This window comes from Lygodium microphyllum, chromosome 26 (genome assembly GCF_053477565.2).
Source record: "Lygodium microphyllum isolate KBCC chromosome 26, Lygodium_microphyllum_v1.1.10, whole genome shotgun sequence".
NCBI classification, from domain to species: Eukaryota; Viridiplantae; Streptophyta; class Polypodiopsida; order Schizaeales; family Lygodiaceae; genus Lygodium; species Lygodium microphyllum.
In genome coordinates, this window is record NC_141160.1 from 35,363,300 (window position 1) to 35,435,388 (window position 72,089).

At 43.3% G+C, this 72,089-nt stretch overlaps 1 protein-coding gene across 2 annotated transcripts; it reads right to left on the reverse strand.

Moving 5' to 3' along the window:
• Window positions 1-615: 615 nt before the first annotated feature.
• Window positions 616-58,533, reverse strand: LOC148013138 (uncharacterized). Of its 2 annotated transcripts, none has more exons than XM_087668081.1 (9): window positions 58,019-58,533; window positions 6,940-7,024; window positions 6,644-6,760; window positions 6,360-6,424; window positions 2,337-2,413; window positions 2,126-2,205; window positions 1,936-2,047; window positions 1,736-1,855; window positions 616-1,524 (listed from the first exon to the last, which is right to left on the reverse strand). In XM_087668081.1, the coding sequence occupies exons 1-9, from the start codon at window positions 58,368-58,370 to the stop codon at window positions 1,339-1,341; spliced, it is 1,194 nt and encodes a 397-aa protein (XP_087524207.1). In that variant the 5' UTR covers window positions 58,371-58,533; the 3' UTR covers window positions 616-1,338. The 2 variants fall into 2 exon arrangements, with proteins under 2 accessions (XP_087524207.1, XP_087524205.1); XM_087668079.1 differs by having other exon boundaries at window positions 625-1,524; window positions 2,325-2,413; window positions 58,019-58,530.
• Between the last annotated feature and the right edge of the window lie 13,556 nt (window positions 58,534-72,089).

Consider the following 72,089-nt stretch of genomic DNA (forward strand, 5'->3'; position numbering starts at 1 on the left):
ACACACATGCACATAGACTTTATGTCTACATTTAGGCATGAAAAAAGGAAGTAGGGCATGCAATAATTAAGTAGCATCAAACCGAAGGGACTTTGATTCAAAGAAAACCCTTAGTGAAACTATTGGATATCCTAATTCACAAAACATTAAGGTCAATCACTAAGGTCATCATGTGAGTAGCCAATCATAAAGGTAAACTCGAGACATATAATAGATTCATGTACAAACCTTATACAATGCAAGTAACCTTTGTAAAAGATCGATATATAACCAACCTCAATAAATGGATATACAATAGACCTCAAAAAGAGATGAAGTGTTTGTAAGTACGTATACATGTAATGTGGTTCATTAAAAAGGTTGAGACTAAAAGGAAGGGGAGCCTTACTAATATAAGTAATATCATATTAATAAAAGAGAGCAAGTTTCCATTATTCCTCCAATATGCACCAACATAAGGGTGGTTGGGTTGCAAACATGCTTAATTATAAGTCGCCTGATAAACATCAAATTGTTGCTGGTGTGTCAACGGGAACCAAGAGAACCATGAATGCAAATGTAGATGTTGGTATAAATGTGGGTGTGGTGCATCATGGTAATCTACAAATACAAAGTACTCCCCTAATATGAAGTGCAGAATATTGCCTTTCACCATCCAATTGCAACTACATTGATTCAGACACAAAATACATCAATATAGATTAGGTTCGATTTCATTGTTCATTGGTGACGGAATAGAAAAGTTGTACATGAATCTTTCCACCATGCTACAAGATCATAGGTTCCTAGAACCCTGATTAAAACAGGATAATGGCTTCTCATAATCATTTTGTGTTCTTGGAGTGTCTTGAGACTTGGGTTCAACTTCACAATATCTTGGAAACAGAAAGTTAATACATAAAGCATTACTTAACTACTCAGTGAACAAATTATTAAATGGACCCCAGATTTGATCGTTCAATCTGGGATTTTACATTGCCCGAATAGTCCTTCGAAAGACACTATTTAATAATAAGGCCCATGACACTATACTCTTGCTCCTTGTGATCTCTACAAAGGGAATCTCTCTCTTATTGTAAGCATGTAGTGGTGTGCCAATCTTCTAGATCAAGCACTTCAGAAATGAGTACACGTACCTAAATCGACACGTGGATATATATGCATGTGGAGCCTAGCATGCTATGAATGCGATCAAGCAACACGTTTCTGAAACGCTACATTCCACTCCAAGGAGGTTCCTTACACGATCCTTTGCACAACCCTTAAAAGACTTCTGTGATTTGCTCCCCAGAAGTCCTCCAACGTAAGTCCGTCTATGCTCACCGTGCTTCCATTTGATCACGCCCTTCGGTATTCATCTCCACAATCCCCAATCACATTCAGTAAGTCCCTGCCCTTTTTGTAGACACCTTCTATATCTCTACGATCCTTGTCATCAAGGTGAAGGTTGAAGATTGCTTTTGTGTCTTCAATATGCTCCGATAAGCCAAGTCGAACTCCAATCATTGACCCAGCTACCCCAGGCTGCCCAAACCATGGAAAAACTCTCTCTCCCTCTCTCTCTCTCTCTCTCTCTTTCTCTCTCTCAGACTCACCCATAAGACAGCTCATATGTATGAACATATCAATCTTTGTCAATCATACACGATAATCTATCAGACTTTATATCTATCCGTCCATAAACCCTTACATGAGCCACCCAACTGAAAACAGAACAGACATTTTGAAGTCTTACCTTATCAAGCACGTATCTTACTGCCACAGCAGGAATTGACACACCGTGCTTCAAAGAAATAGATCTCAATGTTCTTAGGAGCTCTTGAAAAAGATTCCATCCTCCCCATGCATCAACCATCTGATAAAATGGGCAGCCAATCAGCATATATTACTGTTTGGACAAAAGACAAACAGTTGATGCCAGAAGGTGTCACAAACCTGTTTATACTTGTTAAGAGATGGAGTATTAATAGCTGGCCCAACGAATGGAATGGAAATATTTGCATCCAGAAACTTCTCAGAGAGCAAACCACCCATAACAGTTCCGTACCTGCATCCATGTACACAATCAAATAGAGGGGGTACTATCATAAAGCATGCATGATCTCAACCCAGACCTACAACATACGTTAGAAGTTTTACACCAGTCACACTGCAAAGTTCTGACATCCTGCGCAGTGGTCGGGTGTCTATGACCGAAAACTGTACCTGGATCAAAGAAAAAGATATAGAAGTCCAATCAAGTAGATTCGGTTAGCATCAAGCCCACAATGTCCCATTAAGCCTAGATATGGAAATTGACAAGACAGGCTCAGCACTAATCCTGCCTGATTGCTCACAATAGGTATCTCATGTTCAAGTATGGTCTCCAAATGTTTGGTATCAAAATTTGTCAAGGCCAAGGTTTTGATTTTTCCTGTCAAAACAATATAATTTTTAAACAACCTTTTCAACCATCTGAAACAAACCAGAGTTGGAACTAGTGTTAAGATTCGGATACACTACTACTTTGCCATAGTAAAGTCGGGACAAAAATCACTTTTTAGCATCATCATCATCATCATCAGGGACAAAATCACTTTTTAGCATCATCATCATCATCATCATCAAGGATCATACAATTTCATATGGCTTTCAGGGATGCTCAAGTCCAAAACCCTGGCTAACTCTGTTTTTGCAAAAACTCTATTTGTAAGTGTAAAAGCTGCAGCTGCATTTTCAGACAGCTTCAGCAACCCTACCCTAGGATCAAAACATCTGCCCAAGCATGCATCCCTGACAAACATAATAGAAACGCGATCTTTTTGTTTCTGAGAAAAGAAAATTCTATTAACGACACCTCGAGAACATTCCTGAGGTAAAGCATGAAGTACAAAGAAGGCCCAATAAAGAGCAACTGAATGCATCATAAATACAATGCTTGTACAAAACGCAAAAACATATGTAAACAGAGAAGAAAGATAACTCTTAAGTGAGTGAATGAATGCTGTAAATGAAGGAAAGAGTGTACAACATGCTCAAGGAGAGAGCTGCCCAACAGCCAATGGCTCTCATGGGAGTGGGCTGACCGAGGTGTCGATAAGTGACATCCACCGGAGACGATCCGGAGTGCTGTAACCACCGGTCGGAGCTCAAATGAGGCTGAAACTGGAAGGGTAGCAGGCTAGAAACCAAAACGCAGCTGTCCCTGGGGCTGAACTGGTAAACGCAGAAATGTAACTGCCTCCTACCATGGTTGCTTTATGGTGGGATGCACCAGGCTGATTATGGGCTAGAGTTACACTTGCAGACCCTTTCTGGTTTCAGTTTTGGGCCTAAGAGGGGCCGTTGAGCTAAAAGTGCATTATCTAATTAGCTCTTTAAAACAGCCCAAAACATGTAAATTACCCAAAGTTTCATTAAATGGTGCACAGTCGTAGAGAGTGTGTCCCATAAGCCAAACCCTAATTTGGGAGGATCCAATACATAGGTTGTCCACCACTCAACCTCATCCTTTGTCTTGCATGTTTCAATTATCAACTCTCCCTCCACTCATTTTCCAACCCATAGCAACTGCTACCACATCATCACCATCCCTTAGCACCTTGTCCACTGTGGCCACCCTACTATCCAACCACTTCAAGTGCATGCTATAGCTTGTGTTTATTGTGGTGCAGGCCAAGTACATCGACTGCCCAATGGCCTACCAAGATCACAAAGGTGATGGTTATCTTACATCAAGAGCCCGAAGGCTCACCCCAAAGAGGTAAAGGCATCAAAAAAAGGGTGCTCATCAGCTACCCAATGGCCTACCACAACTTACAAAGGTAAATGGAACAACTTGGAACCTTTCTTTTATTTGAGATATAATTTGCAGCCTATCAAGTATTGTATCCGAGGGGGAGAATGAAGAAGGATGGTCATATCCAATCACATCAAAAACAAACAAGCTATCCCAACCACTCATGAGTGTCAATGACTAAGAAAAAGGATGAAGAAGTATGGAGATGTGGTAGTAAGGTGGTAAAAGAATTGCCGGTGGAAACTCGAGATCTATTAAGGGGTGCTCTACACAATGAGATGCATAGATGAATGCTACATGATGGGAATATGCAAGTAGCAAATGCATGTTGGACAATGCCATTTTACAAAGATGAGTATAATCATGGAATGCGAAGGAAAGGTACAATGGGGAAGGGAGATCAATATCAAAAAATGTAGAATGATGTCAGTATTATACATGCTCCCGTGTCTAAACACATCTTAGGTGTGAAAGGGTGTGTGTCAAAGATGTGAACACCTTTTACACCTTCCAACATTTAATAAAGGTCAAAGATTTGGGAAAAACGCTGCATCTATATAAATAAGGCCCTAACTTTTGTACTTTCATCAACATCTATCACACCAATCTATTCAACTTGTTATGTATTTGCAAGAGAGCTCTCTCTCTCTCTCTCTCTCTCTCTCTCTCTCTCTCTCTCTCTCTCATCATGGAGCTCATAGTTGTCAAATACGAAAGGTATGATACGGTACAGTACGATAAAATACGGTACTAAATGGTATCTTATGATTTTATAAGGTGCGGTACGATATTAGTGCAAAAAAAAAATTAACATGATTTTTTTAAAAACCATAAATCATTAAATGATAGAATACATGTTTAAAGTGGAAATAGCCATTTCATTACAAAATAAGATGAATACATGAGGGTGACCATCACGGTTGCATGGGCTGCACAAAACATGTGATACAACTACAGTCTAGTGTATCATAGTGACATCATGCATGTGGATACAATGATAGTAGATACAAAAAAGAGAGAGACCTATGAATCTATGATGAGGCATCACTATCATCATCATCATCATTAGAACGATCTAAGTGCTCATCAAGAGAGTCTAAAGATGACACCTCGATATTGGATGATGAGACACACTCATATTCATCCTCACTAATGAGGAGGTAGACAAGCAGTTGGAGTGACCCGGCACGCACGCAACACCTGGAACAGATAAACACAGGCTGTGGAAGATGATGCGCAGCTCCAAAAAGTGCCCAAACAGGCAGGCAACATCGGCAAACAGATCGCCCAGCAGTAGGAAGTGTGGAATCAGCAGGGGTAGCACTCCAGGAGTCTCTGCGGATTGAGATATCCACTGGAATGGGTGTAGACAGCAGTAAGAATGAGGGCAGGTGGGCACCAAGTGATGAATGACTGAGGGATGAGAGGATGCACTCACTAGGGTCCTATTTATAGAGGATTGGGGATGCATCTGACCTACTGCCAGAAATAAGGCATTTAATTTAATTATTCAGCATTTTTGTGCTTTTGGGGCTGGTTTAAAGAGAATTAATTAATTATGGGTTAAATGAAAACCTAATTTTAGTGGCTCATCATTGCCATATTGGCTAATACTTGGCTAGGAAGCACCCTCCTTGTGGCCATTTGCATGTCTCTCTTATCTCAAGACTTCTTTTTAGATGCCTGGTAAGTGTTTTGCCTTCTAGCATTCTTCTTGTGAAGAGGGGCATTACTACTTCAGATTGTCAAAGATATATTTCACCTTTGGAAACAGTCCCTCACATTCTATGGTTCTACCCTTCAACTGACAGTTTTCAGGAAAAGTTGCCTGCATATTTAAGAGCAAGATTCACTCCTACATCTTGTAAACCCTTTTGGTTGTTTGGGGTACACCTAGAGCTCTTAGAGACTTCTCTCACATCTTGCAAACCCTTTTGGTTGTTTGGGGTACACCTAGAGCTCTTAGATACTTCTCTCACATTTTGGCTTGGGTGAGATTTTGGGCACTTTTAGACCAACTAGAAGACTCAAAATCATACAGTTTTTGCTGACTTTGGTTGATCCATTTAATTTTCCAGAGGATCTCTTCAGCAGTCATTGTATGATTGCTTCAGGGTTCATGATAACAATCCCGAACAGTACTATCTTTTGCAGTGTTTTTTCTGAGGTCTATGTTATTCTAGACATATTTCCTTTATACATTGGGTTTAATACTTTTGGTACTTTCTTTTTCTGGTGCTCACCTTCTGGGTAGCATCACAGCTGTAAGTTAACTTGATCAGACAATTGGTTTCACAAGAAACATAAGTGTACATCTTGTCTCAGAAAAAAAAAATGAAAAATATTAAGTAACTATTGAGCTACCACAACCATGTGTGTTTACGACTGTATTCAGAAGAGATACACCATAAAACTGCTGCCAAGTTCCGGAAATTGAATTCACCCAGAAATGCATGTCTCAAGTACAGTTCATTCCCATGAATGGGGGGGGGGCGCAAAAAGGCTCACATAAGATCTTGGTACACCTGACCTGTCTAGTCTTAATTTTTTAACACAGATAAATTATCAAGAGACTGCTTGCCTTCCTCTTTAAGATCCGTTAAATGTTTCAGGGCATCTAAGTATCCAATGTTTGAATATTCCCACCTGTTTCAAAGAAATCCAGAATGAAGGTTTTCAATAAATGGCCACCACCAGAATATCACAGCTTAATATATCTTTTGCATCAATATAGGCCTTCAAGCAATAAATGCACAAACATCCTATGACATTGATGCTATATTAACATCCCATGATAATGTTGTGATCAACTTAATTTTGCTAGAAGTAACGTCAAAGAAAGTCTTGTTCAAATTGCTAACACACCAGTGAAATTGAAGCATATCCAATGCTTTCACATCCATCCTCTTTCGAGATCGATCAATATTCGCTTCAACGTATGCTCGCGTCATCTTCACAGGTGGCGGTACCCATTTTGTAAGCCTATTTCATGAGACCTCAGAACATCGCCAAGTTTACTCATGCAAAATATATTTCTGTAAGATAGCATCTGTTAATTAAACTTTTGACATAATACTACTAGCCTTGTCACAAGTTTACCTCAAGCTTATACTTGAAAATGAGAACACATAAGCATATATGATATCATAGTGTTTACTCACCCTTTTACATTTTGTGCAAGCTCTTCTCCACGTTCTCTACGAATTCTATTGATAAATATTCCAAAAAGATCCTCTGCAGGCCCATCTACATAGAGGCATGAGCACACGATGGCATATTTAGGCAAAGAAAATTACCATAATCTAAACGGTGCACATTAGAACCTAATTTCTTTTCTTTTGTTTTAGATTTAGCCTAGTTGGTGAAAGAGGGGCATCATGGATGGATTCAATGTCCCTCGAATGTAAGAGTCTTCATTCTATCCACAAAGCCACCAAGATGGGAAACCACATGATGTTAAACAAAAACTGTTTAAAATCATCGATGCAAAGTGAGCTGCTGATAGCTAATAACGAAGTTGACACTTACCGGCAGTAATCACTACTTGCAAGAAGGTTCAGAGATCAGGTAGTAGTTATTGACAAGTTTTTGAACATTTTTCTCTAGACTAGACATTTGCCCAATATTCCTCTTTTGGTTGAGCCATGTCAGGCTTGCTTAGGAGTCAACAATGGGCACAACTGTTTTTAAAGGGTTCATTCATTTTGAGTTGGCACATGATTGTGTGTAGCCAATATCATGTTGGTGCATCAATGTGTGAGAGTATACTACTTGTAGAGGATTGTTACTCGATAAGGCATAGGTATTTACACAATTCAAAGGGTGCTTACACACAGAAAAGTCCGAAGTTTTGTGAAGTCTGAGAGACAAATTAATGCATGACAATTGATCCATATCGCAGAGGAAAAAATGCTTACAATATTACCAAGCTATCTTTAAAAATATGAACTCTTTCCTTCAGCCCTTGCACCTCATCCCACCCACTCCACTATTGTTAGGAGGCAGAAAAATGCAGCCACCTCCTACATTGCACCCTGTCTCTTCAGCTTGCTACAATTCCTTGTCTTGACATTTGTGGAAAATTGTGATGAAGAAGCTGCGCACAAACCACATCCCACATCCCTCCCACCACTCACAATAAAGAACTGGAACGTGTCAATCCTTCAACTTGAGCTTATTTCTAGACCTTATGTTTCACCGGAATAAAACAGCCCTAGTCAGTCACTCCCAAAAATGGAAGAAAAATAGACAATGAACAGGCAAAGACAATCATGAGACTATGAACCCCAATACTAAGAGTTATCAATGGATGGACAAAGGAAAGCTACAGGGCTGTAGTACAATGAGGAAACCTGACAGTTGTGTGAATGGAGAAAGAAGATATAGAGCTATAATACAATGAGGACACCTGACAGTTATCTCAATGGAGAAAGGGTAGGCTATGTGGCAGTAATACATGAGGGAACCGGATGATACAAGTCCCATGAAGGGAGGCTAATAGATTAGGCTGAAATCTAATGAAAATAATGCCAGTAGTTTGGAATTACCAGACCAAAATTGGTCTAGCCTGAATCTGTTTTAATCTTCCTTAGTCCAACCTACACCTAATTTGGAGGTGCTATGTGTTAGTCCCACTCAGCAGTTGTCGCCAATTTGTACTTGCAAATGTCTACTTCTGGAGCTCTTTCCTGGACCTCCAATAGCCTGCTGATCCTGCATCCTTTTTTTTCAATAAATTTCCTGTCTCTGTCTGGTGTAGACGAACCGTCCAGGCTCATCTGAGAGGAGGATCGCAATCACACCCCTCCCCTCCCCCAACAAAAAAAAAACTAAACCTAGGGCTGCCCTCAAACTCATAGCCTCCTAGTAATCCCAAAATGCCCTTCACAATGGAAGAGGGATGGAGCATGGTCTCGTTCCAACCTATCTCGCGAATAGCTCCTACAGAAGAATCCTCAACAAAGACGGCTTGCTTAGTGAAGACAACCAAGATATGGAGTCTAGTAAGGCCATAAACTAGAGAAGATGGAAGTCCAAGTCCGGACATGGAGGCCACCAAAACGGAGCTCAATGGACGGTTAGGTAATAGAGATAAGATGCCAACACCACAAATAGGCACCGACAAAACGTCACCAACAGTGACTATAACCTCTAATTAATGGACATCCTAGAGCCAATCTCCTCAAGGCATCATATGAATCAATCCACCATTGTCAATAAGCCAAGGCCACTCTAAAGAAGAGATAGCCAAAGAAAAAGGCTTCTCCATCTCATGGATATGAAGGAAAATGGACTCATGTAACAACTCAGAAGAGATAGAGGAAGGCAGAGGGTCCAATGTATATCCACCCATTGCTCCCAAATGAAGGTGATGGTATTTCTTCCAACACTTCTCGTTGAGGTGCAAGAGCTTTCCACAACGAGGACGCTTGAAATATCCTCAATGCTTCCCCTCAATATCTATATCAAAGTCTAAAGATGACTCTAGCTTCTTTGCTTTTTTCTACTTGCCTTGTCTTGTACCTGTAGATGATGCTACAACAGCACGACTATGTGCACTAGCTCCACCAGAATCTCTGCCCCTATGACACACATCCTACTCAAGCACCAATGGAACAAGCTCCTCCCAAAGAAGGTTGTCTTTGTACTAGTACAAACTGATTCATACGGTACAATCCGTACGGTACTGTACCATATTCGTACGATTTAGTACAAAAAAACTGGCACTTTTTGGCCACTCTTCCCTAAGGCTATAACTTTCTTCCTTTCTTTCTTTTTCTTCTTTCTTCTCTCTCTTCCCCAAGCCTTCCTCAAGCATCTCACACCCTCTTTTTCTCTCAAGCCTCTCTCTCTCTCTCTCTCTCTCTCTCTCTCTCTCTCTCTCTCTCTCAACCTTTTGTCTCTCAAGCCTACTCTTATTTGTATGATCCTTCATGTATGATATATCCACTCCCATCCATGTACTATACTCTATGTATTCGTATGATTTAGTATGAAAGAATTGGCCCTTTTGGCCACTCTCCCCCCAAGCCTCCATCTCTCTCTCTCTCTCTCTCTCTCTCTCTCTCTCTCTCTCTTCCCTCAAGCCTACTCCTATTTGTAAAATCCATCGAGTATGATGTATGCACTCTCTCATCTATGTACTTGTAACTTGTAGGTAACAGTAGTGCATGTTGAGCATGCGGCATGAGGTTTTGGGATGTTACCCTTAAATATTCATCTTATATACTCTCATAGCATTGCTATTTAGGGTTTAAACATCTATTCTATTATCTTTCGTCCAAAATAATCTATTCTATTTAGAGTTAAAAAAAAAATTGTACCAATATCGTACCGTACTTTATAACTCCCAAGTAAGTGATAGTGTCCCGTATACAAGAGATGAGAAGACTAGTGTAGAACACATAATACATCGATGACAAAAGATATGACAAAAGTATCACAGCAAGGTACTCTGAAGGAATGTCCTTACCAAGGGATATAATGTCATCCCAAATCTCCTCGATCTTGTTGATATAATCCCTTGTCATAGGAGAATCTACCAAAGAGCTATCATAGTTTCAACTAGAGAGATAGGCAATACCCAAATGTCTAGATCTGGTAGAACCTTTCTGGCAATCCAGATGCGTCTTGCATCCACAAGCACAAAATCTGCACAACTCAACAAGAGAAAAGAGCAAGCTCTAGCATTCAACCAATCCTATAAAGCTGTCGAGACCAAGGTCATTCCAACATGGGATCCATGGTAGATAGGAATATAGGAATTGTGACAAAATCCCAAAGGTCATAATTGTGGAGGGTGCACTCAACTTTGCATGACCATGGAGGCTAGCTCGTCCCATCCAACTTCTCGGATGTGAGTAGAGAGGGTGGGATAGGCACCTAAATAAGGGGTGTCAAACTTGCCAATCAAGGATTAGTAGCCCCAAAAGAATGTCAAGAGTGAGAATGATAGGATGGTGATTGGTCTTCACGGTCTAATCCACACAACTGCCCCAATCATACACATCACTCGTAGATGTCCTTCAAGGATACCTACAAGAAAACACAAGAAAAGAGATGCTGCTCTAGGTGTTCTTTGCCTATTTGGGATCCAGTAGTCGGTTGTACAGCAAAGAAGATGATGTCAAGGAGGTAGATAAGGATTATCCCAAGTGAAAGAAGTACTTGATGCCAAGCAAGAGGGGTAGATCTACAAAATGCAGCATGCAAGGCTTTGTTGCCACAAATGCAGCCTGTCAAATCAGCAAAAACTTCTCGCCCAGCTAACCAATGGGTTGCCCAACTTATAGAGATGATTTGCTTAATAAATGTAGCAAGATAGGAAGTCCATCCACTTGAAAACAAGCCACCCAACTAAGATTGAGGTCTGCTTGGCTACTATAGCAGGTGCAACCACTAACCCCAATGGCTTAAAAATACAAGGCTGCAACCATTAGCCCCAACAAGCAGCACTCATCGTCAATGTGGGCACCAAATAGTAGCAGGGGGATGAGAGAGAATAGGGAGGGCTAGCTGATCACAAAGAATAACATAAATGAATGAGAGGTCTGGCCACCTATAAATACGCAAACTTAGGCCACAACCAATAATCAAGTGACCAGGCCCATAATGTGGGCACCCATGACAGCCTACAGTGCTCAAAAAGAAATGCACAATGTATCCTCCATCTAAAGTGGCTAAACCACATAAAATGACAGACAAAGACAATGTCAAAGCCCCTAATGCCCTCATTATCGGAGCATGTAGGGTTGAAGGTCTACCGCAGGGGTAAGTGTTACATTTATGGTGTAATACTTTGGGAAACAAGTGCGAGAGAAGACCGTCCGGGGGCCTTGGGCACCCGAATGGGGTCAAGGGGAGCCTAGGATGTGAGTGAGTGCAAAAATAGTATAACTCACTTTAAGGAGACGGCTGGCGAGAGAGACACGAGGAGTGAGAAGTCTAGCCAGCACTTCCTAGACGTGGCTGGGAGGAGAAACAGAGAACAGTCTCTCATGCTTTATGACAGAACTCGCGCGCGGGCACTTATGATAAGTCTCCCACATCTATTACGGACTGGCATAAACAATAACTGCACTTAATACTGGTATCAGAGCGGGTCACGTCAGTCGTCGTCTTTTCGAAAAGAGCCATCGGGCTACGTCTTCTCGGAAAGAGCTGTCGGGCTATGTCCTGTCGAAAGGATTTTCGTCCTCATCTTCAGCCGAAGCGTGAACGAGTCCCGTCTTAAACGTTTCTATGTTGGCGTGTGGAAGCGTTTGACGCTTCTGTGTTGGCAATAGCTGCAGGATTCGAGCCTGCGCGAGCGTCGCCTGAGAGATTACTTCAGTGTTGGCATTGCGGGCAAAGCCCATGTACTTGGCATGGACGGCAGGATGGTACAAGTCGGGCGAATTCCCGTTTTAAGTCACAATTGTGATCATAGCTTGTTCACACGTGACCTAGCAGAGGGGTGTTTAATCCCCTCCTTATCCTGTGTTCCTGCCGACAGGCCTTATTCCCACGCGACTTGCACAAATTGGAGGAAAGTCACACTATTCATCACGTCTTTTACTATCACTAAGTTGTAAAGGCCATCGACATCTGCCCTATTACTATAATCAGGGAAGTACCTCATCTTGTACGCAAATTTCTTATATTTGTTTTCTAATTCTAGTGTATTAATGGAGGGGAAAGAGAAAGAAGGGGTAACCAAAGGCTCTAGTTCCCAGGACCATCCTACGGTGGATCCCCATGAAACGGAAATTCAAGAAGAAGAATGGAAAGAATTTTTTGCTACACGAGAACAATTTGATGATCTAACTGCTCATGTGCAAGCACAAGGGGTTCAAATGGAGTTGCTAACTCAAGCACTCACAGAAATAAAATCTCAATTAGCCTTATTACTAGAAAGGGATAAAGGTAAGGTACAGACCTCAGATATTCCATCTTCATCGAAAGAACTTGATGTGACTATACGAGAGCCTAGGAAACCCCACCAAAAGCTGAGGGATAACCCAGTGTTAAAAGATATGAAACCTCCTCAGTTTCATGGGTAGGAAAAGGATAGAAATAAAGATATTATCTTTAACTTCCTCCAAAAATGGGAAGATTTGCATAAATTATCCACCACATCTTCACGTGCTGGAGGCTAGTTTAACCTTGGGACCAAAGGCATATAAATGGTGGAGAACTTTAAAGGAGGCAAATAAAATACCTGAAACTTGGGCTCAATTTGAATCGATCTTTTTGAAAGAATTCCTTCCTGAAAATGAAATGGAAAGAAATTGGGAAGATTGGGATTTTTTCAAACAAAAGGGAAGACCTTTGCTAACATATCTCGAGGAGTATCGTGAGATAATCCTAAAATTGGAGGGAAGAGATGAATTTCAAAAGACAAGAGGATTCATAAGGGGACTAGATAAGGCCTGTAAAAAGAAAGTGAAAAGGAGTTCACCTAAAACGCTTGAAGAGGCAATTAAATTTGCATTAATCAATGAAGATAATACACGTCCAGGTGCACTCACTAGTCTCATTGATACGGAGCCCAAGGCTAAGGAATTTGAAGCCTTAAAATTTGTAGGCAAATTTAAAAGGAAAATGTCATTCCTTAAGGGTAAGAAACAACCCTTTGAAAAGAAACAATATATAAGACCGAAGTTAAGTTAAGATGACTTTGATAAGGCTAAAAAAGAAAGGCTGTGTTTCAATTGCCTATCCCCTAACCATGCTGCCTAGAATTGCCCTCAAAGGAAAAAGAGGGAAGATAAAGGAAAGGATAAGGACAAGGGCAAGGGAAAAGACAAACAAATCCATGTAGTGCAGACCCTGGAATTAGTGCATGGATTGATAGCTGGAAAGAGGGTTAGAGTCATAACTGCCACCCACAACTTCATAAATTATGCACTTGTCAAAAAATTGAAACTTCCCCAACAAAAGAGTGGACATCAATATGTTATTCATATGATACAAGGTCAAGATAATAAAATATGGGATACAATGGTATCCAATTTGGAAATTGAGTTCCAAGGATATAAAAATAAACTTAATTTCCAAATTATGAATATGGAAAGAGCTGATATTGCTTTAGGGAGGGAGTGGCTATAGGGATTGGAACCATCCTTAAAGCGTAGTTATCATCATAATACACTGGAATTTGAAAGGGATGGTAAGACTTTTGTGATTCAAGGTGAACATGAAGTATCCGATAACCCTTTGATGTGTTCCATTGAAGTTCAAAAGCTGATAAAGAAGGAAGCTTGTGAGGTATATATGTTATGGTCCCTTCCTGTACAGGACACTTTTACTTTTTGTAATATAAAGCAACAACTTTCTTATGTTTGTGAGTTGAATGTAAGTAATGAATTAAGTGGTTTGTTAGATGAATTTAAAGATGTGTTTCCTTCTAATTTACCAAGTGGCCTTTCCACCAGATAGGGGTGATGTAAATCACCCAATTGACATAGATAGGGATACACACCCTATTTCTAAACCACCTTATAAGCTTAGTGAAACACAGCACCAAGAAGTCGAAAGGCAAATTAAGGATTACCTTGATAATACAACCCAGCAATTCACCTTGGGCTTCGCCAATTTTATTGGTAAAGAAAAAAGATGGTTCTATGCGACTTTGTGTTGATTATAGAGCACTTAATAAAATAATAGTGAAGAATAAATTTCCTATGCCCAGAATGAAAGATCTTTTTGATCAATTACAAGGGGCAAAATTCTTCACAAAGATTGACTTAAGATCAGGCTATCACCAAGTAAGAATTAAGCCACAGGATGTTCCTAAGACAGCATTTCGTACTAGATACGGGCATTATGATTTTTTGGTGATGCCTTTTGGCCTCACTAATGCACCAGCTACTTTTATGAAGCTGATGAATAGTGTATTACGGCCCTATCTAGGACACTTTGTAGTAGTCTTCTTGGATGATATCTTGATCTTTAGTAAATCAAGAGAAGAACATTTGGAACACTTGCGATTAGTATTCCAATTGTTAAGAACACATTCCCTTTATGTGAAGAAAACTAAATGTGAATTCTTCGCACAAGAGGTCAAATATTTGGGGCATATTATCTCGAAAGAGGAAATCAAGATGGATCCAGAAAAAGTAAGGGCAATTATTGAATGGTCATCTCCAAGGAACCTGGAAGAGCTGCAGATCTTCCTAGGTTTATCTAGATTTTATCGTAGATTCATTCAAGATTATGCCAAGATAGCTGTTTCAATGACGGGCCAACTTAAAGGGAAAGGGAAGAGCTTTAATTAGGGAACAGACCAAAATGAAAGTTTTCAAAAACTTAAGGTAGATATTGCTACAGCCCCAGTACTATTAATTGTGGATCCCAATAAACCATTCATGGCTGATGCCAGTGATAGGGCAGTAGGCACGGTCTTATTACAAGAAGGTCGACCAATTGCTTTTGAAAGCAAGAAATTAGACCGTGCAAAACGGAATTATTCTGTTTATGAGAGGGAGTTGTATGCAATAGTACATGCAATGAAGAAATGGAGGCACTATCTGTACGGCGCCAAACATTTGATCTTGTTGAATCATGAAAGCATTAAGTGGCTTAATGACCAACTGGATCTACAAGGGCGTAAAGCCAGATGAACCGAACTCCTCCAAGAGTTTGACTACGAAATAAGGTATAGAAAGGGAAAGTACAATATAGTGGCTGATGCACTCAGCAGAATGCCCATCATAAATGAATTGAGTTTTACTCAGTTCACTTCCGATTTACTTGAATCCTTAAAAGAAAAATGCCAGGTTGATCCAGCATATTCCAACATATGGGAAGCAATAGAAAATGGGGATCCAAATGGAAGAGCCTCCACTGAGGAAGGAATATCTGAGGATGTTCAACAAGAAAATGGAGCATCAGGGGTTGCTCAAATGGGATTCAAGTGGAAGAATTTGACCATTGATAATGGTTATTTGCTCTACAAGGGTAGGGTAAGTGTCCCGAAAGATAAAGAAATAAGGCGCCAGATACTCTTTGAGTGTCATGATACCCCTAGTGTGGGATATCCAAGAGTTAATAAGACTTATAGTCTTATTAAAAGGCAGTTCTATTGGCCTGGAATGAATAAGGACGTCCTTGACTATGTAGTCAAATGTAATAAATGCCAGGTTAATAAAGCTGAATGATTGAAAATGGGAGGACTTCTCCACCCATTAGAGATTCTTTCGGGAAAATGGGAGAGTATCTCCATGGACTTTATTGTCGCGTTACCCAGAACACGGAGGGAGCACGACTCTGTGTGGGTGATTATGGATAGGTTAACCAAAATGGCTAGGTTTATTCCAACTTCAACTGATGTTAAAACACCAGAATTGGCTAGATTGTTCATAGAGAACATATACCGATTGTATGGCCTTCCGGCAAATATAGTTTTTGGTCGAGATAGAAAATTTGATAGTCAATTTTGGCATGCTGTATTTAGGAAGTTGGATTCTAAACTTAGCATGAGCACGGCAGACCACCCGCAAACTAATGGGCGAACTGAAAGGGTTAACCAAATCCTTGAAGATATGCTCAGAGCATATGTAAGTAAAAGGCAAACTAATTGGAAAGAGTATCTATCGATAGCAGAGTTTGCATATAATAGTGCCAAGCACTCTTCCACTAGATATAGTCAATTTATGTTAATGTATGGGTTTCAGCCAAGAGCTCCTCATGCAATAGGACTGCATAAGAAAAAGGTTTAGGCAGCCAAGGACTTTTTGGAGGATATGAATAATATGTTAAAATTTGCTCAAGGAAATATTAAGAAAGCTCAAAATCGAGCAAGAGTTTATACAGATCCTCATCGAAGAGACGTCTCCTTTGAGAAAGGAGAATTGGTCTATCTTAAGGTGCCTGAACAAACTAAAACCATGAAAATGAGACGATGTCCAAAGCTTTCACCTAGGTATTGTGATCTTTTCACAATACTTAAGAGGGTGGGGGAAAAGGCTTACAAGCTCCAACTACCTGTTGGTAGTAAAACACATCCAGTTTTTCATGTAAGTAACCTAAGAAAGAAGCTGGGTAATATAGATAATCTAATCTTAAATTATAATATTGAGGAGCTATTAGATGACCAATCTAATCCACATGAACCAGAAAGAATTTTAAATGTTCGTAACAGATGAACAAGGAATACTATTTATCAAGAATATCTAGTCAAATGAAAAGATTGTTCGGAAGAAAGCTCAACAGGGAAGCGAGTAAGTACTTTAAGGAAAAGGTTTCCCAATTTACAGTTGGACCTTTCAAGTATCGTTTTCGAGGACGAAACCGATTCTTAAGGGGAAGGAAATGTTACATTTATAGTGTAATACTTTGAGGAACAAGTGCGAGAGAGGACCGTCCGGGGGCCTTGGGCACCCGAATGGGGTCAAGGGGAGTCTAGGATGTGAGTGAGTGCAAAAATAGTATAACTCACTTTAAGGAGACGGCTAGCGAGAGAGACACGAGGAGTGAGAAGTCTAGCCAGCACTTCCTAGATGTGGCTGGGAGAAGAACCAGAGAACAGTCTCGTGCTTTATGACAAAACTCAGGGGGGGCCACTTATGAGAAGTCTCCCACATCTACTACGGAACTAGTATCAAAAGTAACTGCACTTAATAGTAAGAGACAGAAGGGTGTTAGGAGATGGAGAGATGGAACTGTGAGAGAGAGAGACGAAGGACGGAGCGCGATGGCGGGGAGACAGACGGCGACCCTTCTGCTGCCGCGAACTGCCTCGCCGGTTGCTGCGTATTGACCTACTGGCCCGTCTCCGGTTCGGCCCGTCGCGGGACCTGCCGCCAGACCTGCACGTCGTCCTCGCCTGCTAGCCTGCGCGTTGACCTACTGGCCCGTTTGACCCGTTCGGCCAGTCGCGGGACCTGCCGCCAGACCTGCACATCGACCTCGCCTGCTCGCCCTGTCCGCCCTTGCCTGCTCACCCTGTCCACCATCGCCTTACCAGACCTCTTCGCCCTCGCCTGTCTGACGCAGCCCTCACTTGCAAGCCGCCGCCATCGCCTCTCAGACGCAGCCCACGCCTATCAGCCGCCGCGCTCGTCTGTCAGCCGCCGCCCTCGCCTGTCAGACGCCGCTCCCGCCAGTTAGTCGCCGTTGTGCTCGCCCTAGACCTGCGCACGGAGACAGAGCCGCCTTGCCTTTACACAGACACTGAGAGAGAGAGAGAGAGAGCGAGTGCCGACTGCCCGCATGCCTGAAGACCCACCCGCCTATATTTGTCCGTGGCCGCCTGCTCCGCCTGTGCCTGTCTGCTCGCCTGACACCTGCCGTCTGAAGCCTGTGGTCACAGAGCACAGGCTTAGCCGTAGCCTGCTCCTACTTGCTTCTTCACAAAGAAGACAGCAGTATGGCTGGCCTGGATATGGATTTTCTCGACCGGACAGTGGCAGCCCTTGGCCCTGATTCCGATGCAGAGGAGCCGGAGGATATGGTGCCATGCACGGAGGAGCTGCCTCCGGGTTCTGAACTGCCGCCTGCTGGCAAACGCTCCAAGCATACTTCTGATGAGCCAATGGGTCCTCAGGAACGTTCCTATGCGCAAGTTGCCTCTGATCCTGTGGATTCGCAGGAAATTGACTGGGAGCATTTGCTGGACTTTGCCAATACTCTGCTTGGCGATTATGTCCAGCATAATAATGAATCTTTTTCTGATGCGGGAACGGATGATGTGCTGGAAGCCACAGTGGACCCCAAATCAGTCTTGCGGTCCTTCTCGGTGTTTTATGACCGTGCAGTTATACTTTTCTTCACTGGCAGGATCCCAGTGCTTTCGCATATTCGCCAATGGATGCACCATTTATTGCAAGGGGAGTGTGTTGAGGAGATCTTCCTTGGACCTCGCGGCTTTTATGAGGTGCTGTTGAAATCGGAAACGCATCGATCTGAGCTCCTGTCCAAGTTGCCACTATTCTTTGATCGCCGCTTGGTCCATGTTGTACCATGGCGCCCCATGGCCGACTTCCAGCGTCTGCTTCAACGCGAATGCCCGGTGTGGGTGGAAGTGGAAAATTGTCCGGCGGTCTATTGGCCAATGTTGAAGGATGCGATGGCGGTTGTGGGAACAGTGCTGGTTCCCCCAAGCCTCAGGGCGATGAACCGAAACCGTTTATGCATGTTATGGGACACGGCCAGGAAAAGGCCCGCGTGGCTTCGCCTCAATTGTTCAGGCATGCATCCTTTGCATTTCGCCTGAAATGGGGCAACTTTGCGGGACACTGCTTTTCATGTGGTAAATTGGGGCATTTCATGGCCGAATGCCCTGACAGGCAACCGTCTTCGGAGGATGCGCAGGTTGTGCTGCCCAAGGATGACATGATGCTTGATGCCCCGCCCCAGGAGGCCCTTCAGTCACCTCATGTCATGGATAAAGGCAAACAACAGGTCCTGGGTTTGGATTCCCGTAGCACTGACTAGATTGAGGCACGTCACAAAAAAGGTAAAAAGTTGGATGCAGGCCTGGCGGCTCCTGGGCCTAATGCTTCCCAGGATTCCGTGCGCACGTATACGCGCAGGAAAGAAATGGTCACTTCACAGCAGGCTGCGCGTACTACGGCCCCGTCTGCCCCCCGTAATCAATCTCCAAGGAAAGTCTATACCGACGGCCCCAAAGGCCCACCTGCTAAGCTGGCGTTTGATACAAAAGGTAATGTGATCACACCCTGGGATCGGCGTTATCCCCGCCCCACTCCCAAGGCAGTGGATTTCCCTTCTACCTCTAAAGCAGGTCGCCAGAATTCGTTTGCAGTATTGGCTGATTTTCTGGACGAGGGTGTCCTGGATGCTCTCGCGGAAAGGGTGAAATCGAGGCAACAGGCGCCTCGTTCCTGACTTCCTTTTTTGAAGATATATGAAGATAGCCACGTGGAATGTGCGAGGCATTTGCTCTCGCCATAAGCAACATGCCATGTGGACTGTCTTGCATGAGAACCAGTGGGATGTATTGTGTGCAGTTGAGCACAAAAGTCATGGTGAAGCAGGAAAAGTTGTGGATTGTCATGGATTCCGTCTGTTTTATGCAGGGACCCATGCTACGCACTATTCGGGCGTGCTGATGATTGTCCATGAGAAATACCAGCATGTCCTTGTTAAAAATGATGTGCAGGGCCGCTTTCTGGTAATCGAAGTCCTATTTGAAGGAGAGATTTTATGGTTGTTGGGCCTCTATGCTCCGAATGATCCCGCATCCCGACGGGATCTTTGGTCCACTTTGCAGGGCTCCATGTCACTTGGCCGAAGGGGGTTTTTGATGGGAGATTTCAATATGTGTGTTGACTCTTCTCAATCCACTTCAGGGAATTCGGTAATGGATACGCCGGAAAGCCGGGTGTGGAATTCCTTTGCTTTGCACGTACTTAAGCAAGATCTTTGGTCGTGGCTTCACCCTTCTTTTTCAGGGTTCACTTTTCATTCCGCACAATATGCTACTACTTGGTCGCGGCTAGACAGAATGTATATCATGCAGGGGGATGATTTTCTTCCCGAGATGCTGGAAATGAAGGTCTTGCAGCAATATGCGTTGTCGGACCATTTCCCCCTCCAGCTTGAGATGCGGGCACAATCTATTACACCTTTTATGCAGTTGCTGGATAGGCTCCCTACGTTTCAACTCCTCTTATTTGAAGCATTCAATTTTTCAGGGCTATATGCAGCAATTGATTGAGAGGTTCTCATTGGACTTCGCCTCTGAGGGCTTGCCTTCATTTGCACGGTTGCTCTCTAATGTGCAGCGGGTTGCTCGGCAGTATGGGATCCATCATGCCTCGCTTTGTCGTCGACATCGACATGCAGCAGAGGACTTACTGGCTTTGGTCCGTTCCTTGCTCCTGGATTCCCCAGATGATGATTTTCTGCTGTCACTGGAGAGGCGTTTGGCCCATCTTATTCAAGTGTTTCAGTTGAAATCTTATCAGCAGGCCAAGCTGCATAACTTGACTGACACATTGCAAGATAGTGCCTGCCAGTCTCATAAGTTCTTTCGCGCCTTGCATGCGTCTCCGGCTCGCGAAAATATGACCAGACTCCAGGATTCGGAAGGTCGCATGGTCACTGATCCGCAGACCATTGTCAATATGTGCAGAAATTATTTTATGGAACTTCTTGGTTCTTCTCCCTCGCCTTCTAGCCAGGTTACGCATGCCCGCTCAGTCTTCTATCATCTGGTCAGCCAGCAGGTTCCATTTGATATGCAAGCCACTTTGGAGGCGGATATTTGCGAGGAGGAGGTTATGGATGTTTTGTTGCACCTGCCTAAGGATAAAAGTCCTGGCTGGGATGGTCTCACTAATGAATTCTTTCAGAACTCGGCCACGCAGTTGGTGAAGCCATTGGTGGTCATGTTTCAGCAGGTTTGGGAAACAGGGGTCATGCCCTCCTCGTGGAAAGAAGGCCTTATCAAACTGATTCCAAAGGTCCCTTCGCCGTCAAAGCTGCAACACTGGAGACCAATCTCTTTGATGGGCTCGATGTATAAAATCTACTCCAAAGTGCTGGCGAATCGGCTTCACAAGCACCTTCCAGCTATTGTGCATCCTCTCCAATATGGTTTCATTAAGGGCCGCAATATTCTGCATAATATCTTAAATGTGCAAATGGCTATTGACTATGCGCGGCACTCCGGTCAGGAAGTGGTATTGATTCAATTGGACTTGGAAAAGGCGTTTGATTATGTGGACTGGTCTTTCATTGCAAATCTCATGTCTGCTATGGGCTTTGGTACCCGGATGTCCCGATTGATCTACACCATTAGTGCTGCGGCTTCCTCCAGAGTTATGCTCAATGGTGGGGTTACAGAGCCATTTGTCCTTGCACGCTCGGTCAGACAGGGTTGTCCTTTGAGTCCTCTCTTCTTTGCCCTGGCGACTCACCCGGTCCTTTCAATGTTATCCTCCATGGCGGCTTCTGCTCAGCTGGCAGGGTTATCTCTTCCTTTGGGCCAGCACTTCATTAGCCAATCTTTGGCGGATGACACCTTTATGATTTTGCAGGCGGACAGGGACAACATTCGAAAGGCATTAGATGTTTGGACGCTCTTTGGTCAGGCCTCTGGTCTTCGCATCAATGACTTTAAGTCAGCCATTCTCAGTTGCACGGAGCCTGATTTACAGTCATTAGGCTGGCAAGGCCAGGTGATTTCCCGTGGCTCCATTGTCAGGCATCTTGGATACCCATTGGGGGTGGATGTACGGCCAAAGGACCTGCTGGAGTGGATTTCACAAAAACTGGCGGCGAAGTTTATGTATTGGAAGTCGCAAGCGTGGCCATTCCATGTCCGCCTCAAAGTGGCTCAGACAATTATGCTACCAATGCTAACGTATTTCCTGCCATTGTTGCCATGGACGCCTACTACTTTGAAGGCTCTCACTCATCCCATTCGTTTCATGCTATGGAAGAAGGATTCACTGCAGGCAGGCATTTCGTGGATTTCCTGGTCACATACATGTACCCCTAAGCGCATGGGTGGTGGAGCTATTTTGGATGCAGAAACTCATATGCTAGCTCTCCGTTGGTCCCTTTTTCGTGCCATGTGTGTGGATCATCACCCGTGGACCATCATAGCCCGTTATTTTCTTGAGGACAGCGGGCTCCGCCATGGTAACACACGGCTTCGGGCCTCCTGGTGGCATGTCCTTAATGCTGACTCTCGATTTTCCAGTCCCTCTTCCTCTTTCTTACTGCACTTGGTCGGCTCTTGGAAAGTGGTGCTCCAAAAGGCCCGTTGGCACCCAGTAGGGGACCGCTTGCAGACTAACTCCTTTCAGCTGGAATTGCTGGCAGTATCGAGATTGCTTTCATGGAAAGATAAACATCAGCTCCGACCGAGATTTAACCGCATGGCCCGTTTAGGTGTGACGTCGGTTGCGGATGCTACCCTTGCCACTCGCAATGTCCTCGTATCGTTTCGGACTGCTAGGAGACTTTTCAAGATCCCGCAAGGATACCGTGATTTATGGGGAAAGCTTTCGTCGGAGCTTCAGGGTAGGCAACCCTTTCCTGCCCTGGCTGTGGATCGCCCTTGGCAGGACTGGGACCTTGCAGGCCGGTTGAGTCTGGAAAAGGCCTCTACTAATCAGGTGTATCATCTTCTCATTCAAGATCACCAATGGCTGGCTGAGAAAGCTAATACTCTTTGGGGACTGCGGAAATCGCTGTCATGGTGGCAGACAACGCTGATGGAGGGCTGGCTGACTAAGGCACCTTTCAAATGCAAGGTCTTTCTTTGGCGGGTAATGATTGGTGGTCTTCCTCTTGCCTCGGCCCTTGCCAAGCGTCGAATCTCGCATGGCAATTGTTTCTTCTGTACCACTACGGTGGAATCGGCTCGACATCGTTTTCTTTCTTGCCCGCTGGCCAAGCATATCTGGTCACTCTTGTCGCAAATTTGGCGCGCTGTGGTGGGGTCCTCACTAACTCCTTTCGACTAGGTTTTTGTGCGCCCGAAGTATCCCACACCGCCACAATTGCATATGAAGATCTTATTTCACTTTTTCAAATACTGGGGATGCTGGCACATTTGGACCACGCGCAATGCTTTTCTCTTTGATTCGGCCTCTAATGTACCGAGACATATTGCCAGGCTTAAAGGGCTCTTGCATTGGCAGCTAGATCTCATCCGACACTCCGACTTGCTCCCTCGGGAGGATTTGCATCCTTGGCATATGGCAATTGCCTCTGGGTCGTTGCCATGATTGGTGTAACCTTTTTAGTGCATTACTACGGGGATTTCCCACACGTTGGCCTAGGGCCCTCGTGTCTCTTGTAATCAGAGAGAGAGAGAGAGAGAGACAGAGAGAACCTCTTCACATGATGGCTTAGTGTCATCGTGTATCTTGTAATCAAGTATTTTTTCGTAATTAATACAATTACCTTTTACGAAAAAAAAAAAGAGATGGAACTGTGAGAGTGCGCATCGAAAGAAGGAACTCGAACACAGAGGAAGAGAGAGAGAATCTACAAGAAAAGAAAAAAAGAAACCTGCACTGAACAAGGAACAAATGCTAAATATAGGAGGACTAATCAGTCCCTACACGCAGCCCATAGCGCCAATGAGGACACCAAATCAGGCTAATGATGACGACAGCACCAGAGACGACGGAAGATGACGGAGTTGAGTATGCACCTATCAAAGAGGAAAATGATGGAAATGATTATAAATAGCCAAATATCCCAAAAACTAGCCAACCTGAAATCTAGGGCCAAAATATGACCGACTAGCAATTAATGTTGGTAAAAATGCCAAAAATACTCATAAAAATCCCACAAAGGGTGGGCAATGTCCAACAAGTGAGATAAGCTGAAGAATGCAAAAACTACAAGAAAAGCTGAAGAGAGAGAGAATCTACAAGAAAAGAAAAAAAGAAACCTGCACTGAACAAGGAACAAATGCTGAATACAGGAGGACTGATCAGTCCCTACACGCAGCCCACAGCGTCAATGAGGACACCAAATCAGGCTGATGATGACGACGGAAGATGACGGAGTTGAGTATGCACCTATCAAAGAGGAAAATGATGGAAATGATTATAAATAGCCAAATATCCCAAAAACTAGCCAACCTGAAATCTAGGGCCAAAATATGACCGACTAGCAATTAATGTTGGTAAAAATGCCAAAAATACTCATAAAAATCCCACAAAGGGTGGGCAATGTCCAACAAGTGAGATAAGCTGAAGAATGCAAAAACTGACCGGAAAATGCACATAAAATCCCGACTAGAGGAGAAAATGCACTGGAATGCAATAAACTGAGTGTTCTAGAATGATCTACCTCCTCCATCAAAACAAGTGATAGATAGGTCAAAGCTCCTGAAGTCCTTGTCTAACTCAAACTAAGGCTCACAGGCAGGAGATGACAAGGCATGACAAACATGATTGCTAACACTCCCTCTAAGACCCTGAATGTGGCAAAAGGCCAAGAAAGAAAACGATCCTGGGGCAACAAGAGGAATGCCAATGTCGATGAAGTCCGTCGATGAAGATTGCTGATATAGAAGCTCCTCACGATCCTGGAAAAACCCCTCTAAAACGCTACCTGCCAGGGAATCCACAGCCACGTCACCGAGATCGCCCCCCTCTAAAAGGGATGGGGGGTACGAGCGAACTGCCGAAGGAGAGGGTGGGGGATGGAAAGAAACCTGTGGAAAAGATGTTGCACAAGCGGGAACGGGTGTAGCAATAGACAACTGCCTCGAAGAACCCTGCATAAGAGAAGGGCAATGGAGCTTGTAAAACCCGCTCTCCTTACAACCTAAGAGTGAAAGTACGATGTGATATTAGTGTACCAACAATGTGTTGGTACACCAAGAATAAAATGTATTTATACTTAGGGCACGTAAGGGTACATTTACATGTACAGCTAAATAATGTGCGTGTACTATACGCAAAGGTTAAACCAGGCCTTTATCCCAACAATCTCCCACTTAAAGGTCCGAAGTGAACCTCTAACCAACTCCCACTAGTTGGATGCAATGCTTATGCTGAGCTTTGATTAGACTTTTTGTGAGAACATCTGCAGGGTTGTCCTATGTTTTGATCTTGGTCAATGTGATTTGACCATCTTCTAGAATCTATCTAATGAAGTAATATCGCGCATCTATATGCTTTGTGCGTGAATGATACATGGCATTCTTAGCCAGATACACAACACTCTAGCTATCACATCCCAAAACTGCAGTACCCATAGACATGCCGAGATCCTCTGCAAGTCTGCTCAACCATATAGCTTCCTTAGAAGCTTCAGTAGAGCTGATATGTATTCAGCTTCAGTGGTACTCAGTGCAACGATGTTTTGCAACCTGGAACACCAAGAAATAGCCCCACCAGCAATTGTAAAGACATACCCGCTAGTGGACCTACATGTGTCCACACTTGATGTCTGCACCACAATAACCCTGCAAGCTAAGTGCACCCTGCCCATAGCAAATACACTTTCTTTGTATACCCTTGAGGTATCGAAGAATACACTTGACAGCCTCCCAATGTGTTTTGCCAGGATTTGGCATAAACTTGCTAACAACTCCCACTGCATGAGCAATGTCTGGACGAGTAGCAACCATAGCATACATAAGAGAGCCAAAAGTTGATGCATAATGGACTCCCTTCATAGCATTTGCTTCCACGTCATCTTTTGGGTTGTTGGCTTTACTAAGCTTAAGATAAGGAGGTAAGGGTACCCCAAAAGGCTTAGCTTCAGCCATGTTAAATCTGTCCAGTACCTTTTCAATGTACTTTTCTTGAGATAAAAACCTCCTATCCAAAATATGCTCTGCATTCCCCAAATCTTTCATGGAGAAGGCTGATTTCAGCTGATTTTTTAGAGCATCCAAGCTAGTCTTTCTTTTCCAGCTGAGCTCCAACAGCCCCCAAATCTTTCATGGAGAAGGCTGATTTTAGCTGATTTTTTAGACCATCCAAGCTAGTCTTTATTTTCCCAGCTAGCAACATATCATCCACATACAAAACAAGTATGATGGGGCTGCCATCTGTATCCTTTTTCATGTACAAGCAATGATCTACATGGCTGCGTGTAAACTCGTGAGATAGCATAAAAGTGTCAAACTTTTTGTACCACTGTTGTGGTGCTTGCTTCAGCCCATACAAGCTGCGTTTTAGTTTACACACCATCTGCTCATGTCCAAGAACTACAAAGCCATTGGGCTGTTTCATGTAGATTTCCTCATCGATGTCACCATGCAAGAAAGTTGTTTTTACATCCATTTGATACGGCTCTAAGTCCAATACAGTAGTGAGAGCAAAGAGCACACGTAGAGTAGTCATCTTCACGACAAGTGAGAAGACCTCTTGGAAGTCAATCCCTCCTTTGTGCATACCCTTTGACAACTAGTCTTGCCTTGTACTTGGGTTTCCCATCAACTGTCTTTACTTTGTACACCCATTTGTTTGGAAGTGGCTTCCTTCCCTTGGGCAATGACACAAGATCCCAAGTATCATTTGCATATAGAGATTTAATCTCTTCCTGCATAGCTAGCTCCCACTTACTACTGAATTCGCATGACTTAGCCTCTTTGTATATAAGAGGCTCACCCTCATCTGTAAGCATCACATAATCCAAGGGGGGGTCAAACCTATCTGGTTGCCTTCTTATGCATGTAGACCTGCGTATCCAATGATCAACATTTTCAGGAATTGGATCTACATCTACATGTATATTATTTTCAGCATTTATTGGCTGCTATAAGCCATTTTCAACATGTTGTTCATGCTGTACAGCACCTTCATTTTCATTTTCAGCACCTGCAATTTCATAATCGACAAGTCTATCTTGCTTTCCATGACCTCCTTTTGCTCCTATTTGCTGTCCGTCATCATCTGGCTCAAAAATAACCGGCTGATCATCGGTTTCAGCCTATGGTACAGCACCATGAGGCTCCTTTTCTGAAGTAATAGGGGGCTGCAAACTTTGAAATTTGACTTTTTTCATATCTTCATTAGAGGCTAAAGTACCTTTCAGCAATTTTGCCTCATTAAACACAACAATACGGCTACGAATAATTTTCTTGGACTGAGGTAACCACACTCTATAGCCAAATTCGCCCTCATCACCATAGCCCATGAAAATGCCTTTGGTGGATTTTGGGTCAAGTTTGTTCCTCAACTCATCTCTAACATGCACAAAAGCATCACAGCCAAATATGCGTAAATGGTCATATGAGGCCGATTTGCCAGACCAAACTCCTCAGGGATGCCATTATTTAAGGACCTGTTTGGAGAGCGAATGCAAATGTGAACCACGGTTTTGAGTGCCTCTCCCCAAAATTCATGAGGGAGATTAGCAGTGGACAGCATGCACCACGCTCTTTCACATAAAGTCCTATTATATCTTTCAGCCAGCCCATTTGAAGGAGGGCTGTAAGGAGTCGTAAGCTCCCTCTTAATTCCATGCAAGTCACAAAAGGACTTGAATTCAATTGATGTGAACTCCCCCCCATTATCAGTTCTCAAGCGTTTCAGCTTTCTACCTGTTTTAGTGGTCACAAATACATGAAAAGTTTTAAAAACAGCAAACACTTCACTTTTCTTTTTCAATAGGTATACCCAAATCTTTTTAGAACAATCATCTATAAAGGAGACAAAATATGCAGCACCACCCAACGATTTCACGGGCTTACTACATACATCAGAATGCACTAAGTCCAAGACATTGGACTTACAAGAGACACTAGAGTAAAAGGAATTTCTTATTTGCTTTTCAAACTGATACTCATTACAAAAGTCAAGTTTTAGAGCCTTTTCCATCAACCCTCTTCAGTGAGGTAAGGACATCAAGTCCTTTTTGGCTCATATGACCTATTCTCTTGTGCCATTATCCATAACTCCAAGTGGCTCTGCAAATTTCAGCAGCAGCTGCAAGAAACTTGCCATTCAAGGCTTAACAGTGCAAACAATACAAAGTGCCCTTCTTGGTTCCTTTTGCAATCAGCATGGAACCCTTTTTCACTTTCCACAAACCCCCACCAAACAGTGTAGTGTAACCATACAAGTCAAGCTGACCAACAGATAGCAAACTCTTTTTAATGCCAAGCACATATCTAACATCTTTCAACACAAGCTCTTGCCCATTGTCTAAAGACAAGTGTACAGTGCCAATCCCATCAATGCTGCAAGCATAGTTGTTTCCAAGATACACCTTTCCATAACTGCCTGCATTGAGCATAGCAAAACACTCCAAGCAAGGAGTTACATGAAAAGAGGCACTAGAGTCTACAATCCAAGTCTGAGTGACACCATCATCAATTGACAAAAGTGCATCAATCACATCAGCCTTGGTAATCTGCATATCCTGCATGTGACATACAAGGGCATCATAATCAACTGCACATAATACATCAGCCTCTATATCTGAAAGCTCCTCTATGACCATACTAGAGGCCACATTGGCCTTTTCTTTGCCTTTGGTTGCCTTAGATGCATCTGTCTTATCTTCCTTCTTTTTTTTATCTCCTGCATTCTTCTTTCTCTCTTGTTCCTTCTTGTAATACCTGCAATCAAGTTTCTTGTGGCCCTTCCAACCACAATGATAGCAAGTAATGTCACTCTTTTCCTTTCCTTTGCTCTTGCTCATGTTTCTCTGTCCTGCATTTGCATTTTTCTTTTCAACCCTACCTCTTACGTTATAAGCTGAGTTGCTGCCTTCTCCACTAGATATACGTCTAATTTCTTCATTCAAGATTGAACCCCTCACCCCATCATATGAGAGATTGGGGTTATTCCTGAGAGAAACCACCAAGGTCTCCCAAGAATCAAGTAGTGTCATGATCAGAAAGATCGCCCTCAACTTATTATCAAAGTCCAAATTTGCGTCTTTGAGCTAATTTAAAATCCTTGTAAATGCACTCAAGTGCTCAGCTACAGGCTTTGACTCATCCAATCGCATATTTTTACCAACTTGTGCATCAAATGCACCTGATTAATAGGTGTGGTGATCTCATAAGTAGTTTTCAGCTTCTTCCATATTGCATAACTTGTATCTAAACCCTTAATGTCTGTCAAGATGTCATCAGTGACACCCATCTTTATGTAAGCCATAGCCTTTTTATTTACTCTAGCCATGGTAATTGAAGAGATTAAAAGGAAAAAAAATTATTCCGTCATCGCGACTGACCGCCCCTGCCGCATGCGCCAGCACGCCTTGTCGACCGTCACGCCTTGCCCACTGGCGTTGCCTACTTCACGCCTGTTGTCCGCCGCTCGTTGCTTGCCCGTCGCCAGCCCGTACGCAGAACTTGCCAGGTTGCCTACACCTAGAAGTCGCATGTTCGGTCCCTATTGGTTGCGACCGCTGGACCTGCCGCAGCCCACGTGTGCAATGTTATCGCCTATTCTCCACGCTGGTGACCCCTGTCACCAACGCTCAGCGCTTCCTCATTGATCACTCGTTGGACCTGCCACAAGCTGCCTGCGTGTCGCCTGAGCTGAGAGCCCACGACTCTCTTCAGTACGACCTGTTCGCGAGCTACCTGCACTGTCAGCTGCCCTTGGTCTCAGGAAATGTGCAAAACCTTGAGCTCTGCTACCAGTTGTTGGAGCTCAGCTGGATGCAGCATAAGTTTGAGGAGGAGTGAGCGCGAGAGTGTGACGGATAGTGAGAGAGTCAAAGAGAGAGCAAAGTGAAGGTACGATGTGATATGAGTGTACCAACAATGTGTTGGTACACAAAGAATAAAATGTATTTATACTCAGGGCACATAAGGGTACATTCACATGTATAGCTAAATAATGTGCATGTACTATATACGAAGGTTAAATTGGGCCTTTATCCCAACAGTTGTTGGTCTTAAGCCTATGACTGACCCTCACCTAGCCCACCCTAATTACATCCCTCAATGGCGAACTTGCAATGCCACAGCTAATGTCGAGCTGATATAGGGTTTGCTTCCTGAGTTTCACTCTCAGTTACAGCACTTTCCTCTTGCATTGGAACATTGGAGTCGTCTCATCGACCACTATGCAACCAAAGATCATACTCGACGTATAAACATCAACTTTGAGCTCCATGATTTTTCCGTTAAGGAAAGGAATGATCTGAAAGTCAAGTTGGTAGAATATTAGCAGTTACTAGCCGAGTTTGCCACTACTAGCTCTCCAAAGTTAGATGACAAACAAGTCACATTCTTTTTGAACAAATTGCCTGACAAATACTTCCATTTTATCCAACACATTATCTCATTGCCTAGATTGCCGACCATCTACAAGATTGAGTATCAGTTTGTGTGTTACGCGAGTCTGCATGATCAAGTCCACAAGAAGTCCTCTACCCACATCTATTCAAAGGAGCGAGGGTTGGTTGCCTCTTCTTCGGGAGCGAAAAGCACCAATGGCAAAAACTCACAAGATGCGAAGGCAAGCTAAACCAAGGGTGACACCACTTCCTTCGATGGAAACAAAGAAACACAACCTCTCTGGCAGCAAATTCCTAAGAAAAATAGGTTTTGCACACACTGCTAGAGATCAGGCCATGTGAACGAGGAGCATCATGCCAAGGCCCAAGGTTTACCACCTAGAAAACCCAACACACTACTATGACTACACAGTCTAGTGGGGCTACACCTCCCATTGCTGCCCCATCTGCTCCTTCAACCCACATCGCTACTGAACCTGTGGCACACGGACAGCCTCAACGGCCATCCTTCTCTACTCTTGAGAGGTTGACTGATTGGTTTTCTAGCACTAATCCTATTGCACTTTACAAATCCATTCCTAGGATCTCCACTGCACCTTCTAGGACTTCTTTTCCATCTCGCTATATGGAATGGCAGCTCTTTTGCGGAATTTGTTTTCAGTGCAGGACTAACATGCAGGCTTGTCTAGTCCTACAAGGGCTAGAGACATGGGATGTGTACTATTTCATTCATGGTTCCCTCTCCTTGGAGTTTTGCTTTTCTACTAGCATGGAGGCTTCCCCTCCCGCGGTGGATTGTATTGCATCTCTCTTGATGCTATCATGGCAGTGACTTCTACCTCACTCTTCCAGTCGAGATGCTTCTTCTCATCATGGTTCTCGGCACCACACAAAGACTGACATTTGGCTCGTCTTCCTCCTTCGGCATTGACCTTCTAGGTTGAGAGGGGGTTCCTACTCCTCTTAGTATTCTACAGGTTTCGGTACTTGTCTTCGACATCCGCTCCCTGTTGTACCTTCCCCCTTTGCATTATATGATTTCAACATCTTTGTACTAGAGCACTTGGGAAAATGAACAATTTTCCCACAAGAGACATTGTCCAAGTGGCACCAGCTGCATCAGCATTTCGTAGCATGTAGCATTCTCATTATGCAAAGCATCACTAGATGGATCTTAAGCTATTTCTATCAGGGTGCAGCGATGCGGAAGCGTAGGACAAAGACTGAGAGAGAGCGAACATAGAGAGAAGAGAGAGAGAGAAAAGGACACAATGTAAACGCAAAAAATCTGCAATGTAGTTGCTATATAAGAGTGCAGAAATATACACGGGGGCAAAGGAAATATCTATGTGTGTCTCCGACTTGATGGCCTCGATCTCCGTCAGCCCGAGCACAGCCTGTCTCAGCCAACAGATCTCAAGATCAGAACCTGAATGAATGAATGATCGGAGTGTGCCACAAACTAGCTATGAATAGCCAAAAAATAATAAATAACAGCACCAGGTCGGCTGCATTAAATGCAGCTGATTGCAGTAAAAACAATATAAAACTGTCCAGTCCGACTGCAGTTGCTGACGTGGCACTGCCGTACCTTGCTGACGTGTCCGATTGCCTGTCCAGGGGATGACTCTACCTCTAATACCCCCTCTCAGATTCTGGACGAGGCATCAGATTAAGGGATCTGGAATGCTAACGAAGTAAAGCATAGGGAAGCGCCTTCCTGAACAAATCTACAAGATTATCCTCCATCTTGCAGCACTCCACATCAATGGTCCCATCCAAAAGCTTCTCCCGAATGAAGTGAGGCTGGACCTCAATGTGCTTCATCCGGGCATGGAATACAGGATTCGGTACCAAGGCAATGCAACTCTCATTGTCGCATCGTAGAAGAGGAGGACGAGTCTGGGGGCAGCCAAGCTCCTCCAACAATCTCCAAAGCCACACAACCTCACATGTGGTGGAAGATGCAACCCAATACTCCGCCTCAGTAGAAGAAAGGGCTACCATGGGCTGCTTCTTGCTACTCCAAGAGACAACACCTGTAACCAAGGTAAAACAATAGCGGGTAGTAGACCGCCGATGGTCCACATCGCCAGCCCAATCCGAGTCACTCCAACCTGCAAGAACAAGATCTGAAGCATCTGTGCCTACTGGATAAGAAATCCCTAAGTCAAAGGTCCCCCTCAAATACCGAAGAATCCTCAAGGCAGCCTGCCAGTCATCCTGCTGTAGTCATCTGCGATCAACATGAAGTACAAGCTCCACTTCAGGGACTCGGTCCCCATCGGGCCACAAATATCCGTAGATACAAGCTCCATAGGAGCAGAAGACCGCCTCAAAGCTTTGTTGGGAATCGCATCCTGATGCAATTTTCCACAAATGCAAGAGACACATGGCTGATGGCTCACCACTATATCCAGCAAAACTCGGACAAATGACCCTCGCGACGCCTTCCGAAGGTACTCATAGTTCAAGTGGCCAAACTGAGCATGCCATAGCTCGGACTGTGTCTGAGAGGTAAGACTATAGAAGACTTCAATTTGTAGATGCCATCCTCCTCATACCCTGTAGAGAGAACCTTCCTTGATCCATGATCAAGGACTCGAGCAGTATCACTATCAAACTCCACCAAGAGGCCAAGAGCACAAATCTTATGGACCGAAAGTAAATGATACCCCAAACCTGGCACATGCAACACCTCGAAAGTATGGGTACTACCACGTCCATCTAGAATAAGCTGCATCTCACCCCGCACAGCAATAGACATAGAAGAGCTATCTCCAATGAGAATCTGCCCACGCGAAGGTCGCAAATGGACAAAACCAACGGAAGGAGTCATGTGCCGTGAGACACCACTGTCCACAATCCACTCGGGAGCCTAGGAAGCTGTCATCGGAGCATCAAAAGTCTTCGGTGTAGAGTCCTCAATGACTGCTAAGAGTAGAAAAGTAGCTGATGAGGATGCATCCACCGCTCCAGAATCCTTCGTGTCCTTCTTCTTGGTGTCTTTCTTGTCTTTGTCGGGGTAATTCTTTTTCCAATGACCGGTCTTACCACAAATATGGCAGGTCGATAACTTATCCTTGTCCTTCTTGGTTTTGTTGTCCTCCTTTTTATTTTGGTCCTTCCCCTTCTTCTGAGAGGCTTGACCAACCAAAGCCTCCGATTTGGAAGCATTCTATTCCTTCAATTGTTCCTCTTGGTCCAATACCATAAGAACCAACTCTTCCCACCGAAGAGTCAATTCCCACCCTGATACAATAAGAGCGGAATAGAAAGTGCCGAATCATGGCGGCAACTGGGACAGTAAAGCGATCGCCATGTCTTCGGAGGAAATAGGCTTCCCCGCATTTTGAACCTGCATCTGAAGCTGCCGAAGCTTGTTGATGTGTTCATGAAGCAAAGAAGACTTATTCACGAACAAGGTCCGTATCTGCACCTCCAAAGAAACCCTCTTCATCAGGGTCATCCCGTTGTACATCTAGTCGAGCTCCTGCCATATCTCTCGAGCCACCATCAAGTGCTCGATGTGAGCTATCACGGCTGTAGTGCAAGATAGAAACAGAAAAGATCAAATCCTAGCATTTAGTTTGTCCCAATGAGACTAGGCCTTGGTCAACTCCGCACGAGCATTGGAAGAGAGTTTGGACTCGTCCCTCACCGAGGGCCTACTAATCTCCTCCATCACCAGTTCCGCCAAATCATAAGACTCCAAAATGGCCAACATCATCACCCACCAAATGCAGTAATTGTCACCATCAAGCTTCTGATCCAATGGAAGAGCCAGTAGGGCATGCACCTTCCTGTCCATGATCGCCTGAAACTCCAAATCAGTCTCTGTAGACATGTTCACTTGCAATGCCTGCACAAACGCAAAATCAGCCCCCTCTGACTGTGTAAACGCAGCCCTCTAGGGCTAGTTCCTCCACTGCCCAAACCTTCTTCACCCGTCGGAGGCGATGAAAAGGTAAAATCTACAATGGAAGGCCTCAAACGCAATCTTCCTCCCCTTCAAACAGCAATAACCTGCAGCAAATTCACCGATTGGACTCCTTTCCCGCAAGCCCACGCTCGCTTCAGCCTTGATCCGATGCACAGCCCTCTCGCTCGCCCTCGAATCCTAGAAACGCAGCCTTGTGTCGTGCTGAAATCTCCTCTTCAGATAGGTTCAGCCCTCAGTCAATCCATATTCACCACTCTGATACCATGTCAGACTGCAGCGATGCGGAAGCATAGGACAAAGATTGAGAGAGAGTGAACACAGAGAAAAGAGAGAGAGAGAAAAGGAGACGTAAACGCAGAAAATCTGTAGTGTAGTATGCTGTATAAGAGTGCAGAAATATATACGAGGGCAGAGGACATATCTGCGTGTATCTCTGACTTGATGACCTCGATCTCCATCAGCCCGAGCACAGTCTGTCTCAGCCAACAGATCTCAAGATCAGAACCTGAATGAATGAATGATCGGAGTGTGCCACACACTGGCTATAAATAGCCAAAAAATAATAAATAACAGCACCAGGTCGGCTGCATTGAATGCAGCTGACTGCAGTAGAAACAATAAAAATTTGTCAGTCCAATTGCAGCTGCTGACGTGGCGTCCGTACTGTGCTGACGTGGCGCCTACTGACGTGTCCTCTGCCGTACTGTGCTGGCGTGGCACTACCGTACCCTCCTAATGTGTCTGATTGCTTGTCCAGGGGATGACTCTTACCTCTAACAATTTCCATCGGTAGTTTGTCCACCACCCCCCATTTCATCATCACCATTTCCTCATCATCGACATCCTCAAGTGGATGGCTAGCTTGTTTGTTTTGTGATGGGTTGGACCTAACCATCCCTTCTCATTCTCTCATCTTCTACTCAATCAACCACAAATCATCTCTCACTTTTTTTAAAAGAAAAATATACAAAAGAAACACAAAAATCAAAGTTCATTGTAGTTCCATCTGCATTTCTAGGGCTTGGGAGGCCACTAGGAAGCTGACAAGTACTCTTTGAACGATGCCCTATCGTCTCTGGGGTGACTACTTGCACTCCCTTGGCAAGATAACCATCGCCTCTATAGTCTTGGTAGACCATTGGGCAGCCACCGTGCACCCTTTGTCTAATGACCTGGCTGCTTTGGGGTGGGATGCCTTGGGCAACATGGGTTGGCCTTCCTTTCTCACCCTCTTTTGGGCCTGAGAGGGGGTGTTGAGCTAAGAAATGCATTCTATGCTGATTAATACAGCCCCAAAACAAGCTTAATTTAATGAAAACCCTAAAACGGGAAGAAGCAATTCGAGAAAGTTCAATGAGACCCTAATTTGGGAGGGTCCATCCTCATCTATAAATAGATAGGCTGCCTCCATTCAGTCTCAATCCTGTTTGTGTAGGTTTCTCACCCATGAGTGCAGATTTCAGCCATCAGTCCACACACACGTGGCTGTCCAACCCCATCAACTACTACTGCCACTCCATCTATTGCTGCTTCAATGCCCCGCGTCCCCTACTATAGCTGCCACCCACTAACAAACACTCTTCCAGGCTACGTTTGGCATCCATCAGCCATTGCCAGCATCTTCATCACCTCCAACTACTTGCGTTTGGTGTCGTCCACATCAGGCGACAATTCCTCCTGTTGAGTGTAAAGGCCCTTTGCTACTCCCATGTATAAATTTACTTGTACATGTGACCGCACCAACTCGAGTCTCCACTCTCTCTACACTCTCTACTGCTGAACACCCCTCATTTTCACTGCGCACACCACCTAGGTACTCCCGCTCCCCTTCAAACTGGTATCAAAGCTGTTCTTCCCGAGGACTATACGGATCAATCTCTGCGTACACTTTTGTGTGCAAACAACAATGCCTTCAGCAAGCAAAATGCAGGTGGCAATCGGCATGACCAATCAGCGGTCAATTTTGACCAACACAATTGCAGGCGGCACCAGTGTTTGACCAGCAGCAGACAGGCATGACCAAGCAACCAATGATGGCAGGCAAACGGCACCAGTGTTTGACCATCAGCAGGCAAGCATGACCAGGCGGCGACCATCAACAGGCAAGCACAAGTCACAAGAGGCTGTCCGCAGGACAATGACAGCATTTTCAATACATTTCAGGCATTTTTCGTCAGCTTTTCTTATTATTTTCTGAAGCAGACCCATTGCTTATTGACGCGATTTGCGAGCGTAAACACAATGCACAAATTTGTGAATATTTGTGCCCGAAAATTTGGGGATTTTCCTAGATTTGATGCTATTCATGCTAAATAAAGACATTTCACCCAGAAATTGCAAAGATTGTGCACATTTGCCCAAGAAATTTTGGGGCTTTTCATATACTAGTGAAATTTTGCTCAGTTGAGCCAATTTCACTAAAATTTGTGCACATTTGGACCTCAAAATTTGGGCGTCTGGCAGAATTTGTGAAATTTCTGCCACATTTACCTATATTTGACACTCGGTATGATGTATTAATGCAATTGGGGTAAATTTATTGTTAAAATTTTGGGGCTTTTTGCATCAGTGATGCATTTTGAGCCGATTTGTGCTTTGACAGTGAAATTACAGCAGACTCATTGCTGAGTGGGAGAAATTTGGACTTGGGATGTATTAAATGTTATAAAAGGGCAGCTTCTCTTGGCACATGTATTGCTAAATGTTCATTGTGCAGTGAAACAGTGATACATACAGCACTTGGGTTATTGCATTTGGGCGTTATAGTGATGTATTATTGAAGTGGGAGCTGTCTTTTATGCATATGTATCAAAGTTGGTTCATGTATATGCTGTAATCAGCCCTTGGGACTAAAATTGCAGCAAAATATCTACTTCTTGGGCACTTTTGGAAGTACAAGTTTGAATACTTGCTGTTGTATTCAACAACCTTGCTATCGGCTGAAAGTATTCAGCATTTTATTGCAGTTTTTATTGCTGTAAATGGCCGGTAGTGCATCTACATCTGACAAAAAGAATCTTTTTGAGATTCGCAAATTTGACGTCAATGGCTTTGATCTTTGGAAAGATCATATGCAAGGTATACTTTTTCTGAAGTATTGTGATGATGCTTTGGCAAAACATAAACATGTTGCTTTGTCAGATGAGGATTGGGCTAAATTGAATAAGAAAGCCATCACTTATGTCAAAATAGTTGTCACATATAATATCTTGGTTGATATCAAGGGACTCACCACTGCATATGCAGTTTGGGAGAAACTCAAGGCTACATATGAGAATACGACTCCTGTCAATCAGGTCTATCTCATGCGAAAGTCGGTCAACTTGAAGCTTGATGAGTCTAAGCCCACCTTAGAGCATTTAAATACTTTCACTGGTATTTTGAGTCACTTTCAGGATGTAGGCTTGCCGGCTTTTGATCCTAAGCTGAGGACTATCTTCTTGCTCATGACTTTGCCAAATTCATGGGAAGCATTGGTTGTGTTGTTGAGCAACAATCCCAACTTGACATTTGATGGTGTGTATGGTTCTATTCTCCATGAGGAGATTAGATGCAAGGCAAGTGGGGAAAACAATGGATCAACCTATAATGTAAGAGGATGAACTTAAAAGAGGTCAAATGCTGCAAATAGCACAAAAATCGGAACAAAAGCAAGGAAAAACAGCAATATGTCACTTGCTATCAGTGTAGATACAAAGGGCATAAAAAGCCCAATCGCAAGTACCATAAAAAGGAGTAAGAACACAAGAAGCAAGCTAATGCAGAAGGCAAAAAGAATGAGAAGTATAGCAGCTCTACCCCTAAAGAAACAGCGAAGGAAAATGCGGTATCTAATGTTGTTATTGAGGAGATAGAAGAAAATAAAGATGTTGATTTGCCGGTTGCATCTTTAGATCCACATGTTATGACAATGGAAGACATGTATATCACTAAAAGGGATGAGATAGATGCCTTGTTGTCTCCTCAAGATGCTTTGTCACAATCGTGGATTATTGACAATGGTGCTTCATTTCATGTAACTTCATCTGGAGTGTTTTTTTTCTTATGCAGCAGGTAACCTTGGAAAAATATACCTAGGGAATAACCATGCATGTGATATTGAAGGAGCAGAAACCATACACTTGGCTCTTGAAAATGGCCAGGAATTAATTCTTCATGATGTTAGGTATGTACCTTGCATTAAGAAGAGCTTTCTTTTTGCTGGGCAGCTAGACAACAGGGGTTACTTCACTGCCTTTGGTGGTGGAATGTGAAAGTTACAGAAAGGATCCATGCTAGTCACTAGAGGCGGTAAAAAGGGAACTAAAAATATATAAAGGTATCCTGATATTTCATCTTTGTCCATGTCAATGCATCCTACAATATGCTTATGCCTCATGTATTTGTACAAGGAGATCTCCCTCTCTAAGTAGCCAAGCATAACGATTTTTATAAATAAAAAATTTACTAGACCTCTCTGTAGGCACTTCCCTCAATCTCAATATTCCTAGGATTACATCACTAAATTTTCCTATAGCACTATTCTTATTCCCCTTCATCTTCCTTCCTTACCAGACTGCAAAGATGCATCCTGCAAGAAGATGCATCCTTCAAGAAAAGCAACTACGACCGCACCTGCATAGAATCTTGCTTAACCAGAAAAGTGAGGCATTGGACGCATTTAAAAGGTTTTATGCATTTGTTAGTACTCAAAAAAATTTAAAATTAAAGTGTATAAATCTAAAGAATTCAATAAGCTTTGTGATGTAAATGGGATTAAACAGGAGTTTAGAGCCCCTTATAATCCGTCATCTAATGGTCTGGCTGAGCGAATAAATCGCACTTTATGTGAGAAGATTTGGTGCATGCTATCCACAACTAATCTCCCGCAATCATTTTGGGGAGACACTTAAAACTGCGGTGCATATTTGTAACCGCTCTCCACATCGTGCACTTGAAAGTAGCATCCCTGAAGAGGTTTGGTCTAGCAAACCTACTTCATATGACCACTTAAGGGCCTTTAGCTGCAAATGCTATGTACATGTACCTATTGATAGCAAAACCAAACTTGACATGAAATCCCACAGAGGCATCTTCATGGGTTATGGAGATGAAGGTGAAATGGGTTATAGAGTTTGGGTTCCAAGCATGAAAAAGGTACTGTGCAGCCAAGATATGGTATTTAATGAGTCAAGGCTACTGAAAAATGCCACTGTGATTTAGACAAAAGAAAATGAAATTTCAGCATGATCAGCCACTTGAACTACCATCAGCCCCACTAAAAATTCAGCTCCACTTGATGCTGGTTTTGATAATCAGCATATCATTATTGAGCTAGATGAAAATGGATAGCAAAGGAATGCTGAAAATCAGCTGGGGCAACAAAATCAACATGCTGAAAATAAATTACAACAGCCTAAAAATGTATTACAGCAACCTGAAAATGTAATTCAGCAGCCAAATAATGAGATCATTGACATTCCTTTGGATGTGGATCCATTGCCTCATAACACAGATCATTGGGTGAGAAGGTCTATACGTGTCAGGAGATCTATACAGAGATTTGATCCCTCTTTGGACTGCATTTTACTCACACATAAAGATAAGCCTCTCACATATAAAGAGGCATTATCATGTGAATTAAAGAAAAATGGAAGCTAGCTATGCACGAAGAAATGAAATCTTTGTATCAAAATAATACTTGGGATTTGGTTCCATTGCCCAGAGATAAGAAAGCTATTCCTAACAAATGAGCATATAAAATCAAGTGTATGGATGGCAAACCCAAATACAAAGCTAGGCTTGTGGCTAAGGGCTAACCCGCAAAAAGAGGGGAGACTTTCAAGAAGTCTTTTCACCTATTGTCAAAATGACCACCCTTCAGGTATTGTTTGCTATTGTAGCATCTATGGATCTTGAACTTGATCAGATGGATGTTAGAACTACATTCCTACATGGTGATTTAGAGGAAGAGTTGTACATGAAAGAGCCAAAGGGCTTTGTTGTGCCAAGGAAGAAGAATTTGGTGTGTAGATTAAGAGAATCTTGTATGGTTTAAAACAGGCTCCTAGACAGTGATATAAGAATTTTAATACCTTCATGCTCTCACATGGGTTTAAAAGAAGCAATGCAAATCATTGCTTATATACAAAGAAGGCTGATGATGGAAGCATTATAATCCTTGTGCTTTATGTGGATGATATACTTATTGCTGGTAAGCATAAAAGCCAGGTTAATGCACTAAAAAGACAGCTAAATTCAGCCTCTTCCATGAAGGACTTGGTGCAATCGAACACATTTTGGGCATGCATGTAACAAGAGATAGAGAGCAGCAACTCTTATTTCTCTCACAAGAAAAGTACATCAACAAAGTACTTGGTCGTTTTTCTATGGCAGATGCTAAGCCATTTGGTGTTCCTTTACCACCATACCTTAATCTTAGTAAGCAAATTGCCCAAAAGATAATAAGGCAGCCAACTCTATGAAGGGTGTTCCTTATGCTTCAACTTGTGGGTCACTCGTGTATGTTATGGTTGCCTCTAGACCTGACATTGCTCATGCAATGGGCGTTGTGAGCAGGTTTATGTCAAATCCTGGCAAAGCACATTGGGCAGCAATGAAATGCATCTTCCGATATCTTAAAGGCACACAAAGAAAATGTATTTGCTATGGAAAGGGTACGTTAGATCTACACGGATATTGTGATGCAGACATGGCAAGTGACTTGGATAATCGCAAGTCTACCAGCGGGTACATATTTACCTTGACTAGTGAGGCCATTTCTTGGTGCTCTAGATTATGAAAGATAGTAGCACTTTCTATCACTGAGGTTGAATATATTTCAGCCACTAAAGCTTCAAAAGAAGTCGTTTGGCTTGATCGTTTGGTCAAGGACTTTGGGCTGCCCACCAAAAAACTTATACTTAGATGTGATAGTTAGTGTTGTATGTCTGGCTAAGAATGCCATGTTTCATGCAGGTACCAAACATATTGATGTGCAGTATCACTTTAGCAGATAGGTTCTGGATGATTATCTAGTCACACTGACTAAGGTCAAAACACAAGATAACCCTACAAATGTTCTCACTAAAAGTATTGCAAAGGGTCAACATGAGCATGGCATTCGGCTAGTGGGGTTTGGTTAAAGGTTTGCTAAGGACCTTTACGTGGGAGGTTGTTGGGTGTAAAGTCCCTTTGCTACTCCAGTGTATAAATTTACTTATACATGTGACCGCACCCTTGCGGGTGTGAATGTATTGTACCCTAAGTATAAATACATTCTTTTATTATTTATGTGTACCACACTGGTACACACCCAACTCGAGTCTCCACTCTACTACTATTGAACACACCTCATTTTCTCTGCACACACCACCTGGGCACTCCCGCTCCCCTTCACCTCCATCAGGCGACAACTTCCTCCACACCAAGCGACAGCTGCAAGCCCTCCTCCACACCTATCCTACTTTTGTTTGGTACTCCAGGCACTCCTGACACTTGCATTTGCTGCATCCTCTCCATCCTACACTCCGACTGGTGGTCACAGACTTGAGATCTGTCTCCCATGGACATCACTTTCCAACACACTACTCTACCCTTGGACACACTGTATACTCTTACATTCATTTACAACATTCATTCACTTCAGAGTTATGTTCTTTCTATCCCTTCTTCTGCTTGTGTTTGAGTTTTGAGTTTTGCATTGAGGGTTTGAGTTTTGCTTTCTGTTTTTGTTTGTCTCATTGTGCTTCTGTCGTGTTCGTACACTATGTTTCCTCAATGCAAACCCTAGCGGTGCCTCCACAATCTTCTTCACATCATTTGGAACATAAAGGGGCTGTGAAAGGGGGCTTGACGCACGGTCAGGAAATAAAGGCGAAGTGCCAACACCACAAATAGGCACCGATACAATGTCACCAACAATGAATGAACCCTCAGAAGGGCATAGATCCTGCAACAAATCACCTCGTGGAGTCATATGACTAGAAGCTCCACTATCAACCAGCCATGACCTCTCAAAAGATGAGGCAACAACTGAAGAAGGCTCCACCAAGTCAACAATATGGAGGAACACTGACTCATGGGTAACTGCTGGAGTAGAGGTAAAAGGCTCGAACATTTTAACTCCATCCTTCGCTTCCGAACAAAGGTAAGGGTACTTCTTCCAACATTTCTCCTCCGGATGTGTCCCCTTCCCACAATATTGGCATTTAGGCTTCTTCGAGTTGAAGTCAAAACCTAAAGAACTCTCCTATCTTTTAGCCTTTGACTTCCCTTTCTTCTTCGCCCCCCCTCCTGAACCTACAACAAAAGCTATGGTGGAGGTATCCACCGGCTACCTCTTTGGCGCGCTTGTCATGCTCCAAAACAAGCGAGGCAAGCTCCTCTCATAGAAGCTTCTCATGGGTCCTCGACATAAGAAGGTTGTGTCAAAAGATGACGTACCAGCGAGACAGTAGGGTTTGCGAGGAGAAACACGGAGTGAACTCGGCAAACATGGAGAAGAGAAGAGAAGAGAGAAGAAACTCTGATGAATGGAATGATAAAGTTCTAAATCATGGAATGAATGTGATACAAGGGAACAAGGGTGCCGTAGCACAAGGAAGATGATGAAGACAACCACGAACCACAATGTCCTTTTGAAGGGGTGTGAGGGTAGTGGAGAGGCTAGAGAGAAGAGGTGACGGACTGAATAAATCAGCCATAAGGAATGAATGAGAGAGTGGCCTATAAATAGGCACAGTCAGTATAGGATGGCGCCCCTTTTTGGGGCTACAAACCCTAAACGCAAACCCTAAACGCAAAACGCAGAAACGCAAAAACGCAAACTGCGGGTGAAGGGTGAAGGGTGAAGGGTTTCTCAACACCCCCTCTCAGGCCCAAAAAGGAAAACAAGAGAAGAGTGAGGTGGAGATACAATGCTACATGCTGAAGAATGCTCATGTAGCAAGTGCCACTTGGACAGTGTCCCTCGTGGGGATATTGTTCACTTGCCCAAGCGCCCAAGTACAAAGATGATGAAAACATGCAATGCATAGGAGGAATATCAGACTTTGTGTGGTACCGAGAACCATAAGGATATGCCTGTACTTGATCTCGGGAGGTGGCTCCATGCTAACCAAGTGACCAAGGCAAGAAGAGAAGAGGAGGAAGAAGATGTAGAGGATCCCTAAGATCCAAGATTTCCACCGAAAAGGGAACCTGCAATAAAGACCAGTAGACAGAGTGAACTGGAGAACCTGAAACACAACCTTGGGAGAGAAGCCACTAGCTTCGTGCATCCATACTGGAAGGAATATGAAGGCCTCATCACCAAGTCACGGATGAACCTCCGAGGTCCCGATCTAGATGGTACCTGAAGATCCTGGGTATCAGTAAAAGAGATGATTGGTCGAAGACAGCCACCCCAAGAAAGTAGAGGATGGGTGAAGAGCTTCATGTGGAGTAGGTTCTCCCTCTAAGGTGAGAGGTGGAGGGGCCCCCACTTAAGTCGAAGAAGAAGTAGATGCTCCCTCTGAGGGCAAAGAAATAACATCCCCCCTGAATCCCCCTCTAAAGTAGATAGGGAATCCAAAAACTCATGGATCACGGACTCCGAAATGTTTGATGATGAAGCAAGTGCCGCTGGTTGTGTTGAAGAAGGTATCTAGGGTGCCGAAGAGCTCCCAGAGGTAGCCTCTCGAACCTGAGTAGTCGAGGGGGGGGAAGGGTGGGGGTCAGAATGAGCAAGTGGTGGGCAACAGTCGCTATCTCTCAGTGGAGCAGACTGGGTAGCCGAAGAAGAGAAAGGAGTCGGCAAGCATTGGTGGTGTGTCCGGTGATGCCACAGTAGGAGCACCCAGTAGTCAGGTCATCTGTTGGTAAAGAAGCCATGGATACCAGTGTGCCTTGCTGAAGAAGGAAGAGGTCAGCCACCATGAACCACGAACCGCAATGTCTGCCTCAAGGGGTGTGAGGGCACTGTGAAGCACGAACCGCAATGTCCGCCTCAAGGGGTAGGAGGGTAGTGGAAGGGCTAGAAGTGAGCTACCAGTGGGAGGAGGATGTAACCAACAGTAAGAGACTGAAATCTGCAAAAACGAGATTGTTTTCTGAATGGATTAGCAACAGTCGCTTTGCTGTAAACAGCTGCAAACTGCGGGTGGAAGGCTGGAAACAGGTGCCAGACTGTAGATGACAGCAAGGGATAGCCGAGACTGCGATGTCCTCCGCGAAAGGGGTGTGGGCAGCAAGCTGAAAACACTTGAAACCTACAAAAACGAGATTTTGATGCAGTGGAAAAAGAAGAGAAGTGGATGCCAAACCCGCCACTGGTCTTTGCCTTCACTGGAATGGAGGATCTTCGCTACTAGGTGAGCAGATCCAGCTCTGATACCATGTCAAAAGATGACGTACCAGCGAGACAGTAGGGTTTGCGGGGAGGAACACGGAGTGAACTCGGCAAACATGGAGAAGAGAAGAGAAGAGAGAAGAAACTCTGATGAATGGAATGATAAAGTTCTAAATCATGTAATGAATGTGATACAAGGAAACAAGGGTGCCATAGCACAAGGAAGATGATGAAGACAGCCACGAACCACGAACCACAATGTCCTCTTGAAGGGGTGTGAGGGTAGTGGAGAGGCTGGAGAGAAGAGGTGACGGACTGAATAAATCAGCCATAAGGAATGAATGAGTGGCCTATAAATAGGCACAGTCAGTCTAGGATGGCGTCCCTTTTTGGGGTTGCAAACCCTAAATGCAAAACGCAGAAATGCAAACTGCGGGTGAAGGGTGAAGAGTTTCTCAACAAGTTGGTGTAGAAGATATCAAACCAGGGAGATGGCAGCTAAGTCAAAAGGATCATGGCCATATCCTCTAAAGAGATCATCCTGCCAAGGGATGCAAGCTCATCCCTCATATCCTCCAACCTATTGATATGTGTTAGCAGTCATGTTTGTCATGCCTTGTCATCTCCTGCCTGTGAGCCTCAGTCTGAGTCAGACGAGGACTTTAGGAGCTCTAACTTGTCTATCACTTGTTTTGACGGAGGAGGTAGCTCATTCTAGAGCACTCAGTTTATTGCATTTCAGTGCATTTTCTCCTCCAATCGGGATTTTATGTGCATTTCCTGGGGCAGTTTCTGCATTCTTCAGCCTGCCTCACCTGCCGGACATTGTCCACCCTTTCCGGGATTTTTCTGAGCATTCCTGGAATTTTTACCAGCATTAAATGCTGGCTGGATCAGCATTAAATGCTGGTCGGGCATATTTATGGCCTCAAATTTCAGGTCGGCCAGTTTTTGGGTTTTTTGGCTATTTCTAGCCATTTTCCACTTGGCAGTCAGTTGTATTATCATCTTCCCTCCTTCCTTGGCAGGTGCACACTCCGACTCCGTCATCTTCCTCCGTCTTCGGTGCTGCCGTCATCATCAGCCTGATCTGGTGCCCTCACTGACGCTTCGGGCTGCGTGCAGGGACTGATCAGTCCATTTCAGTGTATTCAGCATTCATTTCAGTCAGTGCAGATTTTCTTCCTTCATTCCCTGCTTTCTCTCTCTCCTCCTCTGTGTTCATGTTCTTCTTCCGTTGCGCACTCTCACATGGTATCATCGCCTGACTGAGAGCACGGAGGACCTAACCTTGTGGAGAGATACCTCACCCCTCTTCTGCTGCTGTCCCCTCATCTCCAACTGCCCAGGCGGCCCCTCCAGGTGGCCATTCTTCTTGCGTTTGCTGCAGACGACTTCTCCAAAGGCTGCCACATCATCAAACGACCCCTCCTGCTTGCGTTTACCATCAGGTGGCCCCTCCTTCAGCTGGGCGACACATCATCAGGCTGCGTTTTCCTGATCTGGTGATCGTTTCCACTCCTGGCGGCTCATCTCCTGTTGGCGACCCACTCCCAGGCTGCGTTTTGGTACTGGCGGCTTCTGTTCTGGTGATCTTCATCAGATATCCTTCCGTTTTGCAGCTCCAGGTGTTTGTAGGCTATCACAGCCTGTGTTTTGGTGGTTGGTGACCAGACTGCCGGTCCTACTTCGGCTTCGGCACAGTTTTCTTTGGTGTTTGGTGTTTTGCAGATTGGAAGATGTCTTCTCGTCAGTTTACGGGCTTTGATGACTCGGATGATAAGCTTTTGTCTCAACACTCATCTGAACGGAGGCATGATTTCTATCACGAGGACCGTCGTCCGGAGTCTATTCCTCTCTCCCGTCCCCCTTCTATTCATGTATCTCGGCGATCCCCTTCCAGTGGGCCGACGATGCAGCCTTTGGTACCCCCTGTACAGGTACCCGTACTTCCTCAGCTGCCCAAAGAGGACCGGTTGGATGGCTCCAACTTTTCTCTATGGTCCTGCAAGGTGGAGTGTATCTTGGACTCCTTCAATCTTTGGGAGCTTGTTTCTATTCCTATTCCCCGGCCTAAGGTGGATCCCGCAGATGGGACATCTATGGATCGTGCAGCCTTATGGGATCGGCTTAATTCTAGAGCCAAATCTTTCCTCTTTCTGAGTTTGCAGGATTATGTCCTTGTTCATGTTCACAGGTTGAAGACTGCAGCAGACGTGTGGAGAAAGCTCGCGTCTCTGTATCAACGGAAGACGTTTGCCCACCGAATATCTCTCGAAAAGAAGTTGCGGATGCTCGCTATTGATGATAGTCCTTCCATGAAGGACCACATCAACAGATTGCAGGATATGAGGGATGAGCTTGCATCCCTCGGTCGAACGATATCTTCTGAAGACATGGCTATGATTCTTTTGACTCAGCTGCCATCGCCTCGGTTTGATGTCTTCTACACCAGCCTTCTTACATCGAGGACCCGTGAGAAGCTTCTATGGGAGGAGCTATCCCCGCTTGTCTTGGAGCATGACGAGCGACTCAGAGAGGTCAGTGCTAGTGGATCCGACTCCACTAGAGCCTTTGTTGCAGGTTCGGGAGGACAGAAGAAGAAGCAGACGAAGTCAAAGGCTAAGAAGAAGGACAGTTCTTCAGGCTCTGACTCAAATTCAGAGAGACCGAAGTGCCCACACTGTGGGAAAGGGACACATCCCGAGGAGAAATGCTGGAAGAAGTACCCTCACCTTCGTCCGGGAGCGAAGGGTGGATCTACATCGGAGCCTTCTTCTACCTCTACACCAGCTGCTTTGGAGGAGGATCCTTCTTCCGTGGCTGCAGTGTCTTCTGCGCAGCCTTGGTTAGTGGACAGTGGTGCTTCGAGTCATATGACTCCCCGAGGTGATTTGTTACAGGATCTTCGTCCATCAGAGGGTTCAGTCACTATTGGTGACATTTTATCGGTGCTTATTAGTGGTGTTGGCACATTGCCTTTGTTTACCGACCGACCTTCGAGCTCCTTTTCACAGGCCCTACATGTTCCGGATTTGGGCCTTCCCCTCCTCTCAGTTTATGGCCTTACGAGGCTTGGCACACGAGTGATCTTCACCGAGCATGCCGTTGTTATTGAGGATTCTTTTACAAGAGCTGTCTTATCTACAGGTTGGCAGGAGAGCGGGCTTTACAGGCTCCATTCCCCTTCTTTGATGCAGAGTCCTCCGAGGCAGTCTATTGCTACACCCGTTCCCGCTTGTGCACCTTCTATTCCACAGGTTCCTTCCCATCCCCCACCCTCTCCTCCAATGGTTCCCTCGTACCCCCCATCCCTTTCCGAGGGGGACGATCTCGATGATGCGGCTGTGGATTCCCTGGCCCCTAGTGTTTTAGAGGGGGATTCCCAGGATCGTGAGAAGTTCATTCAGCAGCAGTCTACATCGACGGACTTCATCGACCTTGGCATTCCTCTTGCCACCCCAGGATCCGTTTCTCCCTTGGCCTTCAGCCACATGAGGTAGCTCATTCTAGAGCACTCAGTTTATTGCATTTCAGTGCATTTTCTCCTCCAGTCGAGATTTTATGTGCATTTCCCGGGGCAGTTTCTGCATTCTTCAGCCTGCCTCACCTGCCGGACATTGTCCACCCTTTCCGGGATTTTTCTGAGCATTCCTGGAATTTTTACCAGCATTAAATGCTGGTCGGATCAGCATTAAATGCTGGTCGGGCATATTTATGGCCTCAAATTTCAGGTCGGCCAGTTTTTGGGTTTTTTGGCTATTTATAGCCATTTTCCACTTGGCAGTCAGTTGTATTATCATCTTCCCTCCTTCCTTGGCAGGTGCACACTCCGACTCCGTCATCTTCCTCCGTCTTTGGTGCTGCCGTCATCATCAGCCTGATCTGGTGCCCTCACTGACGCTTCGGGCTGCGTGCAGGGACTGATCAGTCCATTTTAGTGTATTCAGTATTCATTTCAATCAGTGCAGATTTTCTTCCTTCATTCCCTGCTTTCTCTCTCTCCTCCTCTGTGTTCATGTTCTTCTTCCATTGCGCACTCTCACAATATGATCCTTCATGGAAGAAGAGTCATCAACAGCGAGTATCCGTAACTTCTTCTCGAGAGTAATCTGGTGGACAAATGTCTTTTGATAGTACAAAGAAGCAAGCTTTGTCCACACTCCCGCTGCTTTACGCAACATACGCACATGCACTAGGACAAAATCATGTAAGCTCATAAAGAGGAAAGATCGGGCTCTAGAGTTGAGCGGTTCCTATAAGGCCACATAATCCATCGATGATCCAACGGTGGGATCCTCCACTAGATGGGGAATAGAGTGGGTAACAAACTCCCAAAGATCAAAGGTATCAAGGATACACTCCACCTTACACGACCAAAGCGAGCAGTTGAAACCATCAAGCCGGTCTTCTTTAGGCAAAGGGAGTATTGGCACCTATATAGAGGGTGACATGAATGGCATATGAAGGCCAGCAAAACGGGTTTTCTATGAAACATGAAGAGAACGGGGAGGAGAGGGATCCTGTTCAAACGGGTTAGGTGATCTCCAGTCTTCATGTGAACTAGCACGAAAATCTCTCCATCTCTCAAAGAAAGGAATAGAGACATCCTCTGAGTCAGCAAAGAACTGGTGATAAGACATCTTCAATATCCTGCAAGACGCCCACAAAAAATCTGCGTTTTGGCGGTAGACAGCCCCAAAATAGGAGAAAATGGCTACATGATCACAAGAAATTCGATGTAGAGGGTTCGCCTAGAGCAGATAGACTATCACCTGCACAAGGACTATGTGTGTTTGCTGAGGAGAGTTGTCCCCTAACCAAGGAACACTGCATTTGCAGCAGAGGACTGTCATCTGACTAAGGAAGCATGTCACCTCCGGCAGGAGCGAAAGTGGGCAGCAAAACAGGTACCTAACACAAGAAAAGCAGACGCCTTCAAGCAAAAAGCTGTGTTTTCAGCAAAATGCTGATGTGGCAAGGCCACTTGGCGGTCTGGATGGTCTCCTCCGTGAGAGGTCAACTCTATGTCTCTTAGGCAATGAAACCATGCTCATATACCATATGAGAGTGCGCAATAGAAGAAGGAACTTGAACACAAAGGAAGGAAGAGAGACAATCTGCAAGAAAAGAAGAAAAGAAACTTGCACTGAACAAGGAACAAATGCTGAATACAGGAGGACTGATCAATCCCTACACGCAGCCCACAGCGTCAATGAGGGCACCAAATCCCGCTAATGTTGACGGCAGCACCAAAGACCGAGAAAGATGACAAAGTCAAAGTGTGCACCTATCAAAGAGGAAGAAAACTAAATGAGATCGTTGACTACCAAGTGGAAAATGACTATAAATAGCCAAATATCCCAAAAACTAGCCGACCTAAAACCTGGGGCCAAAATATGGCCGACCAACATTTAATGCTGGTAAAAATACCAAAAATGCTCAAAAAAATCCCGAAAAGGGTGTACAACATCTGGCACGTGAGGCAAGCTAAAGAATGCAAAAATTGCTCGGGAAATGCACATAAAATCCCAACTGAAGGAGATGCATTGAAATGCAATAAACTGAGTGCGCTAAAATGAGCTACCTCCTCCATCAAAACAAGTGATAGACAGGTTAGAGCTCCTAAAGTCCTCATCTAAACTGAGGCTCACAGGCAGGAGATAACAAGGTATGACAAACATGATTGCTAACAAGAACAAGATAAAAGAAAAAGAATTTAAAATTTGGAAGATTTTATGGAGATAGATAGAGGTGAAAACAAGTGACTTCATTTCATACAGCTCAGTAGAGCAATCAGCCTGTAACACATCTCATAGATCTTATAGATATGCCCAGGACACACTTGGGACGATAGCCCAACACAAACTGAGAGACTATGGCTTAGTATACATACTAATACATGAATAATCTCTACTGAACATAATCCAAAAACTTTAGGTAACACTTCAATCTCATGCATACATCAATCTATTGATGGAATGTGATAGGTGACACCACCATAGAAAAGACATGAATTGAAATGCATAAATCCCTGTAAATACCTTCTATGGGCCTTCAAAAGCATTTCAACCCTGTATTACAATTTTATTATAGCAGTAAAACATAGTAAAATTGCTATCCCAATCCAAGAGAAACTCTATCTTTGTTGTCTATACTATGTCTACCAAAGGTAGAGATCAAGAATCAAGCGGCAAAACTCAAGAGAAGCCTTGTTTGAGCATCAAATCACCATTTTCAGCTTGCCGCCCTATTCTTGACTGCTATTCACAACCCAAAACAATCCACATGAAGAGCATAAACCCATCACAACTCCTCTTTGATGATCAAGGAACGTTTCCCTAATGTTCGGCACCAAGAATTAAGTGAGAGACTGGCTCCAAGACCTTGTAAGAGATAAAGATCTTCAAGGATAGTTTGCTACCTTCTCTTCCCCTATTTTCCTCTATTCCAAAAATAGCCCCAATATTCTTCTCTCTCTTCTCCAATGCATGAGTCTCCAGTCCAGTTACTTTCTTTGGCTCTTTTCCCCCACCTTTCCCTTGTGTCCTCTACCAATTAGCATGCCATCGCCACCTTTGTGGCCACATTGGACAATAGTTGCCTAATTAGTCCTCTTGGTGCCCCTAAATCTGCGATGAATGGTCTTCTTGATCTCATGCTTCATTCTCGACCACATAGCCCACAAAGCAAATCACTTAAGTGCATAGAAACATGAAATGGCCGGAGTGGCCCCCCAACACGCGGCATCGCCGTCCCCGGCACGAAGCCGTCATGGGACGCATTGCAAGTCGATAGAACGTTCTCTGTCCCATTTCAGACAAGGACCGCGTTCTCTGCTGCGTTCCCTATCTGAAACGGGACAGGGAAGGCCACGTGGCACCCACTTACCTTCGGCCGGCCACTGCTCCCACCCACGACGTCTACGACTTTGCGCGTTTGCTCCTGCCTGATCGTCTACCCCACGTGTTTCCTGCCTACAACTCCTGCCCGATCGTCTACCCGTTTCTACCCCCCGTTACCAGTCTACATGGCGCCTGTCCTTGTTCTCTCGTTGGTGGCCAGCCGCCAATCCCCCCATCTCCTCCCGCCTCCAACCTCTCTTCTTTCTTCTTCCTTCTTCCTTCTCTTCACTTCTCCCTTCTCTTCTTCCTTCTTCCTTGAACCTTCTCCCTTCTCTTCTTTCTTCTCTTCTCTTATTCCCTGGACCTTCTCTCCTTTTCCCTTCTCTCTTGATTCTTGACTCTTGAGCCTTCTCCCTTCTCTCGAGACTTGAGTTCTCACTTCTCTCAAGCCATTTATATTTCAATTTTCAACCTGAAATGGCTTCATCTTCCCACCCCGCTCGTCGGACTGGTGGTCGAGAAAGAAGGCCTGATGATTAGTCATGGTGGAAAGAAGTAAATGCTGACCGCCCATTGAGTGGTGGAGGATCTTGACCATGGACTTGCAAGCTTTGCCCATACAAGCGAACTAGTGGAGCAAACAAGGTAATCCATTGAGCCGAGCATTTGTATTTCAAATTTTTATTGATTTTAATTTTCAAAGTTACTTAAATATTAGAATATGAAATACCAATCGCCACTTGTTCCATTTTATGCATAATCACGTCCCGAGCTCATCTCCTACATGAGCCAAATTCAAAGGTACAGTTTTGTCCAAATGTGACCTTGGAGAAGCAAAGGGAGCTTCGTGACCGTATAAGCAGGTCAACAAGCTTATCTTGCATCTAGACCACAACATGTTACAGTTAACCCTGCAACTTTTGTAACACCATCCCCATCAAATGTGTCTAGAGCATGGTCAGTATCAAGAAGTGCTACCTCCATACCTACTGCAGACATTGCATCAGCCATGACATCAACAGCGTCACATGTTGCGCATAGACAAAGCACACTTGATGCTAGTTGGGATCCCAAGAAGAAGGAAGAAGTGGATATATCAGTGGCACGTTTTATTATCATGACCACATTCAATTTCGTGCAACTAAGTCAGAGTATTTTAAATTGATATGTAAGAAGATTGGTGAGTATGGACCTTCGTATGTACCTCCATCATCAGAAACCTTACGCACCACTTTGCTCGACAAGGAAAAGCGCCTTGTTGAGCAGGCAGCAATGACTAGAAAGAGCCTGTGGGCTAAAAATGGAGTTTCCTTCATTGCTGATGGTTGGCGTGATACACGCAAGCAATCCATTCATGGTATGGTTGCTTATTCTCATGGGGAAATGTATTTCATATCTTCACATGATGCATTGGGGTCAAGAAAGTCGGTAGATGTACTTGCAACAAAGTAGGTTACAGGTATTGAGCTTATTGGCCCAGAGCATGTTGTGGGATTTGTTGCAGATGGAGAGCCCGCAAATAGGGCGCAGGTGCTATTATCCAGGGATATTATCCGCATATCACAGTTTCATATTGTATGGCTCATTGCTTGAACAACCTACTAAAGGATATTGGTAATTTGTCATGGATTGCACCTGTCATAGAGCAAGGAGCTTAAATGGTTAGCTGTGTTTTGAATCACCAGTTTCTTCGCCATCACTTCTCTTTGCGGTCAAAGAAGACACTTTTAAAATACTCTGATACCAGATTTGCCTTTAACTTCTTGATGCTAGGCAGATTAAGAGAATGCAGTGATGCCTTGAGGCAGTTATTTCTTAGTGATGAGTTCACCTCATCAACATTGGCAAATACTCCTATAGGTATCTTATGCTTGGAGAAAGCAAATAACTCCACTTTTTGGGATGATGTAAAGCGGATAGATGCTATGGTGTCACCTATTATGCATTTATTGAGGGTTATGGATGTTGCAACCTTGCATTGGCAAGGTATATAAGGCTATGAATAGGCTGAATGAAAAGTTGTAGGAGTTGGCACCAAATGATGAGGCATATGAGGAGATACGCCATTTAGTTGTGACGAGGTGGAACTCCTATACCTCACCCATGCATGCGGCTGCATTTGTTGTGGATCCTGAGTTCCAAGGCAAAGGTCAAGAGAATGACACTGAGGTTATGGATGCATGGAGACTTATATTGTCTCGTCTAGTGCCTGATCATGGCACTAGACGAAAGATCACAGATCAGCTTTCATGTTATAGGACCTTTCGAGGTTCTTTTGGTTGTGGGGATGCACAGGAGGATTGCTGTAAGATTGGGGCAGCTTTGTGGTGGGAGAACTATGGTTCGGATGGTACTGAGTTGCAGCAACTAGCCATCCGTATTTCAAGTCAGTCAGTTAGCTCCTCTTGTTTGGAGCAATTGTGGAGTACATACGCTCACATTGCTTCAAAGAAAAGGAACCATCTTAGTGTGGAGAGGGCAAACGATCTAGTATTCGTTAGTGCTAATTTGAGGATGTTATGTAACAGTATGACAACAAAGTCCGATCCATTCACAGAGTGGGAGATGCAACAAGAAAAGGAGACACATGCTAATGTTGAGGAAGATAAAACAATTCATGGTACACATGATGATGAGGCTGGCACTTCAAGAGTAGCTAGAGTAGCCTCAGATCATGATGATGATCTTTGATTTAGTTTACTTATCATGAGTCTCATGATACATGACACATGTACATTGTATATGACATTATGATCATTGATGACAGTGTGACACTTGGGTTGTTGTGCCATGCCGATATTATATTTGTACTTGCAGTCTTGCACTTGCTTTTTGGGCTATTTTGGCATGCCGCATTTTGCTTCAGTCTAGAGATTAGACTTTATATTTGTAGTCTTTTTTGGGACGATGAGCATGTTCTTTCAGAGATTAAACTTCATATTTATAATCTTTTAAGTTTTTTGGCAATGGGACCATAGGCATGTTCTTTCAGCTTAGACTTTAAAGTTTAGTTCATTGTTCATTGTTTTATCATTTATGGCATATGTATTATGCATTTTTTAATTGAATAGCTTACCTCTTGAGCCTTGTAAGTTGCAATTCAATTTCTAATTAGTTTTAGAATGATGCATGATATCTTAAAGTTAAAACTTAAAATGATTTTCCTTGTGGATTATATACCTTGGTTTTAACACTCCAGAGTCCCCATGGATTATGAGTGAAATATTAAAAAATTTTCATGAATTTTAATTTTTTAAATGTTGTTCCCGTTCCCACGTCCCCGTTCCCTAGGTTTGGCGTCCCTGTTTCCGTTCCCCGTTTCATGTTTCTATGCTTAAGTGACTACTAATCACTACTCAAAGCCACACAGTCATTAACTCCCAAGACTCCACTTGACTAACTCCTATTGTCAAGACAAATGAGCAAGTTAGAGAAGTTCACTAACTAAGAAGTTTGTCACTTACCATTCAGCATGAACTCTTCCACAAAAAAATGCATATCCTGCTATCATACTCTATGTCAAAAATCCCTTAACATCGTCTTGACTCAAACTGAGGCTCATAGGCAAGAGATGACGGACAAGACACGTCTACTAACATGGGACTAACACTAATAGCAATAAGGCACCGACTAAGGAGGGGATCCACATACCAAAATCCACTGCACCAGTGGCCAACTACTAATGAACACGGACACTAAGGGTTAAAGCAACTGCCCTACTCCCTATTCAACTTGGCCATGACCTCCGATGGGCATAGGCAACAAGAGAATAAAGCTAGTTGGTGGGAATGAGGAAGGATATAATAGAATGTGTTGAGCAACAAAGGGTTAATTGACCTTAATTCCCTTTTTTAAGCTCATTGAACATTCCCACAACTCAAATATTGCATGTCCCAAAAGTGTTCATGCACCCACATTTAATTGCCCAAACTGCCTAGATGCCACCCTACAGAGTCAGTTGGCTCATGTGTTTATAAATAGGAATTTGTCCAACCACCTTGCACATCCCAAATCCCATACTCCTAAAATTGCTGCACCCTCACCCTTGCTGCCCACCTAAAGGTGATTTCCCACCTGCTACGAACTAGCTGCCATGACTCCAAACAGCTGTGTTTTGCCGATTAGCACACCACCCTGCTGCCTCGAACTGTTCCAAATGCTGGCAACCAGTTTGCAGCCCCTATCCAGCATTTCCAACATCAGATCTGCAATGTTTTGCTGCTGGTCTGACTACCCAAGCTAATGTCATCATCAGGACATGGTGCATGCTGCGTTTTTCATCAATTTGTGCTACTGCCCGATTCCCAGATCATCCGAGCACCTGCATTTCCCTGCAAAGGTTGCGTTTGCTACTATTCACTTCTTTAGGACCACTACAACTGTGTTTTCTTCCTCTCCAACTACGCTAGCATCCTCTGTCATCGGAGCTTTGATGGTGTGCTGCTTCCAGATCATCTAGAGGCTATCTCCAACAACTCCCTCCCCTCAAACCGCTCCTAGAAAGACAGCGGTTTGAGTTCTTCTCCACTCTTTGGACACACACACATATAATTCAGTTCATTGAGTTATAACTTATTCCTTCACTCCACACTTTTGTGTTTTGTGTTTTCTTGAGTTTCTATCTGAGTTCAATTATTTTAGTCGAGTTCATAAACACTCCGTGCTTTCACTGCAAACCCCAAGGTGTTTTCCTCATAGGATGCCACAACAAGCTCTATTTATAGAGGATTTATGGGCATTTGTCCTACTGTTCAAAAACAAAGCCCTTTATTTTTGGTACTTGCTTTCTATTGCTTTTTGGGGCTGTTTTAAGGAGAACAACATAGGCATTAATCTATGTTAATTTTAGATTAATGAATGCCTAATTTTAGTAGCTCAACAATCTTGTCATGTGCTGATTGTATCTCATGGATCATTGCTAATGGATCCCTTATCCTGTTTTATTGCATCTCTGCTGTTCATTGGTTGTCATGCGTATTGTTCTTTTGCTTCCATTGTGCTGTTTTGAAAAAATGGACTCGCTAGAGACCAACGAGCTTGAGAAAGGTGATGCACTATCCTGGAAGAACCCCCTACTGCCTGCATGTGATGCTGTTGGACTGGCTCATGACTTGCTGCCAGCATGATATGTGTTCCCCTCTACCTAGACCTGCAGGGGCTATTGTTGGCCCCACATGACTTGCACATGATGTTGCAGCTTTGCGCATAGGCACGCACAAAACCCCCCCCCCCCCCTCTCTCTCTCTCTCTCTCTCTCTCTCTCTCTCTCTCTCTCTCTCTCTCTCTCTCTCTCTATATATATATATATATATATATATATATATATATATATATATATATATATATATATATATATATATATATATATATATATATATATATATCAGAGGAAAATATTGGCCCACGTCTCTATAACACTACAAGGGGCTATGAGTAAAAAGACTCAAGAATCAGGATTCAGCATGGATAAGAGTCAAGAGGATTCATTTAAGCACCTTAAGTAAGGGATGTAGAGTACTAGTTATTTAGCACATTTTGACCTTCAGCCAAAGGTACAGAGATAAAGACCATTTGGTAATCAACATGGATGAGAGCCAAGAGGACTCATTTGAGCACCTCAAGTAAGGGACGTAGAGTCTTAGATAACTAATCAAACTTTGACCTTCAGCCAAAGGTACAGAAATAAAGACCATTTGGCTTGGAGGACGATGTAAGACCAGCCTCTAGCAATGGTCAGCTCCCAGCTAGAGCTCCAAACAGACACTGCCGGTTGGCACCGAGACCAAATGCAAGCAGGTTGGAAGCAAGTCATGATACAACTTCATACAAGCATGAACATTCTTTACAAATCCAGAAGAGAAAAAGTATAGTTCTATGTGAATATTGTACTAGGTGTGAATGGAAGGAACCATGCTCTAGGTGGTGTCATAGTCTAAAAGAGATGCTTCTTGTTATGGATTGGTTGTACTCTAAGACAAGGAGCAGAGGAACTGCAAAGTAACTGTGGTTGCTTCAATCACTTTTGCTGAAGAATTAACTAAGTATTCTGCATCCCTCGGTACATTATATGATCCATACAAAAAATTCAGTAAGTACTCTGCACCCCTCGTTAAAGTACAAACAGAAACTCCACGTGAAATGGCCATACCACTATTGGAACACAAACGGTACTAGTAATAACTCTGCTTGCGCCATAACTATGTTACAAAATGACTTGTAGGAGTTGAACAGCCCTATCTATTTAAGGTTTCTACACTAATGATTGCCTTCGCTCTAATACAAAGAGGCTCACAAAAACATAGGTATTGTTGACATAAATATTGCAATTAAGCACTGCAGGCGCATGGTACTAGGCATATGCTCAACTGGATTCTTTCTATCTGCAAGAATATTCTCAGGTACAGGTCACAAGCACATTCATTCTGGTTGAAATACATGCATTATGTCGTATACAATCCTCCTGTGTAGCTGTTAAAGTCTAGAAACGCGAGGTGAGAGGAAGATACAGTGATCTGCCATGTCGAAGGTGAAGAAGCCGGAGTCCACATAGCGCAGCATGGCATCTACTGCTTGCTGAGGATCAATTTTGCCCCAACCCCCACTGGTCTGCCACATGCCATTGATAATGCGGCATATCTCGAGCCGGTCATTCCCGTTCTGGACGACAGCCGTGCGCAAGTTCTCCTGGATAAGAGGCTCTCCACTTGCCTGTCCCTGGCTGGCGAAGATGGCCGCTGTGGAGCCATGGTAGGGGACCGACCGTCGTCTGCGCAAGGCGAAATTCCTCCCTGCGGTGCTCCTGGGCCCGGGAAACAGCCACCTAGGGTTTAAGTGACAGGTTAACAGTACAGACGCCATGGCTATGTGGCAGACAGAACAAGGAATCAACGGGCCACTGGCTGCTGCTAGAATGGAAAGCGAAAGTGTGGCCACGTTGGCTTCACGTCCACGTCAGCTGTTCCACAGTGCAAGCTCCACCAGCAGCAGCACGAACCCTTAAAGCTTAGAGCCATGTCACGCATACTACGACAAACTTAAACCAATAAAAGGAAGTGTGAAAGCACCACAGCCACCCACACATTGCGTACCAACAAGGAGAGGGTGTTTGAGACGAGAGAGAGCCATTTAGAGGAAAGAGAAAAAGGAGTTCAAGAGAGAGAACATGATTTTTACCAATCAATGATTGTCTAGTCTTAGGACTTCTTCAAGTTTAGGAGTATCACCATTTTTAGAGGCACTCTATAAACTTTCTAAAGTTCTAACACAAAGTTAAGAGTGGTCAAATGAACCAACCACGCGCTACAAAACTTAACTATGTACACTTGTGCAAGTGAAATTTACTTGGGCATGGCTTGGCTCTTACAATGCCACATGGCATCATGTGAAGCTACCGCACACATCTAGTAACTTGTGAGCGTCGTAACTTCACTTCATTTCCCAATGATCACATGCTTAAGATTGGTTTAAAGCCTGCTTCACTAGTTGATTGCAATTCGCATAGCAAATATCAAATCAAGTGTTATATAAGTCCACATTAATGTTACACACTATCACACCACTTTGGCTTGCTTCATAGCATGATGGTGTACTTTGTGTGCCATGTTCGATGGGTCCAAAAGTACACAGTTCACACAAGTGGTGCTCATAAATTTGAGCAAAATAGGATAGCTGAGTCATAATTCTTTTAAAAATCAAAACACTTATACTAAATAAACTCAAAAGAAAACATTAAAGCTTTGAATCTATTCCAAAAAGCACTAATAGACATATCTCATGATAGGTACATTCATCTAAAGGAAGGGTACCTTCTAGAGCCTAGCCCACCAACTTGCTAATGTAGCAATTGAGCTAGATGTCCTTCCATATCTACCTCTGTTAACCCTCAAACAACAAGGTGGAAAAGTCGAAAAATCTAAAGCAAAAGACAAGGCTAAGGAAAAAGTGAAACAGAATACGAAGGCATACGAGGAAGAATCTGGAAACACAAGAAGTGCAGAAAAGTCCTAAATCAAGGGAAAAAACGCACAAGAAAAAGTGTGAGTCTATACTTTTGTAAAAAAGTGCAAGGTACACCATGATTTATTTTAAGAGTGCCAGGCTCTCACCCGTGCAATTTGTAAAGGTGGTTGGGCGGCAGGAAGGAAGCTAGGAAGATAGAAGAGCAATGGGACAAAGGGCCTAGGCAACGACCGGCCACGTAAAAAAGGGGATAAAGCCCAAAAGGGATTTAAGGTTTTGTGTATAAAGCTGAAAAGTGAATGAGAAGCTCATTCTTGTGTGTGGCAAAAAGCTTCTTCTTCTTCTTACCTTCTTGCTTGTGCTTGAGAGAGGGAGTGAGTGAGTGTGAGGGAGTGAGGGAGTGAGTGTGTGAGAGTGAGAGATCGAGGAGAAGAAGCTCCCCATCTCCTCTCTTTATCTTCTTCTCTTCTCTACTCTTCTCTTGTCTCACGTGGCTATGAATGATGGAGCTTGTTGGAGAGGGATTGAGCTTGCTTGAGCTTGCCTCAAGGATCGTGGAGCTACCGACGTGCACGAGAGAGGAGGGTACTCAATCGAACATCAAGGTAAGCTCATTACACCCCATAGGTAGGGAGTGAGAGGTAGCCATGGCCGCCGCTCAACTTGAAATACTTGACCAATAAGTGGTTTGTAGGTCTCAGGGGTTGAGCTTGTAGCTCTCTTCATTTTGGTTCCATTGTCGAGACAGACAAAATCGAGCCTTGAGCGCTGCACACTTCGAATCGAGCATAGACTTAGGATTTTCAGCCCGAACCAGTGCTTGAGATAGATAGGAGATTTAGGTGGTTTGATCTTCGAAACAAGTAAGTATTTTGGTTTGTTGTTGAGTAGGTAAGTAGGTAAATCAACCTCAGCCATTGTTTTTTATTTTTGTTGCGCATTGGATAGGATGAGGACCAAGGAAATAGGGAAAACATAAGGGTTTTCTACTGCTGAAAACAAGCTAAAAACTCAATGCAAGTCCAATGGTATGTCTATATCATAAAATAAGGCATAGTCCCATGTAGACTTAACATAATGCAATGTTGTATGTTGCACTGTATTTAAATGTGGCTCTCCAAACCAATTCTGTAGTTTAAGTTTAGCCTAATGATCATCAAATAGATAAGGTTGCCCATGTTGGGGGTAAAGGAGTCTCTGCCTAGCCACTCGTGTATTACTACACTGATAGTACCCATGCCTGCACACTACAGGTGACGGGCACCCATCACCATCACTTTATTCTTTATTCTTTTAGTGACAGATGAATAAAGGAAAGGCCGGTGTGATTGTTGGAGTTCCCACATTGTGAGTCTCTCTCTCTCTTGCTCTTGCTCTCCCGCCATAGCTCTCAAGTGTAAGCTTCGATCCTTCTCACCTTTCAACTGGTATCAGAGCATGGTTGTTTGAGCATTCAAACTTGGCATGTGACTCCTTCAGCATTCATTCGAATCCCTACACCATTGGTTCTCACTCTTGGTAGCCATATCCGACTCCTTCAAGCTCCTCGGCTTCCCGAGCACCTACCTGGTCCATTTGGGCACCCTCAAGGCATTCCTTCAGAGGTATTGAAGTATTATTTTGAGTGTTTATTTTAGTTTGCAGGGTACAATAGGAAGGGGCAGCCATAGCTCCAACCATTGGAGCTCCCCCATTTCCTGTCTTGGCTCCTGCCTGATTAGGCTTGACAAGGCTTTGTGTAGGTCTTCTTTAGGCCCTACTTGAGCCCCCCTTCGCCCATTAATGGCACGTGGACCAACATCATACCTAGCAACATTAGCCCTATTTGGGCCATCTTGAAGTCTTGCAAAAAAATTATTTCTTACTTCAACCCTCCCTTGGCACTCATTGGCAGCTTGAAAATACTTCATTTGGCACTTGGGAACGCCCCATTGATGCTCGGCATTGGTGGTTTATCATTGGCATTGATTTGTGGATTGATTGGCCTCAGTCCAAGATTTTTTTGCATAGTCCATAGGCATGTACAAATAGTGTTACATCAGCAATTTATGTTTATGCTTGGATAGCATTGGCCATTTGATGCCTGATTGGTCCCAAATGGTCCCCGAATGTTAAGGGAATGTATGCCTATTGATTGGCCATCATTTGGAGCTGATTTAGTGGCCTACAATATTCAATTTTACATAGTAAATCACTGTTGTACACTCCAATGCTGAAGCTTATTTAGTCACTTTATGCTTTGCCTATTGGTCACGGGTGCTTCCCAGGTGTTTCATATGACTATTGGGATGCAAATGAAGGTTTGTAAATGCTTTGGATGGTTTAAAAATATATTTTGAGCCTTGTTTGAGCTCTATATTGGTTGTTATTTACTTGACATTGGTCTACATTGGCATGCTTTGTGACAGAGGTTATACCTATGGTCTATGTATGAACAGTTGGTACATGCTTGATGCTTATGTTACCTACACATGCTAGTTACATTGTTTGGACTTGAATGCTACTAGAGATTTGTTTGGGCTTGACTTTGGATATTTTGGAGCTTATTTTGGTCTTGCTTTGGCTCGTCAGAGATTGATTGGCATTATCTTCATGACATTGGGTGCTATCATTGGATACTTGACTACTCATATGCTCTGGATGTCTTACTGATGTATGATCTTGGATACTCCATCATTGGTACTCTTACATGCTTTGTTTGAGCTCATTTTCTTGACACTTACGGCTTTCGTGCCAGTGGGAGCGTCTTTGTACGCTTATCAGACATTGAGCAGTGCGGGTTATGTATATTGAGATTTTAGATCTTTGAGACCGAGATCTCCTCATGGATGATGTATGGTTGATATACCTTGGTCTGTGTAGATGTACTTGGACTGATTTGGCTTTGTTTCACTGAGCAGACACCAATTTGTGTCAGGTCTTGGCAATGGTATGTACGTTTTGCCCTGTTGATTGGGGGGTGTATCGACTTTTCTGACGGACTTTGTCTGACATGCTTGGGTGTTGGCTCATGCCAGTTTGACTTTTACATGCTTGTTTATGCCCGCATGATGCTGGTTTTGCATTGACAATCAGTGATTGACTTTGAATACTGGGTGTTGGCCTACTATCAGCTCTCATTGTACACTACTGTCATAAATTATAGTAAGCATATATCTCTGGACTGTCATGTATTTTTCATATTGAATCATCCTAGTTTGATGTACTTTTGGTGGTACTTGGTGGGAAACATCATTAAATACTCATTTCTTGCCGTTTTGCCTTGGTTTTGGTGGTTTTTTGGTCATTTTCTGTAGTTTACAGCAAGTAGTTTTGAACTGTCTACATTGTTTCAGCTTGCAGTATAGCACCTTCTTCCATTGACAGTGATATCTTCAACATCACTAAGCTTGATGGTATGAATTATGCCTATTGGAAGAGCCAAGTTTGGCAGGTATTGATGTAGAACACAGATAAAGCCACTAAGGTTGAGTGGGGAGCAGCATGAAACTATGACTAATGACGAATGGATGGAGCTTGATGAGTTATACAAGTCCACCCTCATCTTGTCTCTCAATGAACAAGTGCATTACAATGTGGTTGAGGAAGCACAAAGTGCTTGGCAGCTTTGGGATAAGATCAAAAACCTGTATGACAAGCAAAGTCTTGTAAGTCAAATGTATTGACTGAAACAACTTATGGATCTTTGCATGAAAGAGAATGTGACCATGTCAGCTCATTTGAGCGAGTTTCATGCTATTCTTAAGAACTTGGTTTTGCAGGGCATTGATTTTAAAGAGGATGTCACTTCGTTGTTCTTGCTTGGAACTCTTAATGAGTCTTGGGATGTATTCCGCACTGCCTTATGCGCTTCGCCACCACTCTGAAGTTATCTAATGTTGAGATCTCTCTTTTGCAGGAAGAGATAAACTGTAAGAATTTGGATGCCTCTCATGTGTCTTATGCTTTTACAGTTAGAGGTTGATATGATGGAAATGCAAAGAATGACCGTGGTAATGACCGTGGACGGGATTCGTAGAAATCTCGGTCCAAGTCGCGTAGTAAGTCTTGTGGGAGAAATGCAAATCTAACTTGTCATCATTGTGGGAAGAACGGCCACATAAGGCCACAATGTCATGAATTGCGCAATGAAAGGTGCAAAGACACGGGGAAAGAGAAAGTGTAGGAAAAGTCTTCTGATCGCAGCATAATACCTGCTAAGTCAAGTGTTAAAATTGAAGAGATTAATGTTATGTAGCCCAAGGATAGTGATGGGAATTATATCTAGTACTTCGCAGATGATAGAGATACACTCTATGTATGCACAATGTTGGCTCTTGGACTCAGGTGTGTTCTTTCATATGATACCTTGCTGAGAGTGGTTCCATTCATACCATTCTATTTTAGGTTTTGTGTACTTGGGTGATGACAGGTCCCTTGAGATTATTGGCATTGGTAACGTTAGGCTGCAATTTTCTTTTGGCAGCAGTTTTGTTATACACGATGTACGTCATGTACTTGCAATGATACGTAGTCTCATGTCCATTGGACAGCTTGATGACGTAGGATATCATGTATCTTTTGGAGGCTTTGCATGGAAGATTACTCATGGCATGCTTGTGCTTGCGAGAGGTGCCAAGGATGGCAGCCTCTATCCCTTAGTTGTTTCTGGATCTATCGTTGATCATGCTTTGTCTATGGAGTCATTACCTCATGTATCTCTTTGGCATGCTTGTTTGGGGCACATGTCTGTTAAGGGAATGAAAATGCTTTCTGGTTTGTAGTACTTACCACCCCTTTACTATTCTCATTTTGATTCTTGTGATCATTGTCTTTATAGCAGGCAGACTAGGTCTACGCATAAGAAGTCTGGTATGTCACGCATGAGTGAGCCCTTAGCTTTGGTTCATTTTGATGTCTGTGGGCCCATGCCCTATAAGTCTATGGGTGGTGTGAAGTATTTTGTTACTTTCATAGATGATTTTTCACGTAAAGTATGGGCTTATCCTATAAAGTAGAAGTCCGATGTATTGGCAGTTTTTCAGAGATGGCCTGCTTTGGTAGAAAACCAGTCTGGGCATAGGTTGAAATGCCTAAGGACAGATAATGGTGGTGAGTATGTCTCACGTGATTTTGAGCAGTTATGTGATGAGAGGGGTATTAAGCATTAGTTGACCACCCCCTACACCCCTCCCCAGAATGGTAGGGTTGAGCAGATGAATAGGACCATCCAGGAGAGGGTTCACAGTATGCTTAGCCATGTAGGTCTACCCTAGTACTTTTGGGCTGAGGTGGTTATGACTGCTGTGCATATCATTAATAGATATAGATGCCCCCCTGACAGATTTCAGCCCTCGATACATTATGTCTTGGTTACAGATATAAGAGAGCCTTTCACTTATGATGAGGCTATGCATAGGGGTGACAGTCACTCTTGGGAGAGGGCTATGAAGTCTGAGATAGACTCCTTGCATAAGAATGAGACTTGGGATTTGGTTTCCTTCCTAGTGGTAAGAAGGCTTTGCCATGCAAATGGGTGTACAAGTTGAAGAGTACCCCTAGACACCCCAAGCTGGCTTATAAGGCAAGACTTTCTCCTAAGGGTTATTGTCCTATACTTTACCCTTGCCATTTTCTTTGCACTTGTCTTTGTGCACTTTATGGCATTATGACCAAATATGCCCCGCTTTCCCAAGTAGTGACATGTCAATGAGGACTTACGACCATGGGACTTAGTACGAGTCTGTCCACATGATTGAGAGTGATACTATTGAGAGTCTCTCCCATGGCGATCATTATCACTCCTACCATTATTACCTCTAATTGTCAAAGCATGAAAGATGTGGGAAGCATCGATATCCTTTTTCTCCTCATTCAAGAGTGCACCCTCTACATCTTGCAATTTTAACCCATTAGTAGGTATGTTAGCACACATAGTAGTACAAAAGGTATTCCATGTTTCAGAGAGTGTAATTAAGAGGAACAAGGGAAGAAGAGTGCCCTTGAATTCAATCTCCTACAAAGACAAATGACTAATAATGGAATGAAACTCATTTAAGTGAGTTGACATAGAAGTGTCCTCCTTCATGTGAAGATCCATGAGTTGCTTCAGCGAGACCGCCGCTGTCATACATCTGAGAAGTGAGGCTCTACTTGTCATAGACATTGCGAATCTTTTTCCATAATTTCCATGTGGATTGCCATCAGAGATAACATTATAGAACACATACTTAGAGAGGGATAATATGATGGTGGATTTACATAGCTCATCTAATTCAGACCAATTCTCTACATCAATAAGTTCGAGCTTGACACCCTTATGTTTCAAAGGCCTAACTTACATTTTCTATACTAAAACTTACCAAATTTGGGTCTTCCAGTAGTTGTAGTTAGTACCACCCAACTTGTCAATATTAAAGATAGTACTATTACTCGAGTGACCAACCATAATGAAGGCAAACAAGTGCACAAATTGTCAAAACAAGCTGTTGTAATTACCGCAAACAATCCTAAAATCACTGCTAGATCAAGTTGAAAACAAGGGATACTGACCAAATAATGAACTATCCACAAACTCAACGCAAAGAACTGTCAAATGAATGTGACTCCTTGCATAAACAGTGCAATAAACTATAATTATAACATGCTAAAAATGAAGTACACCAATAAGAAATCAATGAAAAAGAGGGGTAATCACTAATATAAAACAAACTGCAATTACCACTAGCTCCAACTAGCAATGAGTGAATATGTGATTGACAATGAGAATTGTTAAAGGATCAAAATGTTAGACTGAGATACATCCCATATGCATAACTATCATGCATGAAGTGGGTCTCAGGGGTAATAGAAGAGATCAATCGAAGGCACAACGGACTGAGAAATGTAATAGAAGCTTAATACATAACCAACCAATATGCATATATTAGTGACAATATCATGACAAAGATAGGTGCCGGCCCAAAAGTAATGTCAGATCAGCCCACTAAGCATCCTACATACATAAAGCATGACAAGAGCATGTACATGTCACCAAGTCCCACGGTCTAACTGTAAGGCCCTCAAGCTCAACTACATAACCAATTGCTCAATGTAATATCCAAATGTCAAATAGTGGCTCCCACTAGAACAAAAGTTGAATGCCAAATGAGTAAACAAAGCTCAAAACATTATGTGAAAGGCATCTATACATCCAAGATTCAAGCATTCAACTAAAGTAACTTGCAAAGCTCTTTACTGGAGCATCAAAGAACCATACATAATAGTGAATGACAGTCATCAAAGCTTCAATCTTAGCTCAAAAGCAATCTAGGAGCATAACCAAGCATGTAACATGAACCGTAAGCATTGGTACATCACTTCGAATCGAGCAATAGGCATATGCTTTCATTGATAAAATAAGCTTTAGCTCTATTGTTATTACAACAAGTAAAAAACTGCTGTAAAATTAAGCTAAAGAGTGCTCAAATCAATCCAATGCCATCTCGCATTAATGCCATATCATCCTCCAAGTATCCAACATCAATACATAAGCATATGGGCATCCCGGGAAGCATATACAAGCTCCAATATGAGAAAACTCTATTCAGACACCTATATAAAAGTACATCTGTTGTTTATGACAACAAGGAATGGAGGTTAGGAGCTCCAAAACTCAAGTGACCAATGTTAAGGAGTGTTAGAGGTGATTGCCCAAGTGTCTAATGACCATTTGGGAGCTAGAGGAGTAATTGGTCTTGACCAGGGATTTACACAAGCAAACTAGCACAAATCATGCTTATTTGCTAGTCTTGTTGGCTGCCTTGCTATCCACAGTAGAGTCCCAAAACGATGCTAAATGCGTCAAAAAGAAGGCTTGGAACAAGCCTTTGATTACTAGAAAGAAGAAATGTACACACTCATATCTCTCCAAGATGAGCCATGGTTGCTATTAAAATTATAAACTGAAGCTTTTCTCCATAAGCTAAAGTAATGTCGCGTTGAGCTCCTCTCAATGCCAATGCAATGGTTTTGATACTAGTTGAAGGGAGGGAGCCTTGAAGTGGAAGCACGGAGTGGAAGCAAGAGTTATGATGGAGAGAGAGAGAGAGAGAGAGAGAGAGAGAGAGAGAGAGAGAGAGAGAGAGAGAGAGAGAGAGAGAGAGAGAGAGAGAGAGAGAGAGATGTGACAACTCCAACACTCACAATGTGTGATCGGCCTTCCCTTTATTCAAATGCAATGAAAGAATAAAGAATGAAGTGATAGTGATAGGCACCCGCCACTTATAGTGTACAGGTGTGGGGGTATTGTCAGTATAACTAATACATTGGCGGCTAGGCACATGTGCCTTTATCCCCAACAATAGAAGACTTGAACACACAAAAAACTAGTCCAAATATTCATTTCCTAGCAATCCCTATTCACATACATTGTTTTAATGTTATTTATACATGTATAGATGGAAATTAAGGACCTTACTATAAAAGCAAAAAGTTTTACCAATGTTGGATGAAAATTATAGTTTTTAGATTAAGACAGTATTCTAAGCACGAATTGCCAATCAAGCACCTTGAAACATCCCAATATTATTCTAGCATATTGTGCAACCTATAGACATATTGATAGGTTGCATATTGTTCTTAGATTGATTTTAGTGTAATAATATTTTTGTACATTATCTTAAGGTGCAAATTGATCTGAATGAAGAAGATTGCAAAAGTATAAAATTTTAAAGTCAAAGGATTGGTCAAAGCAATCAAGGCATGACCAATCAAAGGAGTTAATGGAGATCGATTAGTAGACTTTAAGAGAGGAATGAAGCTAGTTGAAGCTAAAATAGTCCATACTGCAATATGGACTTCACATACCTGAGTATGCGTCTAGCCGCATCTAAATGCGGTTTCCTTGGAGCTTGCATAAACTGACTTACCAATCCAATAGCATAGCTCAAATCTGGCCTGATAATAGTCATATAAATCAAACTTCCTACTATGCGTCTGTACATAGTAGGGTCTTCCAGAAGCTCACCTGCATCTGCGCTTAGCTTCACATTCTGCTCCAAAGGAACTGAAATAGGTTTATAGCCTGTCATCCCATATTTGGACAGCATGTCCAATCCATATTGCCTCTGCAAGAGCCATATCCCACTTGGTGATCTAATCACCTCAATGCCCAAGAAATAACACAGCTCTCCCAAATCCTTCATCTCAAACTTCTGCTTCAATAGCATTTTCACATGAAGGATATCTTCATCACTGTCACATGTCATAATCAAATCATCAACATAAATGACCAGTAGCATAATACCTTTCTCTGTTTTTCTCACATAAAGCGAGAAATCTGCCTTGGAAATCTGAAAGCCAATAGTGACAAGATACTGTCCTATCTTGTCAGACTATGCTCTAGGTGCTTGCTTTAAGCCATACAAGGCTTTCTTCAACTTGCAAACAAACTCAGGATGAATAGCATGCACATAACCTGGTGGCTGCTCCATATAGACCTCTTCTTGCAAATCACCATGCAAGAAGGCATTCTTTACATCCATCTGATGTAAAGACCATCCCTTTGATGCAGCCATAGCAATGACTGCTCTTACGGTTCCCATCCTTGCAATCAGACTGAATGTTTCTTCATAATCAATGCCATATGTTTGTGCATACCCCTTGACTACTAATCTTGCCTTGTATCTATTCACAGAACCATCTGCATTGTGTTTCACCTTATAAAGCCACTTACAACCAATTGCATTCTTATCTTTAGGCAAAGGTACCAATTCCCATGTAGCATTTTCTTCCAAGGCATCCATTTCTTCATCCATGGCTTTCTCCCATTTTTCTTTTCCCATGGTTTGCTCAAAAGAAGTGGGTTCTGGTTCCTGTATCACTTTGACTATATAGGCATAATGAATGGCTGTAAATCCATCATATTTCAGTCTATCCATAATATACCTAGATCTAGTAGACCTGCGCAAAGTAGGCTCACTTCCAGGTGCTCTTAAAATATCCCTGGTCTTCCTTACTTCAGGTGTAACAATAGAAGGAATACCCAACTCATCATCAATGCTCTGTTCTGAGCCACTGGATTCACCATCCACATAAGAGTGACTTGCATTCACATCAAACATGGGCCAATCTACCTTCTCTTTTCCTTTTCGTGAAACCTGCATACCATTATCTGCATTGTTTTGAGGAGATTCTCCTGATCTCAATCTGCCTGTCTATGGCGAAGAATGTGAACCACTACTAGAGGACACTCCAGGTCCACTAATATTTTGTGACTACTGCTGTGAAATCTGTGCAGCATTCCCATTTTGTGCATCTACATCATCAATCACATTTACTGGTTTATACCAGCTACTCATCTCATCAAAAACAACATCTCTGCTCACTGTAAACTTACGAGTAGAAGGGTTATAGCATCTATACCCTTTCTGCTCTGCAGAGAGTAGCCAATAAAGATGCACTTCTTAGCTTTTGGATCCAACTTGGATCTCAACTCATCTGGCACATGAACATAGGCAATGCAACAAAAAAATTTCAAATGAGAAATATCTGGTTTCCTACCAGTATACCTCTCCTCTGGAGTCATCCCATGTATTGCTGCAGTGGGAGTCCTGTTCATTATGTAGACTGCTGTAGCAACTGCTTCAACCTAGTAAAAATCTGGCAAGTCTTTTTCGTTGAGCATGGCACGAGATACCTCTCCAATATGCCTATTTTTCCTTTCTGCAATTCCATTTTGTTGTGGGGTATGACTGCATGAATATTGCTACTTTATGCCATGCTCCTACAGGAACCTTGCAAACTCATTTGAGAGGTACTCTCCCCCTCCATCTAACCTTAGGCATTTTAATTGCAGACCTGTTTCTTTTTCAACCACAGCTTTAAGAGTTTTGAAATGCCCAAACACTTCACTTTTCTTTTTCATAAAATACACCCAAACTTTTCTGTTATAGTCATCAATAAAAGTGACAAAATAATGACAGCCTCCAATAGATGCAGCTTTAGTAGTCCACACATCAGAGTGGATTAATTCCAATGGCTTCTTACTCTCTTGAACATGTCTAGGAAATGGTTTCCTTACCTGTTTTTCAAATTGACAGGATTCACATACCTTATGCATTTCTGCAACCTTGAATTTAGGCAATCCTGTAACAATATTTTGGGTCTGCATTGATTTAAGTCGCTGTACATTAACATGACCAATGCGTTTATGCCAGATATCAATATCTGCAACTACAGCGGTCCCATATGCAAACATTGCTGCACTCAACTTAGACATGTCTGCATCCAACGTAAACATTCTGCCCTTCTTCTTTCCTTTTGCTATCAAGTGACCTTTATTTTTCATATCCTCAACAAAGCATCCATGAGGATTAAATCTGAGTTGCAAGCCCTGCTCAACCATTTGACCAACAGAAACTAGATTCTTGGTGATATTCAGGACATGAAATACATTTGACAGGTATTTCTTTTTCCCATCTTGCATAGACAAAGGAATTTTTCAAATTTGCACAATAAGATGTGTAGTATCATCACAGTCTCCACAAATCCTGGTTTTTCCATTTTCTTGCATCCTGCATCCATTCTGCATGACCTATCATGTGGTTTGATGCACGTGAGTCAACATACCACACTTCGTTGCTTTCTTCTGCACTTGTCATAGAATTGTTCATGTGCTGCACCATAAATAAATGCTTATTTCTGTCATCACCCTGTCTACTAGAAGATGCATAATTCCCTTGTTGCAATTTTCGATTCATGATGTCATTCTGCTTTTTATAGCAGTCTTTAGCCATATGACCCATTTTACCACAATAGTAGCATTCAACATTGCTGTTTGCATTTTGGCCTCTTTGCCATCCACCACGACCTCTTTGGCTCCCCCTGCCTCTAGAGTTACCACGTCCTCCTCCATAGGACTAGTTTTCTTGAGTTTGCTGCATATTCTGATTTCTACCAGGGCCTCCAGATCGGCCTCCTCTACCTCTGCCTCTACCTCTTCCAGCATTTGAGTAGAAGACAATTTCTTTTGAAGTTCCTCTTGAAGAAGATGCACCACCATTTCTCTGCTCCTCAGAAATTAGAAGAGTAATCAACTCCTCAAAATCAGGAAATCTTTCACGGACGGAAATGGATGTTCGGAACTGTGCATAATCCTTTCCTAGACCATTCAAGGTCACGGAAACTAAATCATCATCTTCCACTGGCGACCCAATGGAAGCAAGTGCATCTGCAATCTTCTTCACCTTCATGTGGTAGTCATTGATGCTCATACTTTCTCTTTGCACATTGTGCAACTCTTGCTTGAGCTGCATTTTCCTGGCTTGCGTATTTATGCTATACATTTTTGACAAAGTATCCCATGCCTCTTTTGGCGTACTTGCATCCTGAATATGCACAATCATAGAGTTTGAAATACTGATAGATAGCCAGTACATAACTTTTCTGGCTCTCTCATGCCATCCTTTAAATGCCTGCATTTGCTGTTGATTGGGAACATCAGGAAGAACTGGTTCTTCTTCATTTCCTGCAACAAATTCCCAATATCATTTTTCCATAAGGAAATTCGTCATTCTAAACTTCCATGCTTGGAAGTTGTTCTTGTCAAGCTTTTCAGTGAAAATCTGTGAAAGAGAATCAGACGCAATTACAGAACAC

Excerpts from the sequence above, each read along its gene's own strand:
- LOC148013138 (XM_087668079.1), bottom strand. The coding sequence starts at position 58,370 with ATGGCGTCTGTACTGTTAACCTGTCACTTAAACCCTAGGTGGCTGTTT. Across the intron at positions 2,414-6,359 it reads AACGGATCTTAAAGAGGAAG|GAAAAATCAAAACCTTGGCC; the intron begins GCAAGCAGTCTC and ends TTGTTTTGACAG. Across the intron at positions 1,856-1,935 it reads CTCTTAACAAGTATAAACAG|ATGGTTGATGCATGGGGAGG; the intron begins GTTTGTGACACC and ends CCATTTTATCAG.